Here is a 72089-nt window from a genome sequence, read left to right on the forward strand (position 1 = left end):
ATAAATACATGAATAAATAAATCTTAAAAACTAGTGGTGCACTGATCAACCCATCACTGATCGCGATTAGCCAATTTCGGCGTAAAAGTATGTGATCGGTCGATGTCGGTCAATATGTCGGTCAAGATGTCGGTCAAAAAAACATGACTGCCTACTTTGCAGAGACTTAAAGACCAAACCAGTAACTGAACCATGATTTATGTTTGTCCATTTTCCACACTGTCAATGTTTTTGTATCATAAAAGAATATTTTCATGGATTATTTGTTTGATCAATTATTAGAATAATTCTTTGTGAGCAGCTCTAAAATTGAAAAATCTGCAGCTAATCCATGTAATCGATATTGTATCGGTATTCGCCGCTCTCACTCATTGATGATCGGCATCGGAATCGGCCGCATCAAAACCTGATGGGAACATCCGTATGTTTGTGTTATGTTAATGTTTTCGTTAACTAACTAAAACTACATCTTATGTTTTATGTTAATAAAACTAACTAAAACCAATTATAATTATAGCAAAATTGTCCTTTGTTTTTGTCTTTGTTGCTAATAATGAATATATTTTAAATGTATTTGTTTCAGTATTGTTGTACATCCGTACTGAAGAAAGGTCAAACAGCCAAATTTTATCTTCATTTTTTTTTTGACATGTTGCACTTGACAAATACTCCTTATATTTAAAAAAAAAAATACTAAAACTAATAAAAACTAAACTACTGTAAAGTGAAGCAAAATATTACATATTGTGTTCTAGAATATGGTAATAAATATCATTAAAATTGAAAATGAGCATTGTTTTCGTGAAATCGAAATCAGTTCTGAGAAATCAGTTGTTTTGGACTGATGGGATTATATTCGATTTGGCAAATGTACCTTGGCTTCATCCACGGAAACAAGCCAGAAAACCAATTGGGGGACGGGTGGTGGGGGGGATAGGATATGAAATAACTTTGCATCCTCCAGCCAGATGGAAACATTTTGTGTTTTGTTTTTTACTGTGTTTCAGTCAAAGTAGGTTGAGGGGGTTATTGTATTCACCTGTGATTAATATCTCAATGAACCACTGCTGAGCCAGTAGCTGTCATCACGCAAGTCATTCGGAAACTTCTGGAGAGAGCACGCGCGTTGGTTTCCTGTCCAAGCTGCGTGCGTGAAGTCAAACAATTTGATTCACAGCATCTCCTACATTTTTGGCGCTTCCACAAAAGGTGGAGTCCAATGCTAACACGTTTAGCTCATAAATCTGGAGGGTGTTGATATGTTACTGTAGCTAAAGGTTGTGAATCAGATGCCAGTGTAGTCTCTGCTGATGGTTTCCACAAGTGGCAAAAAAAAAAAAAGAAAGTTAAAAGTACACTCCGTACTCTTCTTACCCTACACGATTAGTCATTGTTTCTAAATTCATCAAAAAATAAAGCAGAAATGTGAAATCATTCGTCCTTTGTTGATGGTATTGTGGTTGTACTAAGAAGCAAACCGGCTCTGGTTTCACCACAGTAACCTCAATCACGTGTTGTCAGTCTTAATAGAAACTTTGCGAAACTGTTGATAACCGCTTTGCTTCGGGCTTTATGACTCTTTGCAATGTTTGCTTTATTATGTTTTTGCTCATTTATTAGCTTCTCGTCAAGATATTTGCTTGATTGTGTCAGCTGCTTGCTTTTATTTACACTTTTCCAATCAAGTCAGGTAACATTAGATAAAGTAAATATATTGTTTATCTTGTTTTTTATTTTGAAATAAAAATTAGAGGCTCACTTGTTTATTAGCTTCTCATTAACTCTTTGACCACCAAAAACGTTTAATAACGATTAGTAAAAATCACGATTTATGCCGCCATAAACGTTAAATGACGTCAACTACGTTTTGTTTTTTTTAATCAATGTAAATGTAAGTGCAGCACTGCCTGGTCAATGGGTTGTGGAATCAAAAACAGCCACTAACTATGGCCAGCAGATGGCAGAATTGTATCTCTTTTTAATGGGCTGCCAGTGTATGGAATTACAGAAGGATTTTCAAGGATAACGTGAATGATCAAAGCCTTTGTCACATTAAACCTAATTCACGTCACAAAACAAAAAATATGAGCGTCAAAGTCACCGTTGTGGAGAAAAATGTATCTTTTTCACAAAAAGCTTGTTTTCTCCTATTCTTTTCCATTTTTGCAATGTCACTCAAATTACCTATTTTCAAATGGTGATTAGTAAAGAACGGAATGAGGTAGAAAGATACTTTTTTTCTAATGAAAGAATGGAATACAATCTTTCATGTGGTATGTTGTATATGCAGTAAAAGAACACAATATTCTGTTTGCCTTGAAAGATGAGTTTAAATGCTTGACATTGGCTGGCACTGTGGGGGTTGTTTTATGGAAAACGTGAGGCAATAAAAGTTAAGTCGCTTAATCTTGTGGCCATAAAGTACTACGCTAATGCTAAAACTCTACACAAGAACTTGCGATATTCTTTCACTCTTTTTTTCCAGTTCAAATGAATTGATATTTCATCAAAGTAAGAGTAATTTTGTATTCTTGAGAGTCCCAGGAATGTATGACTGACCCCAACATCATTAGCATCAACCGCAAGGACTGCATTAGCAAATTTTGCATCAAGGAAAGATGGCAACACGACTAATTCTTGGTATATAAAAGACTAAATGATTTCTAATTGGTCCTTGGTTGTAATTTTTGGCTGCTCTTGTGTCCTTATTTGGTCAAAAATGAAAATATTGAGCCTGCTAAGGACAAGTGCTCTTGAAAATGATTTTGTGGCGGTTAAAATTCTTGAATTTTTAAGGGCCAAGTGTCATCTTGAAACTAAACCATACGCGAGTCACATGTTTCAAGTCCCCCTCTCGAATTTAATTGGCCAGCTCAAGTCTTATCCTCCATCCCGCACGAACGAGACCGTCCACTCCATGTCATCAAGCCATTCGATGGCCATCCACTCCAATCCATCCCGAGTCGTTAGCCTTGTCCGCGAGGCTAATCATCATCTCGTCTGGCTCCGGTTAGCCAAAGAGCGAGAATGAGACGGTTAAATATTCATGTCTCACCTCGGCGTAATATCCTCCTTGATAATGTTTGAACCTTTTGACCCGAGCTAATCGGCGCTAATCGCGCGGTCACGCTCCTCACTGATCAAGCTGACGTGTCGCTGGCTGATGAGCTTGACGAGATTTTGACAGCGCACGTGTCAGACAAAAACACAACCTGCGGTTTTTTACTGGAACGTACCGTGACACGGGTAGGCAACATTCCTAGAAACTGACATCATTCGTTTTCCCTGGAGGCATGTAGCTATGACATCACTCGATTAATAGCGGAACAATTAATTATGACCTATTAGGCGGGTGAATTAGATTAGGTGGGGAGAAAGAATATATCCATGTGATAATATTACACCAGGATACATTAATGTCTTTTTGGATGAGACGCAGTCAGCTATTTAATTATAGAGATGATAAATGCCATTTCTCATATGATAATGCGTCTGTACCTCAACAAGGCCATTCTCTACATGGTAATTTGATTACATTGAAAGGCTGTAGATCCACAGTGTGTTCAATTGGACATAAGGAAATGTGACGGCATGTGGCATCTTGAATGAAACTTTCATACAGATGAGACACTTTGCCCCATGCAATCTTTGATGGAGCTTTATGGGGAATATTTAATGTATAGACGTACTATATGTTATTGTTTTTAAATATGGATGCTGTTGTTGCTTCAAAGCAAATACACCTGCAATGATTAATGTGACAAAGGAATTTTAATATTTAGTAGTATCTGAGCATACAGTGCTGGGGGCACTTTACCTTTCATGAAAACAGGACATGTAATATGAACTGACGAATGAGTTTTTACTGTATATACTTGTGTTGCATGCACTTGCCACAAACAAAGAAGCTCGCCCGCCCCTCGCTGCATTCTACTGACATCTAGTGTCAGGAAAAGGAAGTGAAAATACGGTAACTGTGTGTGACCCTGGGCAAGTGAGCATCTGCACACAGACGCACTCACGCACTCAACACACACAAGCTCGCCACTTGCCAATACATCAGCGTATCGATCTGCTCGCCGCGACCTTGAACGATCAGACAAGTGGAAGCGCCTCGTCGGGCCTGAAGCCATCCATCGCTCCCGCCCGCCCCCTCCATCGCTCTACTCGCAGCCTTCGTAATGACTTGAGGGGTAACGGCGAGGAAAAAGGAGCCCGCTGAGATGGACCTCTGAACCAGTGGGCTCGGCAGCAGCCTTATGTTGCGGCCAGCCGCCCCTCTAGGCAACAGTCTGTTCCAGGTACAGGAGCAAAAGTGGGTCAGCTCGTCTGAGATGCGAGGAGAGCGATGAGTCGTGAGCAGGGGAGATGCTGGAAAATGCAAGTATCCATACAGATGAATGGATTATGTAAGGGATATGTATGTTGTTCCCAGGATGGGCATGTACAGTACTGAAATCTGAATAGGGAATTCAGTCAGTTAAAATGCTAATCAGGAGGTGGATGATGAAACGTATCCTCTTGGGGGGGCAAGATGCAGTGAAGTCATAATGCCTGGAGGTCTTCATGAAAACAGGTTTTTGCGCGTTGGTTTTAGTATCGAACACATGAAACAGGATGTGTATGCCATGTTTCCTTGTAGCAGAAGCTTCACTTAAAAACAATATATACAGTAGAATGATGTCATCTCAATGTGATGACAACGTGTCATGCACAGGTGAGGAGTTCCATTCACAAATGTACCAATTCAAAGATGAAACATTAATTGTTCAAAACCAGTAAAACACAAATTTTACTCCAATTTATTATTGACATCATCTTTTTGCAATTTTGCGTCATTTATTGTTTTTATCTTATTTCATTCGCATTTCATACAGTTCAGTAGTTTGCTGTATAATTTCACGAGTAAATTGTGTTTTACCATTCACGGTCTGTGTTTAAAGTCGGGGTCCTTTTTTTCAACTTTGCACATCTAATTTCTGAGTTCAAGGGGGCGTTCCCATTCGAACTCGGAAAAGTCCGAGCACCGAGCATCCTCAAAAGCAGCATAATGGCGTATATGCCACGGAAGAGGCGGGACTGTTTTTGCACATCAGTTTGGTTCCGGTTCGGTTTGCGAGGCGTGGGCTGCGTCAAAATACTTATGCTTCCGACTTTGTGCCCCTCGGTTGCACGTTGGCAACCCGGACCGGAACCAAACTGATGTGCAAAATCACATCCCACCTCTTCCGTGGCATATACCCCATATATGAATGGATTAGCAACGCAAACGACGGCCACCTTATGTTGCCACTCGGAAATGCCGCCTAACTTGAATACAGTGATTTCTTTATTTTTGGCCTCTACTGCAAAAATGTCACATACCACTAAAACAAAATATGAACTGCTTTGTGATAATACCACAAGTTATACAATCAAACTCATGTACTCTGTGTTTTTAAAACAGGAGTGTGACGAGTATTTTTATTTAACTGACTAAAAAAATCTTGTCACTTGTGAGTGTGTGTGGTTTTGGCATATTTTTACAAATACCATATCTCGAACGTGTACCTGATTTACATGCAACTTTGTGTTTACTTTTGATACTTTTTGAATGCACTGCCTACATAGGAGTTCTGCAGAGTATTGATCAATAGGAGTGATATCCAGACACTTTTCACTGCCATTAATATTTGAACTGTCCACAACTTGAAACGTAATATGATGCAATACAGCTCCATTTTTTATTAATTTTTTTATATATATAAACCTCTTGCAGACAAACATTGTCTGGAAATCTCTAATTATAGTGACCATTAGACATCCTTACAATGTTCTCAAAAATAGATCCTGACAAATGAAAATACTTTAAAATGTTTTTTTTTTTTTTTTTTTTTTTTTTTTTTTTTTTTTTAGGCCTTCATAGCCCATCATGCGCAATAATGAGCCGCGCAGCACACGAGTACACTTCAACATATAAACACTCTTCATCATATGATGTGACACCTGATGGCCCATTGCTTCCCGAAGTGCTATTGTATTCTATGAATTCCTCTCCTTATAGAATATTTAGACTGTGCTTGTCAACACGCCGTGCATTATTCATGTTAATGCTCCATTATCTGACGCTCGGCGTTGATGTAACGCATCCGCCGACAGGTTCCGCGACCCCCTGAACCCGACGCCGCCTGCAGCGTTGCATTAAAGGCAGACGATTCATTGCGCAATTAAAATGCAGTACATAGCGCAAATGAACACCTGCCTTTCAGGATTACAGAAACTAGCTTTTAATTATGCAGTTAAAAAGGTGTTTGTGAGCCATTTAAGAGCATTAAAGATAAACGGAGAACATTATGGGGTGTTTTCTTATATCCACGCATCGGTTTATAGGAAGGGAATGTAAAACAGCAGAGTGCTACTGCGAGTTACGGTTTGTGTGGATAAGGAATTTATGTTGTAGTATAAAAGTGTATTACGTTTTTTTTTTTATTATTATTATTATAAAAACCCGCTATTGAAGTGCCAGCTTGTCAAAAGTGCATGCCGGGATCGCCGCCAGTATTTCTACCGCCCTGAAAAGGATTAGACAGAAAAAAATGAAACCTTTAGTCTCCTCAGTCATCAAACCTATTGTGGATGTGGAAAGACGCTTGACGAGCCAATAAATGAAAGGCTTTTCACGGCTAATTAAGATGATGCTCGGAGGTTATTGACAGTGGCTTTATGGGCGGCTGTGACTTGACGCACAGGTTATTTTTAAGATAGCAGATGAGCACAATGCATAATTTATCACAGCATGCAATAAGTCTCCCAAGCCGCTGAATAAAGGAAGTAATAGGCGGCAGAAATGATTGGGCTTGGAGGTGGGGGGGGGGGGGGGGGGGATCCTGTTTGCACGTTCTCTTAAAGCCAAGTGCAATTATCTGACAGCCAATCAACAGCCGACACTTACTTCCTGTATTTGACCTTGCTGGACTTGTAAACATTTTTTTTCTACTGGAGCACAGCTGGTCATTCAAAAAGTGTCTTTTTTTTTGTTTTGGTTTTTTTTGTCTTCCTCTCACCAGAACACCTTGTAAACAATCTCAACCTGCCTTTTTTGGCTAACATATTATGCACAAGTATACTGTGACAAATATGCAGCCAACCTGAACCACTATTGCTACAACACACACAAATTATAATATTAGAATTCCACCTGTCAATACTTGAGCCGCATCATGTTTTCTTTTCATTTGGCATCTGTGACAGTCCGCATATTTAATGTGCTTCAGTAAACGGTCAAATATTTACAGAGCAATTCATTGAGAGGTTGTGAATATGAACTGTGTATTTAGCTACAGGAGAGAATCAAACTATTAGAAAACGCCGTTGGTATGTGTCTGTGCCAGTGATGCATGATGTATGAGATCCCTAAACTTATTTTTATTTTTTATTTTTTATTTTTTTTAATAAATGGTACTTTTATGTTATAAAATATATATTTTATATTATTTTATTTATCAACCGCTAAATATGTCATAGGCCAAAACAGACAGCCTTGGAAAACTATTAGTCGAGAAATATTTTCCATTCATCCATTTTCTTAGCCGCACAGGTGCACAAGGTTCGCGTGGGTGCTGGAGCCTATCCCAGCTGGCTTCGGTCAGTAGGCGGGGTGCACCCTGAACTGGTTGCCAGCCAATCCAGGGATATTTTTTTTTTAATTATAAAGTAGTCTATTTATGTTCGGTGAAATCCATAGACTTTCTTTAAATAAAAATGACTTTTGTCCAAAAAAACTAAAAGGTTGTTTTATTTTAAATTTGAAAAAGCGTTTGTTTGTTTTTTAAAATTCAACATTACTGTTAAAAAATGCACCTCAAATTAAGTATTGCCAGAACCAGTTGTCAATTTGATGGGTTATTAGTAGTGTTGTTCCGATACCGATAATGGTATCGGCAGAGGCGCCGATACTGCATTAAAACAGTGGTATCGGTATCGGTGACTACTCACAAGTAACATGCCGATCCCATTAATTCCAACGCTAATATAGGATTTTGGATGCAGCATCTTGTGTCTTGCTTGTTCACAACATTCACTGATATGTGACATGCTCACTGCATGCCAATCTAAAATATCCTATTGGCACTTGAATGCTCTGAACCAATGGCAGGACAGCTTTTTCATGTTGAGGAAAAAAAACCTATGGTATCGGTATCGTATCGGCCGATACTGCAAAACTGCGTGTCGGAATCGGTATCGGAGGCCAAAAAACGGGATTGGAACAACACTAGTTATTAGCATCTGTTGAATGCAACTAATAAACTCAAGTAGTGAGTAAAGTAACTAAGTTTGTCTAGGTACATGTGGCAACAAATGTTTTGGCAGGACTTTCAACCTAACAATAAATAAATCTTATCTCATTGTTGTATAGCAGATCATCTGCTCCTTTCATTGCTCAGGTTCATGTTGAATCAATCACCACAATTCCCCATCACAAGGCCATCCAAACACCAATCATGTGCATGCACAAATAGCTTCTTTGTTGGATGGGCTTCAGATGAAATGTAGCCTGCAAATAAAATGTAGGACTGGGCATCTTCCAGGACGGCAGAAAATGAAAGGAATCAATCTAACCACTGCATGAAAATAACAAAGGAAAATAACATCACAAGCACATGTGCGTATGCATATGAGTGTGCCTCATCTGGGGCTGGTTATAGAGCCACCTCAAGGCCACGCAGGCTGTCAGTGGTTTTGCATGCATGCGCCGATATAAGCGGGCCATCCGACAGACACGTTTCAAGATTTATGAGCAGTCCCCTGATGGGAGGATTTTTATTGAGGCAAACACGGGTTCAGCAGATAAGCAATGTTGGTGTTATCTGCTGACATGTACACATATCAATTTTCAGCTTACATTTACATTATACCGGCATATTTGTGTTTTTACTGCAGGTACACGGTGTATGGTGGTGCTCGGATCTGGAAAACTGCATCTCTGGTTCTGGAGTAGAGGACTACAGGTGTGAGGTATGCAACAACTCTATTAAAAACAAACAAAGGAATTAGCCACGTGAGGTGTGGGAGCAGGGCAGGATGATAGCACAAAAATACAAAGTAACCACTGAGAGCAGGGCAGGATACAGAATACAAAAACACAAAGTAACCACAGAGATACAGAGCACAAAAAAAAACACAAAGTAACCAGAGAGAGAGAAGGTCTGGATGCAGAGCACAAAATACAAAGTAACCACTGATTCAGGGCAGGATACATAACGCAAAAACACAAAGTAACCACTGAGAGCAGGGCTGGATGCAGAACACAAAAAATACAAAGTAACCACAGTGAGCAGGGTTGGATGCAGGACACAAAAATACAAAGTAACCACATGAATAAAAAAAAAAATACTCAGCCCACTCTAGTTTCTTCTTATTACAAAGAAACACAAAAAAGGTGGGCTCGGCGCCACCGCGCATCACAATAATCGTACGCTTCCCCGGCGTCAAACATTCACAGCCAAAAACGAAAAAGCGCTGCTCATGCACACAAAAACAAAGAGGTGCCACCCCGTGGCGCGGTGCTATACGGCGGGATGTTGCAAACCTCTCAAAGGCTCATATCCGACTATTTACAAGATTTTACTTTGCCAAACTGGATTGTCCCACTGCAATGACTCAGAGTTGTGCATCTGCCGGTGTCGGGAAAGGCACGTTTATAACAATTGAGTGTCTGGCCAGGGCAAACAATCAAAGTCAATACATGGAGAAATGAGCTCATCCCCGTGAAGGTTCCACTCGTCCTCACCGCTGCCAATACTTGTCTAGGATTGAATTGAATTATTTTAGACCTCCAGGCAACAATGGCCATAATAATGCAAGATGTATGTATTTTAATATTGTAAGTGCACATCTTGGCGTATACAACATAAAGTGTTGTGACAAAACGGAGTGTTGTGGTATTTGTGGATGTGGCATGTGCACATTTTTCTGCATCATAAGCACAAGCAAAATGACCTTTCCTTTAACAAGAACTGACTGCAGTAAAATCTCCATCTCATACCTTTGGGCGTTATGGATGTGCTGCTTCTTATAGTTTCTCGATGGGGCAGGCTCAGATTAGGTGATTGTCACATGGTTAAAACATGGACCGTGCCTCCGAGCGCGTTCATGTGTTCATGCTTGAAAAATGCAACATTATTATTGGCTGACTTGTGTGAACAAGTGGGCACAGCACGTACAGTTAAATATGCACGTGTGTGTTTGTACATCGTGCTACTTTGGCTATTTATGATACAGATACAAAAAAATATATATTTAAAAGAGCTCTGAGTGCAAACTCCATCATAACCAACCACATGCTGCCTGCGTATGAGCTCACCTCCACATGTCATCGCCAAACCAATTTTGGCCTCTCAACATGCTCCTTTTCACACTCGCCGCGCATGTTTTCATGCATGATTTCAGCATGCCGGCTTTATTACCAAGTGTACGTAAGTGCGTAATGCGCTGGGAAAGTGGAAGCGGCGGAAGGCTTTCCTGTGAGGACGGAGGCCGATACGCTCCACCGACCGCAGAGCATCATGAGACTCGCGCTGTTGTCGGAGGAGAAGTCTGAGATTGGCTACTTGCTCGATCGGAGAGGAGAGAAATTAGTGCCTGTCCGGCAAGTGTTTGAGTTTTGGGTGCCACAAAATCAGTTCAGCTTACATTTCATAACCCTTTAACAAACTGTTCAACCAAGAGAAGCGAAATATAAGAATTAGGTCTAATTATCGGTGTGTACTATTCTTTGTGATATTTGATACATTAATGTAAATGAATGCCACCAGCCTGACTGTAAGCCATTTGAACCTTTCATGCAAGGTTCCAAAAAGATGACTCAATCTTGCAATAGGAATGCAATGCTCGGCTGCACTACATGCACAACGCGCGTGATGCGATGTCATCAGACTTAATTTCTCTGCAAAGGTCCAGCGTCAGTATGTCCGCATTCATGATGAAGTTTCTTTATCATTCATTCATTCAACCAATACGCCTTTGATGAGTCCATGTGTGATGAAGCTCTGAAGATGAATGGCAATGCGGTCGGTTTGACGACGCCCGCTTTCATCAGCCTCATTAGGGGAAGCTACATCACTGATATTTATAGCTTGCAACACTTCTGTACATGCGCTTCATGTTCACTTTACGCTTCAACATGTAAAGCCAAATACTTGTTTTCAAGGTATTTTTAATGGAAATGCCAGTTTTGATAATAATATAGCAACGCTTGATATGGATACTTAGCATTTATTAAAGCAGTGATGTGACAAAAGTGGCCCAGAGATACAATGAAAACAGCAGAAGCCCCAGAATTGAGCTCTGTGGAATACCGTATGAAAGTGGGGGGCAGTGCGAAATGCAGAGCCACCAACACTAACACAAAAATGTCTGTCAGCCAAATAGGATCTAAACCACTCAAGAATAATGTTACAGCAGCTTAGAATCATATTAAATTCTACTTTTTATGAATTAAATGTCAAATGTTTGCGGCACTTGTAATTTAACAGCTAAATACAGTTGGTATAAATGTATTAAAGCACTGCATTATAGTATACTGTGATATATACATTTTTTAATTTTAAACCTTTAAATGCTGCTGAAGGCACTGCATAATGTTTTATGTCGTCCTTTTTTTTTTTTTTTTTTTTTTTTTTTTAGAAAATAAAAGCAAATCAAAATTATGTTTGTAAAAAAAAAACACTTTTAAGCTCATGATTAGGTTCTATTAAATTGATGTGCTGTTGCTTTTTGTCATGACATGAAAATATGAGGTAATTACCATAAAAGTATTTACATTTTCAAGTTGCGTATGAGTGAGCTTCATTTGCATATTACCTCATTATCATGCCGTAGGAGGCTGGTGAAACTCCACAGGGCAACTTGTTCCTGATAAGAATGATGAGTGTAAAAGCAGTTTGACAGTTTTTTTTTTCTTCTTCACCATCAAAGGATTATCTCACTTTGCCAATTTGACGTCAAACCAAACTCGGCGCTCACCAAATCCAAAGTTTGCATTGAGCAAGAAGTAACTTTCTTTGTCTGGAACCATCAAGAGCTTTGGCACAGTCAAACACCTCGGCACGTCTCTTTGTTGAGCATTAAATATGTTAATTGGAATTTTTAAAAAGGAAAGAAAATATTGCATTACCATCCCACCTCCTCTAGTCACAGGCTGTCAAAATGCAATATTCCAAATTAGATTGTATTTGGATAATCTTTTGAACTGTAATGGGTTTCCAGCCAGCGGGCATATTACTATTGGCACATCATTATTAAACAAAAGTGACACAGAACCATCACTTTGCAGGCGGCGCCTGATAAACGTTCGACACCGTGCAAATAATATTAGTTCTGCTTCCAGAGTCACCGGCTTATCTCTGTATGCTATATTGGGTTCATATCCCTGTCTGCTGGCAAGGGCCTTCTGACAGAAGGGTCTAAATTTATGAGTAGCCCGTATGTGCTCGTATGAATAGGCTGCCGGGTGTGCGTACGACATAACTTGTGTGCCACACATTAACGCTTTTATATGTAAATAGCATGTTTGTGCGCGGACGTGGGCAGCTCGGAGAGACGGGCATGTGCCTTCTCGCGTGCGTGCAAAAAAAAAAAAGTCGACATTCATATGTAAATGAGCGTGCGTATTCGCGGCCGTCTATGCAGACGCGACCCATATCATGGCATAATGAGATCCGCCACTGTTGGTTACCCTCAGACAGAGGTAATTATGGCTGCACTGAGGCCGACGCGGACGCTTCACGCGGGCCTCAATCCCACTGACAGGCCTGTCCATTTGGCAACGGGACGGCAATGGGAGGCGGCAAATGGGATGTGATCAATTGGAGCGGCATCCGCTTTCTAATCAGCATCGGCCAAACCTGTTATGCCGTTCAACAGCAGGCGCATTCGGAATGTGCGCAATGTTGTCATTGCAACAAAAAAAAAGTGTTTAACGACGTTGACCAAAAGTGACCAAAATGCAGATTCTTCATCGAAACGGGATAAAACCTGCTTGAGGTGGATTGATGATTTATTTATTTTTTCGTATGACCAATCCAATTTTCTTTTGTATTCAACTGGCAAATAAAATTAACTCTTTTTCTGTCACACGGTATCAAAAAAACAACCCCCACCGTGCCAGTCAATTTCGAGCATTTTAACTCATGTTTGAAGGCAAACAGAATATTGTGTGCTTTTGCTACAAATACAAGGGGTACCGCATGAAAGATCACATTCCATTCTTTCATTAGAAAAAAAAAAAGTATGTTTCTACCTTATTCCATTCTTTAGTAATCACCATTTGAAAATTGTTAATTTAAGTGAGCGAAAATTGAAAATATTAGTAGAAAACAAGCTTTTTGTGAAAAGATGCATTTCTCCACAACAGTCGCTTTGACACTAATATTTTTTGTTTAGTTTTGTTCCATTTCATCAGATTTAATCAGATTCCGTCATGTTTCATTGTAATTTCATATACCGGCAGGCCATTGAAAAGAGATATAATGCTGCCATCTGCTGGCCATAGTTAGAGGGTATTTTTGATTTCACAACCCATTGACCAGGCAGCACTGCACTTAGACGTTGCACTGCCCATTGATAAAAACAAGTAAAAAATGTGGTTGACATTATTTAACGTATATTGCGTCGTACATTTTACTAATCGTTATTAAACGTTTTTAGCGGTCAAAGAGGTAAGGGAGTGAAACATTATTAATCATCTTAAGGTAACAGGAGGGCTTTTTAAAATGTTCATTTTGAAACTGTTTACAATGAACACGTTAGTTGCATGGGATAGGGACCAAGTCCTGCCTCCCATAAAGATTCATAGTCAGCTATAGATGACAGAAGATTGTTATGATTGTGTATTGGGTTGGGTCATGGGACCATTTTATTATGATATTGGTGTATTATGCGTATGCAGCTACTATGTTCCTTATGATGGTCATGCGGTCAGTTGCTATGTGTTCACTTTTATTTTGTAGTTTATATGCAGTTGCTATGTCACTTTTGATGAGTCACTCTTACTTTATCATATAGGCTTTTATTCTGTCCTATAGTACTTCGAGTTCTTTTTGCAATTTGCTGTCATTTTATTTTTTTGGCCTTTCACAGAGGTCACATTTTAATGAACTCCTCCAACAGAATTCATCCAATCATCTTCAAACTTTGGACGTTTCAGCTAAACCTGTTTATTATTATTATTATTATTATTATTATTATTATTATTATTATTATTATTAAACAATTTACAAAACTAATAAAGATAAACAGATGATGGTGTTTCAAATAAATGGCGCCGACATTCAGTATTTGTATCCAAGGTTACTTCCTCTCCCGCAGTAAAGCCATCAGCCACCCGCCATCTAAAAGATCCCGCTCTTCGCGACAAGCTCTCCATCGTGTTTGCACGCGTGTAATCCCGCCATTCAAGTTAAGTTGTGATTTATATTCTTGCTACTCGCCTTGAACCTTTCAAGCACCGTCTTACCCCGTTTGCGTCGCTCCATCTCCGCGCGCTCGTGTCGGCCCACTCGCTTGCTTGTTTCCGGGGGCTAATGGACTTTGTAGACCCAACAATGTCACTTTAATGCTGTGAGGTCTTTGACGAAAAGTGTGAGCTTAAATGCAACGTGTCGTAATGGAGCGCGGTAAAAAGAATGAATCAACTTTATTTGACAGTCTTCCATGAACAATAGAACATGCGGCATGTATCCATTTTCATCATTTTTACTCACCTTTCGAATGGTTCTTAGTTAGTGGTTGTCAAATTGTGGACTCCCTCTAGTGGCACACAAAAGAATCACTGCCCAAGTGCCTACAGTTCAGTTGTATTTAACTTTTAACTTCAATACATTTAATGTAAGCTTTCACATTTGTGTACTTTGTTGTTTTACTTTTCCATGCAATACTTTATAATTCATACATTATTTAGGGGTGGGTAATATGGATGTTCATTTTTAGTGCTGTTTTATATCATGTCAAGGAAATGAACAGGATGGGGGAGGAAAAAAACGCTGGTTGCACCATGAAAATATGTAAAGTGACTCAGGATAAGGAAAGGAGAGGCATCATTTCTCCCGACACCTACGTGATCACTCCGTTTTTTGGGAACTGCAAGCTTACAAAAACCCTCGCAGGATAAATAGGAATGTTGTCTGTGGTGTGAGGCCAAAAGGCCAAAGAAGAGTGCAAAAGCTCCACAGGCAATGCAGAGATTCTACTCGGAACTGGGATGATGGAGTTACTACCAAAACAACATCAAGTCAAAGTTGACTTTTGACTTTGGCTACGGGCACAAATAGTATGCGGTTGTCGAAGTTGTCCGAAGACGCCTTACAGGTTTTATAAAGTCCTGCAAAACTTGTGATTGCAAGGCGGCTTCCCCATTGGCTTAGCAGTTAAGGTCCTTAACGACCTTGAGGGTTGTGGGGAATGGAGGATTGTAAGTTTAAAACTAATACAGATACAATTTGCTTTAAGATTTGTTTTAATGGCGAAAAATTGCACTCTAACATAAAGTAATGACATAATTGAACATAATGTAAGACTTGAAATTGTTTTAGATGCTTTTTTTCGTTCACTTCACAGGAAATTGTGTTGCTTTTTCTGGTATTGGGGCAGGCTTATGGATATATTTGGACATGGTCATGTTACACGTCTAGGTCACAGTAATATTAGTCATTCTTTACAGAGGATAAGGAATATATGTGTAGCTCCATCTTTTCCTCCATTATTTCTATTCCAATATCTGTTGCTTTTATGGACCTGAGGAAAAATGGGGATTAAATATACACCAATGCTATTCATTAGCCACTTTTGGCGTTTTGCATCATTTGTTAGCATTTAGCTAAACTCACTTTTCTAAGACAATGCGATATGATTTTGTAGCCCTCCTGTTCTGTGTGTTTCCTCACATTCTAATATTTAATAATGAAAAAAATATATATCATATAATGCATTTTTTTTTAATATTAAAAAAAAAAAAAAACATGATTTTTTTTTTTTTTTAAAGTTGTCCACTATCTTCCAAAAACCTGCTTGTTAAATGAAATTGAAATAAGTGCTGGCATACGGCGCTTGAATCTTTTTTTTTTTTTTTTTTTTTTTTTTTTTGCTCGCAAGTCAAAGCATTAAAAAAAAAAAAAAAACTAGTCAGTCGTCACTTACTCTTGCACGAGTTTATTGGTGTGCTGTGACATTTGTCATGTGAAATCTTGGCTTAATAAAGGCTGTAACGTTAACATACTGCTCATAAAATGTTTGTGCGGCCACTGTAACCATGAGTGTGGTTGCGCCCTCAAACCAGATTTTGCCTTGCAAAACTGACACACTGACCGCATTGAGTCCGCCTTGTTGCCATGGTCGCCACATCAGCCACTGTATAAACATGCATAATTAGACTCCCTTTCATTTTTCTGTCATGAAACAATTCCCAAGCACTGATTGTCCGGACAGGTTCATGCGCGTAAACTCATTAAAATAGAGCAAGTGGGTGACCTTTGACCTTGCAATTACCACAGGCTCATCAGCAGGATCGGATTCCTGTTTACCGCTGGGTTGTGTTGGGGGGGGGGCACCCGAATACTGAGAACACAATCCAGCACTTGGTTTGCGTTGGGCTGCAGGCGGCGTCTTTTATTGCAGATTCCTTTGAGGCAGGAGTATCTGAGGGAGACTCCAGAGAGGCGCTTGCTCACCGAGCAATTTATATGTTCTCATCAAAGCGTCTTCTTTAGACCCTCAAGGCAGGTCTTAATTGTTCGACGTGATATCTGCAACCCCCCCTTTTCCCCTTTCCCACTTGCTTGCCTTACTTTGACTGTTTTCGTCTCCCTCCTGCCTCCCACCCACCCTCCCTGCAGCTATTAGGAATTGGATTTGGAGCAGAACGATCCATTTAGTCCCCCTCCCCACCCCCACCCCCACCCCCCATTTCTATCCCTCTCGCACAAGCTTCCACACCTCCTCTGTAGGCTTCTCTCATCAAAGCCAAGGCTTAATCTGTCTATTTTTACCTGGAGGAATGAAAGGAAGGGGATGAGGTAATGCTTTTCCTGTCCATCAGGTGGGCAGTCGTGCGTCTCGTGTTGGGTAGAATTTAGAGAGCTAGCGCCACCATGTGGACTCCAATGAAAACAAAACAATTAACTAGAGGACTGAATTGAATGGATTGATATAAAATGGTGATGTCATGTCACGTGGATTCGTGGAAAAAAACATTAACACACATTCAAAAGAATGTTATCTTTTTCATTAAAACAAACTGTGTGTGTGCGTGACAAACATCAGACATTGAGACTCTTGTTTAATATTCCCAAATACAAATCATTGCATTATTTTGCAGTGGAGTCATGATACAAAGGGCAATGATCCATTTAAAAAATAAAAGTTGACATTTGCAGTGTTGCCTTCAGAAGCTAAAGGAAATGTTTACCAAAACAGTGAACCTGCCAGAAAAGAAAAAAAAATGTCTCATAATAATAAATAATCTTACAAGTTGTCACTGGGCTTTCTGTATCCACTTAAACACAACTGAGACATTGTAACACTAACGAGTCACATGACTCAGTTTGGATATTTTCACTTAGGGGTGTACTCACTTTTGTTGCCAGGGTTCAAGCCATTAAATCATTCACTTCTAGCCCAGTTAAAATGGATTTTTGACTTGTGTAGTGTCAATGGCAGTGAATGAGTTAGAAACTAGCAATGAAAAGTACGTTGAACCCTTGTATCCTGAGATAATTTAAAAATAAATAATCGTGTCGACTTGTAAAACATATCAGAGAGAGAGAGAGAGAAACATAAAATTATGCACAGTGCTTCCGATGTGTCCAGAAAGCCTTACCGGGCCACTTGTTTGTATTTCAGTGTTTATGATTCCCCCTCCGTTTGCATTAAAGGCACTTATGTGGCAGAGCTGCTGCATCCCAGAGCAAGGAAGAGAAGATAAAAGTTTGAAATTGTTGCTTTCAGTTGTCTTTGTCGTGGTTCTGACCATTGCAGGTGTTGGGTCGGCCGATACCGAATTTGCGAGGGCGGTCTTTAAAGTCAATATGGTCGTGGACAAAGCGTGGATGCTCATCTATGAAATGATGAAGTTCGTCTGGACAAAAAAAAAAAGTGGAAAGCAGGTCTCATAGGTTGTCTTGGATGATAACACCACCAATGTGTTTTTTCCTTTCTTCTTACCATATGTGATTTTCCCGGTGTCTGGTCCACCCAACTCCATAAAAAGCAGCGATAATTCAACCTCTTTCACCCCCAACATTATTTCCAATGTGGAGGCCAGCTCGTCTTCGTGGACCTCGCCGCTGTCCTCGTTCTTGTACATCTGCGCATAAAAGTGAGAGTACATAAAACACACATTGAAGCAGATAGGGTAAACGTGCTTTTACCTCGAAGGCCAGCTTGAGGGTCTCCATTGACCTTGATGGTCGGTAAACAGTGGACAAGGCAATAACAAAGTGTCTGATGTCTACGTGTCCCTCTTCATCCTGGACAAAATAAACATCTCACATAAGAGGTTTGAGCAAAAAAATGGTGGAAAATCTGCTACAACTTTTGACAACCGCATCTGTGAGCTAATATTCCTTCTCCTTCTACACTCTGACGAGTGCCACCTACTGTACTGGATGTGCAATTACACTTTATTCTATTACAGAAAAACAAAACGAAAAAAATGTTCCCTAAGGTCATTTACCAATTACCCAGTGGTGACTTAGCACAAGAAAAGTTTTATTGGCTGCTCATGAAGTTGTTGCAATGGTGACTGTGCAAGGGGGAGGGGGCTAGCGATGGTAAAATGAAGCTTCATGAAGCACTTGTGATATTTTTTTTTCTCCACTAGATGGTGCTGTTGGTTTAAAGATGCAGTGGAAATGTAATCAATCTTCATTGCACTGGGCTTTATCTTTAAACCAAGAGCACCATCTAGAGGAGTAAAAATATATTGCAAGTGCTCCATGAAGCTTCATTTTACCATCACTGGAGGTTATTTATGCTTGGTGACGTCCACATACGCAACATATTGACGCAAGAATTAAGGACAGGAGAGTACCAATGCCAGGTATCGGTATTGGGCCGATACCCGGCCTTATTTCAAGGTGTCCTGTGGTTGATACCCTATACATATATAGAAACTAGTATTAATTTCATGCAATTTTAAGGAGAAATTCTATATTGGACTATAAAGGTCTTTAAAATGATCTGCCATTGTTTTGTTTTGTTTTTCTTTTTTTGATACATTTTCTGCATCAAAAGCACAAGCGCTATTGGTACTAGTGACTACTCAAGAGTTGAGTACTCATACTGGCATCGGTCTGAAAAACTGGTATTGGCCATCCCTAAGTAAAATTTCTCCATAAAATTCTAATGTTTTTGTCTTCAAGAGGCTGCTCATGTTTTAGGTGTGATAATGAACAAAATGCTGTTTCAAATGTCCTATTTCTTGCTCCTTGATGTATTTTAACACAAAAAAAAATATTGTGAACTGTTTTAATATAAACCAACACACATCACTCAAATTGTTGCAACCTAAATAATCTCCACTTGAGGGAGCCACTTGTGCAGGAACTGAAGAATATAAGCAAGCTTAGTATGACTGCTTTTCTACACCACTGCAAATGCAATACGTATCAAAAACTAATCAATTACCTTGACAAAAAGGTTGATAACATCCTGAAGTGTATTTGTAACAGGCAGGTGAAGGAAGCATGCCAAGTCTTCTAAATTCAGCTGATGTCTTTGCAGCTTCCTGGCTCTGCTGGCCAACTCCTTCAACAGGCTCTCTGTGGTCTTCAGCCTGTCGTGACAAAGACGCGGAAGCCAAATTCATCAGTGGTCGTGGGAATTAGTAAGTACACTCAACTAATGCTCAGTCTTGCTTTGTTGCGATTCTGCGGTGCCACCAGGAGATGTCAGTGTCACCCTGACTCTGAATCTCTTACACAGCCACTCAATCTTCCCTCAAACTGCCAAAATTAAAATTAAATGGCTAAATAAATAAAAGTGAAAATAAAAATGGATATAAAAAAATATAATTCAAAAAATAAATATTGACAGTATATATTTTTTTGTATTTATTTTTGAATTATTTTTAAACCCAGCTTTTATTCATTTATTTATTGTAGTCACACTCAATCTGCCCTCGACTCACCCCAGGCGGCGCACAAGCAGACTGAACTCCAGCAGGCTGCTGGGGTCTTGGATGCGCAGGGGCCCCTCTGAAAAACTGATCTCCCGGTCCTCGAAGGACAGATCTGTGAGCGGCACCTCCAGCGCTCTGTCAAAGGAAAGCCCGTGAAAGGTAATCAATAACACGCTTTTAAAAGGGATGGCCTCCATGTAAATACGCTCACTTGGCCATGACTTTTCGGACGTTGCTGGCGAACAGAGTCGGGTTTTCCTTCTCCTCGTCAGACGGCGTATAAACTGGCAAGTACTGAGGACGCGGAATGTCAGCTGAGTAAACAGGTCACGATCCAAATTCTTGCATTAAAAATTCTCACCTCGATCTCCATGGCATTGTGAGGCTGACACAGAGTGAGCCATAAAATCTTGAACCTGGGAGACAATGAATCAGGTTTTATAGATGAGCATAAAAAAAAAAAACAGGAACAAACAATACTATGGCCAGCTGGCTGCTCAGTGACACAATGTCACATTCCTTTCCAGTCGGGTTCAAACAGCAGGAAGTTGACCGTGTGTGTACTGTTTGTGTTGGTGTGTTCCACTCACGCTCCGGGCCCTTGCCACGTCCATGAAATTGTATCCTGCGGAAGGGAAGCGGAGAAAGGAAATGACAAACATGGACGCGCTTTTTCATGAAAACTGTGCTGCTTTTGTGCGCGAGCGACTGTGGTTTGAACGGTGTGAGGTTAGGGTGGAGGGCAGACGAAGCTTCGCATTGATCTCCGGTTACAGAGGGGCCCGCCTTGCACTCGGGCTGCTTAAAATGAACATGCCTGCTCTTGTACTCAGTACAAAATCTTGTAGCTTAAAAAAAAAAAAAAAGAACAGAAAAAATAAAATATATTTGTCAAGGTCACTTGACTAATTTAGAATTATTTAAGTGTCACTAGAGCCAAGTTGTTTTTTTAAATGAGAAAGTCAACAGTACACTGCGGGACTTTTTGCTTGGATGAATGTGTTCATTTCTGCTGTATTGTGGACACAGGGAAATCAGAAAACAATCTGCCTGCAGCTCAAGAGGATGAAAACATGTTGAGACAAGTATCGGCCAAAGCAGTTTAGCAATAACAAGGTAACCACACAAATATAATGACTACATGTCACGCTAATTATTCACTAAATGTACAGTGGTGCCTTAAGATATGAAGTTAATACATTCTGTGCACATGCTCATAACTAGGGATGGGTGAGTCCTGATACCAGGTATCGATAATTGTGATGGTGGCCAATACACTCGATACTCATACAATTTTAAGGAAAATGCTATATTGGGATATAAAGGTCTTTCTTTAATAGAATCTTATGATTTTTGGGGGGGTGGGGCAATGCTATATATCAAAAGTATTGGTGGTATCGGTACTTGATATCGGTATCGGTGACTACTCAAGTTGAGTACCTGTCCTGGTTTCAGTCTGAAAAAAAAAAAAAAGTGGTATTGAACATCCCTACTTATAACTCAAAACACTTGTATCTCAAGTTGTCCTTCCCCAATGAAATGAATGGAAATGCCGTTAATCTGTTCCAGCCTTCACGCCAAAATGTGTCATGTATCTTTAAATAGGGCCTCGCTAATATTTTACTTTGTAAAACACAGTAATATTATGATTGCATTGAATAAAAATAATTAGGAAGACTTTCGGCATGATTGGCCACCAGGAGACAGTATAACAGTTACGCACACAAATAAATGTTGTACAACTACAGTACTATGTTTCTTTCAAACTGCAGTAGTCATTTACCTATGAATATTGTTTTAATGTTTGTCTCCCATATTTTGTTGCAACGAATGTGTTAAAATATTTGGATGAAATGTTGCACCACTGACACATAGATGCTGTTTGTTAGCCACTCTATGGTGTTACACATTGTGTTAGCATTAACTCATTCAAACCCAAAAATGTGTACATATGTTGTTGATACTTTGTCCTTCACTCCCAAAAACATATTTATATGTTTGTTTTTGTTTGTTTGTTTATTATGCCAGAGCAAACAGAAGGCTTTGATGCAGCTTCTGACATGAAGAGGTGGCTTAAAGCAATGGTAGTTAATACAAAAAACGGCCAGCAGAGGGCAGCAGAGTAAACGAGATCAGCCAGTGCTATGTTGCAACAAGCTCTTTTTGACAGTGTTTTCAACAGGTTTGAGAATAATGATGAAACTTGGCTATATTCTAATGCTAATTGCTGCAAACCCGATGAAAGAAGCGACTCTAACCTTTCTTTTTGTAGGTTCTATGTTTTTATAGCAATAAAAGACAATGTTCAAAATCCAGTGAAACAGTCTGGAGCGAAGGGGGATGCTTCAGTGAAAATGGCAGCTGGGAGAGAATGAGTTAAGCTAGTGGTCAGGCAAATTTATGTGGTTTTTAAATACACATCTAATTATTAGTTTATTTTTCGTCGCCGAGAAAACTGTCTTAATAGAAATACATGTGTTTAGCATCTAACAGCAGCAATTGAGATCAGAAAACTCGATAAACTTCGAGGGAATCTGCTGGCAAGTAAATCATGTATATTTCATGTGGTGAGGTGCATTTAGAGACATGACACCTGTGTGTGGGTGCACACGCATATGTGTGTGTGTATTCGTCAGAGAGACTAGTAAAGGATGAAAGGGTCGGATGAAATATCATCCGACCAGAACATGAAGTCAGTCAACAAAAGAGGAACATGTCGACGTTAACGTGAGCCAAACCGTTACATCACGTGTGCGTGCGTGTTGAGGAGAGTGAAAGCTGGTCCAAAAGTTACTGCTAATGACGTTTACCAGTTTGTTTTGGTATCGCAAAACCACTGGTTGCACCGGGAGTCCTGGGATGAAAGCACCTGGCCAAGAAGCAGAGAGGATAAGAAGGGAATGAGTCAGTTTTGCTGCGAGCCGCCACTTGTTCGACTACGCACGGACAGTGAACATACCGCCAACAATGTACACAATGGAATACACCCATGGAATTACAGACTGGGGATTAGGCCGAGCAGGAGGGGACAATGGCTGACAGCTAAACGCGCTTGGACACAGGAAGTGAGGGGATTACAATATGCTCGTAAATAAACTGAATGCCACGCTGTTACAAAGAGACAAAAGATTAACACCAAGGGCACATATTACGGGAAATTGAATTTGTTCTGTTTGTGTACAACAGTTGGCTCTCTGGAGTGACTGCCTGTCTATGGAGTGTGAAATTGCAAAAAAGCTAAGGTTATTTAAGTTCAAATTGAACAAAAAAATATATATATCAGGCCGATACGGCTTTATTTCAAGGTATGGGATACTCACAACAGTGGCCGATACCAATAACGGTTCAAATACATTGTACAACCACATATTTTGATTGGGACATTTTCAGGCTACTGGATTGATTCATTTTTTTATATTATTTTTTGTGTGGTCTATATGTATTTTATGAATAAATGGAAAATAAGACAATAGAAAATTGGTATTTCATTTGTTTAAGGGAAAATGATATATAGTGATATATAGGTCTTTCTTTAAAATTATCTGGCCTTTGTTTAAATGTTATCAAAAGTTTGAGTGGTATCAGTACTTTGTATTGGTGACTTCTCAAGAGTTGAATACTCATATTGGTATTCGTCTGAAAAGAAAAGTGGTGTCAGACATCCCGAGTTTACAGTTACTGTAAACAAAAGTGGTACATACCCGCCTTGAATAAAATGAGGCTTGATCTGTTGGTGCATGTCCCCTCTGGAAATATCATAATCTAGATTAAAGAGGGAAAAAAAAGTATTTTCACATTGAAAGTAGAAAGTGTGCTCAAGTGGATGCGTTACCTGAGGCCACTCCCCTCCAGAGTGCGCTCTCCTCTTGATCTCCTCGACAGTTTGCTTCCTGGAGTCCTGGTCCGAGCGGAATACAAAAACTGGTCTGATGTATTTGATCAGGGCTGGGTAGACAAAAAAAAACAAAAAACAAACAAATACATGGAAGTAATGACAAGGAAGTGCGGTTACACAAATGAGGTCAACTATGTTACTCACTGCCCCAGACGGGAATACTGCCACTCTCCAGTTTGGCAACGATGGAGCACATGGTGCGGGTGACGGGGATGGCGTCAAAGTAGGAGGAGTGCGGCGCCACGGTGATGATGGGGGCCTCGGAGGGCGCCACCCGTTCGCCTTTCACCTTAATCCAATGGAAACCCCCGCAAAACCACATGGCCCGCATGATGACGCGCAGGGAACGGTCGATAAATCTGGAAGGAACACAACAAACGCGTACATCAGCAGGTGATAATGATAGTTATCAAATACATGTCAGGCTTTATAAACAGAACAGAAGTCGGCTGAGCGTGAGCACTTATGGAAGATGATTCTGTGTTGCACGATGAGTTAAAGCCATTTGTTATTGAACAAATTAGTACTATACCAGGGGTCAGCAACCTCTCCGGTCATAAGAGCCATTTTAGGCCAAAAAAAAAAAAAAAAAGTGTCTGGAACCGCAAAACATTTGAACATTATGATAAAAGGAACAGTGTTAGTGTTTGTCTAATGTAACTGAGGCCTCAAGCGCTAATTAGAGTTGCACCATAGCAAAAAAAATAAAATTACATTTTTTTTTATACTTTGGTTTTCATACATTTTTAGACTTTTCTGCCTTTCTGTCAAATTTTTGACATTTTTGGCAATTTAATTGATAAATTATGGTAATTGTCTGCATCTTCTTCCTTTTTGGGACATTTTATGGCTAGTTATGGAAATTTTTTCTGCCTTTTTTGGTGTCAATTATCAAAGATTTGGACAAATTTGTGGATATTTTATGGTATTTCTTCATTTGTTTTGGAGCATTTTAGAGTTGCATTTTAAATATTTTATTTTCTGTTTTTTTTTTTTTAATCAATTTTCTGACTTTTGGGGCAATTGCAAATACATTTTATGCTAACTGTCTGCCTGTCTTCCTTTGTTTTTGGCCATATATATATATATATATATATATATATATATATATATATATATATATATATATATATATATATATATTTTTTTTTAAGCATTTTCTTTTATTCCGTTTAATAATTTTTCTGACTTTTTAGGCAATTTTGTGGGCGTTCAAATTTTCGGGATTTCTTTTGTTTTTGGACGTTTTGTAGTTACATTTTAAACTATTTCTTTTCTGCTTTTTTTTTTATTCAATATTCTGTCTTCGGCAATTGCAAAGGCATTTTATGGTAATTTTCTGCCTTTCTTCTTTTTTTTTTAGGCATTTTATGTTTACTTTTTTAACCTTTTTTCCACCTTTTTTATTTATTTATTTATTTATGTATTTATTTATTTATTTATTTGGCAATTTCATATAATTTTATTGTCTGCTTTTCCTTTGTGGACATTTGATGGTCACTCTTTACACATTTTAAGAAAATTAAAAAATAAATAAACTTTTTTCATCTACCTTTCATCTCTCTTCCTCCAACTTCCAGAATTGGAGTCTTAACGTTTTGGGAATATTTAATTACCGACCCATTCACTTTATGATGTTATTTTAAAGCAGTATTTTATTTGATAATATTACCTGATACATTTACTGTTGCTATTTTTAGACATGGCTAGGCTAATGGAAGCTTTCTAACTTTGTCATTAGCCAATGCACTCATCTTTTAACTAGATGGCTGAAATCAATTAAATACATAAAATTAAAATTAATGCATACTAAAAAAAATTAACCACTCACTTTTTACAATACTAGGTGTGTTCAATTCCACTTTTTTTTCCAGACAGATACAACAACAGGACAATAGTACTTACGTCCAATGCACGAGTGAATTAATTGTTTAAGCTCATTTTCCTCCCGTATTACTTTCAAGTACTTTATACAATTTCTACATCTGACTTTTTTTACTGAAGTTGAGTATGCGTGATCATTCTGATGCCGTTTTATCTTTCACTGCTTCGAAAGTCCCCATGACCCTTAAAAAAAATATGTGGTGGAAACAGGAAGTTCTCATGACTGCCTGTAAAAATACATACACTTGAGTCATGTACACTTCAGGATTGCAGCCATTGCCATCATTTTCTTTTATCCACTGGGAAATCTCATTTTTAGTAGACATGTCAAATTTGAGAACAGCTTTTTTATTTTTTTGTGTGTGTGTGTTTTGGGTCACTTTAGGAAAAGCATAAGGTGAACAGTATGTAAGGATGAAGTTGAAAGTTTACACACCTTCTCAACCATGAGCGCGGCTCAGCGACGTATTCCGAGCGTCCCAACGAGGCTGCGAAGGCGAATGGCCACGCCAGCAGCATGAGGAAGGACACCACGAGTAGTCTGACTGGAAACACCGTCAAAGACATAAGTCCGATCTACAGAATGGAAAACAGATTATAAGGTTAGTATGAATACAACAAAATATGCACACGGTCCAGTTTGTAGCACAAAAGACGCAATTTGACATTCTTCTGTACTCCAAGAAGGAGACACACATCCTATTAGCTCAGTTAAAAGGGAAGCGGCTAACTCCCAATTGAATCCACGCTGACAGTCACGCTTCGTTCCGGGGCCAATGTTTTAATGGGTTCATGCGGACGCTAATGAACGCTAGAAACACGGCAACATTGCACAAGGGAAATAAGGATTGGATTTGGTTAGATGTACAAATTCATTTAACATGGTACATTAATATAATATGGTTTAGTTCTCGACAATGTAACGGTAATACCAATTAAATGTACTATTTGCATTATATGAGCTTAAAATCGGCAAGACAGCAACACGGTGGTAACAAAATTGTGTTAATTTTGAGTTAATTTAAACGTCCTTTAACGCCACTAATTTGTTTAACGCACAATTAATGAGTGTCCCTTACCTGGAAAGCCTGGACTGGGGGAATTCCAGTCACAACATAGCAGACACGTACACGTCAAAATTTAACAGTAATAAATTTAATAATAATGCATAAATCTGTGGAGACTGGCTCAAATTGTATTTTCCAATTTAAAAAATGTGCAGAATTTCACAAGTTACTTCATGTCAAAGATTAGATAGCATTTAATACGAAAAGAAAAATGCACTGAGCTGTCTTATAAACACAATTATGCCATCTAGTGGTAGAAAAAATGAGCTCAACACAAATCAATATCACACTCATTTTTACAGTACCGTATATATATTTTAACTTTAACTCTATTTTATGAATTATTAAATTAGTGTATCAATGACTTAAAGATGCAGCCATATTTTTACCACTTCTACGGTAACAAGCGTATGGAAATTTGGCGAAAAAAAAAATTAAAGTACATTTCGAACAGATGTGTGATCAATCGTGAGTTAACTATTAAAGTCATGCAATTAATTATGATTGAAAACTGTAATCACCTGACTCTCTCTCTTTATCTATCTATCTATCTATCTATATCTATATATATATCTATATATATTTAAATATATATATATATATGCCAGCCAGCGTCATCTTGATTACCTAATATAATACAAATAATTCAGATACCAATAGTAATAATAATTCAGATACGGTTATGAATAATTGAGGTGAATGTGGTTGAAAAATAAGATAGAAGCCCTTAGCAAACACTACGCAATGGGGAAACCACCCACTTGGTCATATGCCACAAGTTACGTGAAGGTCAATCAGGGCAGAAACGACGACAAGTCAGCTGACTGGAATGCCTTTTCCCTCGCCGTGTTCTGACACGTGTGCCCTCGACATGTAAATTCACACAGTGACATTTTAAACCCCGTTCCGCTTTGTCCCGACCTCTCTTCGATCTCTTCTTCCGTCGACCTTCTGGTCCGCTTCTCGGTATAATGTCCCATCTCAGAGGAGTTTCCCTCCAATTGGTCCATCCGTCAATCGCGCTCTCATCATGTCTGTTTGCTCCCCAGCTGCCGCCTCCGTTTATTATGCATCCCTGGCTTCAACTGCCTCGCTGCTACTTTGCATCGATGCGCATTTTGCCGCCTCTCCGGGGAATCCGAGCGCCTTTCCCTTCCTCCGCTATCCCTCTCTGGAGGAGCCCAGGTGCACGCTGCAGGGCCGTATTAATAAATCAACAGTTATGAGGCTGATTTATGACGCTCTAACTCCTCTTCCCTGCCCCCACTTGGGCCTGACGCGTCGTAGCTTAGCAAATCCATCAGGGAGATTCTCTGACATTTTCTCAGGAGGGGGAGTAACAATGAGAGCAGAGGTGTGTTTTATGAAGGTGCCGCTTCATCAGACAACAACGGCAGTGACACTCAACAGGCTTGATGAACAAGAAGGTCACTGCTCCTCTATGGCCTTTTTTTTTTCCCCATGGTCAAAGAGTTCTCTTTATAATAAAATGTTTGAAGCAACGGCACGAGTCGAAACAGTATTCTGAATTGATTAATATAGTTTTTTTTTATGGATTATCAGTTAAGCACCAAAATCAACCTTTATCTGTCTCAGGGGGCGACCATTTTGCCACTTGCTGTCAGGTGAAAATGATTTTCACAAGCTGAGCCATGATTGGTCATTACCTGAGCAACTGTGATGTCATTTTCAGTCGACAGCAAGTGACAAAATGGCCGCCCCCTGATATACATAGAAATGGGTGGAACTTGCAACTTTTCTAGAAAAAAAAAAAAAATGGGGAAATTTAAGAGATGCGTATGCACATGAACTAATCTTTTCAATTTACAAATTTGTATCGTTAATGTGCAATATTTCTCCATTATTTTATTCAGATAACTATTGATATGAAACAGTTGGCAAATTAGCATCTATAGTATGTAAACACTACATTTATAGTTTTAACGAAATAATAGATTGCAAAGAGAAAATATTTAGCATTATAATCACGTTAATCACAGGTTAAAATGTAAAGTTTAGATGACTGTGAACGAACCAGATGACATCATCTGTTTCATGTCTTTCAAGTGAAATTACGGCGTGACAAAATATTACATCATGATAGTGAGGATTAGTGGTACAGAAAGTGGATGGATGGATATTTGATTCATTACCAGTTATTCTTATATCCTCATTGTAGTGATGTGACGTGACGTTAGAAATAGATTAATGCACCAGTTTCATGCACAAGAAAACTATTTGTAAATTATTTTTTTCAAGCCAGAAATTCCAGTAATGGTGGAATCCCAGTGAAAATGATACATAAACATTTAGTAGTAAAACACACACATGCCAAAGATTTTGTTTATACATGCCACAGCAACAACAACAAAAAAACGATTACGCCATTTTTTTTTCAGCCAGCTCGACAACTCGACATTCCTGCTCTCGTCGACATCTAAAAACATGTCAGCCAGCTGCTTCAGAGGCAAATACCAGTGCAAACGTCTGACACATATATTTACCTACTTATGTACACACAAATGTGAGGGAAATTAGATCTGTTATCTGACAATGAGGGAAAAGAACCGGTTACACACATTTATGTATTATGGTAACACACATTTTCGATAGAAAACAGAACCAAATGACTAAAGAATCGTAAAAATACAATAAAATATTGAGTGGAAAAATACAATTCCAACTATGTGTTAGTACAAGCAGTTTTCAAGGAATGTGCACTGTTGCTGTGTATATTGTCACTGACATCTGTTACATTTGTGCAACAGTTGGATTATCGGATTATCGATTAGTCATGCCTGGACAGTAAAACACAAGGATGATGTGATAGCACTGTTTTGTGTCACAGATGCTACATTCGTGCAGCAACACGGCTGGCTAAACCTTTACCGCCCCACATCAAAATATCAATGTTAACGGTAGAGGCCTATATCGTACGGTAGATGAATTTGTAACACATGGCTTGAGTATAAAATGTGAAATGGTGCTACCATTTTATTTTTATTTTTATTTTTTGAGCTGGCAGTTCACTGGCAAGAAATGTGTGACTCAGCTGGAATGAGCTCTCCTGTCTGTCTGCTGTCTGCTTCCTGACCTGCTTGCTCTACATTTCTGCTTACAACAAAGTACCAGTGGGAAAAAATGTGCATGTGCATCATACAGGATTCATAGTTTCAAGCCGCGACTTCCATTATGTCAACTCAGCGTAGCAAACAAACTTCCATGGTTTTCTTTTTTTTTTTTTTTTTATTGGGGTAGGGCAGGGGTGTCAAACATATGGCCAGCGGGACGGATCAGGCCCGCAAAGGGGGTTTAATCCGCCCACGAGATAATTTTATAAAAGAAAATGAGAATGTCGGACTAATTAACCAGCCGTCCACAATCAAAACATATAAATTTGTAATTTCATAAGCAGTCCTTAGATGACCAATGCAATACGGGGAATCGTCGTGGATGTCATTATTTTACATACAACTTAAAGTTACAGTTTGTTTAATTATTATTATTTCAATTACAGGTAACACAAATAGATACAAGGATGAGCAGATTAGTGCCCCTATAATGTCATTAGCTCATTTGCTCCCAAAAACATGTAAATATGTTCCATTTTATATTACCATGCTCCCAAAGACGTATTTATATGTTTTTATGGTTTTTTTTTGTTTTGTTTTGTTTTGTTTTTTTTGTTTGGTGCTAGAGCAAATAGGAGGCTTTGATGCAGCCTCTGAACTGAAGAGAATGCCTCAAGCAATGGTAATTATTACAAAAAAATGGCCAGCAGGTAGCAACAGAGTATAAGAGAACTTGAGAGAGAACCTGGGCCATGTTGCAAAAAGCTCTTTTTCCCCACTGTTTTAAACAGATTTGTGAATAATGATGAAAATTTGCTAGATTCTAATGCCAATTGCTGCAAAATGGAAACAGATAGAAATATATAATATGCGGCCCCTGAGCTAACATGAGTTTGACACCCCTTGTGTAGGGGAATATTGTCACTTAAGAGTTAGAAGAGTTGCCTTCACGCACACACATTACGCCCTTGTGAGTCAGCAAGTTATTTCAACAAGTCAGTACTTGAGTGTTAGATTGAGCGCTATATAAATGAAGATGACTTGACTTTAGGCCTGCACCTTCACAATGGCGCGACTTATTTTGTTCTTTTTTTGCAGGTGGCAGTAGAGTATAAGAGAACAAACGGGGCCATTTTGAAAACAAGCCGTTTCCCACAATTCTACACAGATTTGTAAATAATGATGAAACTTGGCTATATACCAAATGGCTGAGAGTCAATGAGTTTAATTGAGTTTGTTTTGGTGGCACTTGTTGTTAGGGATGAGCTACCAGGTATCGTGACCAGGTATCGGTCCGATACCTGGTCTTATTTGAAGGTATTTGTACTATGGAGGACAGTATCAGAATCTTGTGGCCGTTTTACGATCAAGAGCTAAAGACATAGAGACTGAGAGATGCCCATAAAGATGCAATTTCTAAAAGTATATGTATAGAAATTGAAATACATAGAAAATTGCCATAAATTTCATGTTCATGTTCATTTTCAAAATTTTTATGCATCAAAAGTACATGTGGTATCGGTCTGAAGAAAAAGTGGCCTCAAACATCCCGTTTGAGGACCACTGCTGCAACGGATTGTGTTTGGCTTTGGAGGTTCCGCAGTCGCTTTAAAGCCCAAGGCAAGTATAAAGTCATGTTTGTTTATGTAAAACACTGGCTTGTCTGAAGTGGAAAAACACAACTCACCGCCACATTAGACAGCGGCAGTGAGAAGTGTGAAAGCAGAGCGTCTTTAGCTTATATATTTACGGGTCGCCTGCTGTCATCTGGTACAAACAAAGCTCCCAAAGTTTACAAGCTCCCACAAATGCCAGTGATAAGCAAGCGCCCAATAAAGACATTCCATTACCGAGAGTCACACACAATTCAGGAAGACAAAATGAAACAACTAAAAACGCATGCAACAACAAAAAAAAACAAAAACATTATTGCCACAAAAGCATGGAAAACTCACTTGTCCCCATGGAAACTTAATAGGGAGGAATTACATTGCTGACAATAAGCTTTTTTTTACTGAGCTTTTGTTCTTGGCATGTTTTTGGGCGTAATGAAAGCAGGCAGGCATCTCCACGTCCCCGAGGCGATGCAAAAACATCAACAACTTTTGAGTGCTGACTGAGTTTCTGCAGAAAGTTCCTTTTTAAAAAGGAGTTAAAATCAAGAGAAAATTAAAGTATTGATCAATTGTTGTTGTTTTTTTTGTTTGTTTTTATTGATCCCTGAGATTCGAGCAGAAGCAAAACTCATCCAATCACCAAGAGCATATCCATCGATCCATATAGACCCCTTCAAAGTTTGTAAACAATGTGACGCAATTTAAAGGGCGGGGCTTAGCTGGAGGCAAAAACACCTCAGTTGCGTGTGGTTCTAACACCGGTCAGCATATTTTCACAGAAAGTTCACGTCGGAATGGACGCGGAAAATGGCCATTTGAGTTAATATGTGAGTAAACTGACTCCGCACGACCGATTGTTACTTTAAAAATGCAAGTGCTGCCAAGTCAACGACAGGCACCCTGCATCATCAACAATCAGCACAGTGCGGTTATGGCTTTCATCATTTGGCTACAATTGCACCATTTGGTGACGAGCTGTCACAATAACAAGGCCACATTACAGCACACGCTTGCAAAGTAGTGCATAACAAGGTTGGGAAATTTGCATCAACTTACTTAAAACAAACAGTATGTAAACGCTTGATATACATATATATATATATATATATATATATATATATATATATATATATATATATATATATATATATATATATATATATATATAAAAGTCTGCACACCCCGGCTTAAAATGCCAGGTTTGAATAAATATTGAAATAATTTGAGATCAATATGATCTGGACAACTCAATTAAAAAATAAGTGCTTTCTTTCAAAAGGGAAAGTAAAAGTAAAAAACAACGGGCTAATGTGGTTGCGCAACTCTGCACACCCTCTTTATAACTGGGCATGTGGCTGTGTTAGAATTAACCATTAATTAAAAAATTAACAATTTTCCAAAGCATTAAATATAAGCCTGATGTGAATAGAGAAAATCTGTAAGTGACAACCCCCCCCCAACAACCTTTATAATTGCTTTTAGATGCCACAAGACAAAACTGCTTTTTGTCTAAATGAAGCTCCTCACCTCAGTTAACTGTCATTCCTTGGCAGCAACATGCCAAGGTGGCAGCAAAGCACTACTTTTGTCGATAAGAAGCACCTGAACTCACTTCAACATAGTTCCTTGGCATCAAGTATTCACAAATTGTATAATATTTTGTTTCCTCGCATATAATGTCAAATGATTATCGTTTTGACAGTCTTTTTGTTGTTGTTTTGTTTTTTTTAAGCATAGTGAAATCCAATTATGCATTTATTGTATTCAAAATGTACCTACCGAAATGACGGGTAACTGTATATTGATGAAACAAGCATACATCATGTAACCAAATCGTGCCTTACCTTTATTTTGTCTGCCGTGCTGAATTTTAATGTATGAACGAAAGGGTTCCTGACCCATCTGGAGGGGCGAATGCCCGACGAGTTCATTGCTGCTCGCGCAAGCCGAAAAAAAAAAAAAAAAAAAAAAGTGTCCAAAATAACGTTGCAAATTGCGTGTATCTTAGCCGAAAGTCGATGTTTGGTGTTGCGCGTGAGGCGTGTCAACGGACGAAAAGGAGCGCGAGTGAGCGGAGTGTTGCGCGCGTGCGACTCGTGCGCGACGCTCGGCCAGGAAGCAGATAGGTCCTGTTCCAACAAGCTCGCGGGATTGCACACGCGTACCTCCGGTCATAAAATAAAAGCACGCGTTGTCAACGTCAACTTTGATCTCTCCAAAGGTGCACTTTTTTGTTGTTGTTGTTTGTTTAACATGTTCATGATAAGCAAGGTCTAAATCCTAATCTTAACTGTAGTTTATAGCATACTTTAATATATTATATAGTGGTGACATTTTTGAAACCCCTGTTGATTTTTGTAATTGTGCTCATTTTCATAACGGTCCCCACTGTTTATAGTATTGACTCGTTATGACAATGGTAATCATTTTTATCATCATCACATATGAATAAACTGCATCCAATTTATTTGCGTACGGTAATTGTGTGTATATTGAGCACACGTGTATATAAATCGTACTAAATTTAATAGTAAAACGTGTTCGTGATTCGAAGGCGACAAGGGACAGTTACAGAGAAACACAGTGCAATGCAATTTACTTTGCTTTTTGTTGTTGTTGTTGCAATTTTTAATGTGATTTGTGCCATTACATTATCACTAAATAGCCATCAAAATAGAGGCTGTTGCATTTCTTTGCAAGTAAGCAAACTTACAAATTCAGTCAGGGATCAAGCACTTTTCTGAAACGTGTATATGGACCATCTTGGAAAACCATCCGAGCAGGTTTGCTCTATTTGTTGCCAAATATATTTTGCATACACCGTTGTGCCGAGGGCCTCCAGTATTTCTTTCGCAATTGCAAATATGACTGTGCTTTCTAGTTTGTATTCTTTTATTATTGTTGTTTTAAAAGGTGGGGGAGATGGCTTTAAAAAAAAGTGTATCATGACGGTGAAAGTGGGATAAAAAGGGGGTGAAAAAAGCGTGGTTGCCAGACAGCTCAGTCGTATGAATCAAAGACTTTGTCTCCCTCTTGTGGGGGGGAAAGGTATTTCTGTAAAATAAAGGCATTTTTTCACCACTAATATCCTGAAATCCAAACCGCCCCTCTTAAATATGTGTATATATCTGCAACAAAATGAAATAACTACCCAAAGGGGGTCACCAAACCATTTTTATTATGGCAGCAAAATATCAACCTTTAAAACTTCACATTTCAACCTTGTCTCTGCTTGTGTCTGGGATGCGTCTTGCAATACACAAACAAGCGGCCTCTTCTGCGCACGAAGAAACAATCTTTGCAGCGTCTCTTCAAGGCAGACTTTGTTTTCATTCCATTGGAGGGTTGGATGCAGGGAAGATGCTGACATTGTCCCAACAGGGACGGTCCGCACGCAGCAGGCTGAATGCGGCTGACTATAGCCGATGACGCAGCATGAGGCATCGCTCTGAGGCTGTACAAATATCGGTAGGGCGCAATCGCAGGTAGATAGTTCCAGGTTAACCGATTCATCTGGGTCACCTGGCGAGTCAAAGAGGCGGCCAGGTGTTTTAAGAGGTGAGATGCCATTTGGCCCAGGCCTAAAACAACAAAACAAGTTAGGTTTCCATATTTAAATGCAGTAAACGCTTAAATGTAGAAAACATGAGGCACTATCAAACACAATCACAAGGAAATACTGTACCTTAAAGTCGCTCCTCGAAAGTTTAAGCATGAACAGAAGCCTCAGAATTTGGGTTTTGATCGCCACAACAATCGCGTTGCAGGTCAGCTCGGGAGTATATAGCTACTTCCGGTTTAGAACTAAACAATAATTTTACCCTGGGTTTTGTCTCGCAGACAGATTATTCGCCAATTCGTCGTTCAGACAAAACTTATATAATATTTGTAGTTATAAATAAACACGAAAAGAAACAGGTATTGACACATACGTCACATGGTATCAAATGCATGGATTTGCGTGTCAATTTTAACCTTTTAAGGGTAATTCTGGGGTATAACTAGAAAAACACTGAGCATCATGGGAAGGCAACTCGCTGCAACAATGGCGGCTGCCGTGACCAGAGTGTTGCCCTTCAGTAAAAACGTAAAGGCGTTAGTTTCTCCTTTTAGACTTTGTGCTGTGCCTGTGCACCGTTACAGCGTGGAGGTCTCCAACACCGGCGAGGCCATCACACACACTGGACAGGTACGTTTACCGGATATTTGTGCTGTTTAATTTGTTAGCCTGGTCAGTTAGCATTCCGTGTTGACTACGCCACTGGCAGAGGTGGGTGGAGTACCCAAATATTGTACTCAAATAACAGTAGTATTCCTTCAAAAATAACGATACTCAAGTAAAAGTTAAAAGTAGTCATAAAAAAAAGTACAAATATTGGCTGAAAAGAATGCTCAAGCAATTAGTAGCTTCTTGAACATGAAGTCTGGTTTTATTTTTAACATTGTGATCGCTGAATAATTAGAAACTTGTACTTTTTAGCCTCAATTTTTTTTTTTTTGTAAATGTTGTCATTGCCACATTAAAATAAAACAGCTAAACTTTGATATGGTTTCTAACCAGTCTCTGACATTACATAGTCAATTAGTAATTGTAACGGATTACTAGCCACCTCTGACCACTGGTTATCAAATGACAATGTCTCCCTCTAAATTTGTGCAAAAAAAGATTTATGTTTTTTTTTTTTTGTCGTGTTAATAAATGTGCTACGGAAGGGAAATTGTCAATTTATACATTTCAGTTACTTCTTGTGCAGGTGTTTGATGCAGAAGACCCAAGGAGGGCCAGATTCGTTGGCAGACAGAAGGAGGTAAGATTACTCTTCTAGCAATTGACAATTGCAAACATACGGATATTTCTGTAATGCAACAACACAGTAATGCATCCTTTTCATGGTAAAAACAAACGGCATATTGAATTGCTTTTGCGTGTGACCAGTATAAAAATCAGGCAGAATGAGATTGTTATAGTAGTCAAACGACATTTCATCACATTTTGAAATGAAAATAATGCCCACAAATCAAATTACATTGATCTAAAGTCCAATGCTTTTCAATGAGCCGAGAGCTTCCTTTTGTTGAGTTGACTGCCATTTTGACTTGACGTAAACTCTGAATAAATTACTTAAAATATGCATTGCAATGTTTTTATGACTGAGTATTTAGAAAGTCTTGGTGCACTTGTATTTTTATTAGGATACACGTTTCACTGAAGATTTCCACATTGAAATGTCACAGACTTCAGACAAACTTCCAATGGTAGATTTGAATGACAGAGTTGTGTTTATTAGGTCAATCAGAACTGGGCCATCAAATTGGTGGCTGAGGAGCGCGTGACTGACGTGGAGGCTCACGTGGTGTCCTGTGATGGCGGCGGAGGAGCACTCGGCCACCCCAAAGTCTACATCAACCTGGTAAGAATTTTCCAAGTGAAATTGGGAACAAATAAAGAGGATGCCTTTTGCATTGTGATTCCATCTTGTTGGTCTTTGCCTTTGTGGAAATGTTTCACTGTGAGCATCACACCTGTGGGCTCTTAGAATTTTCTGATTAAAATACACAACTTTTTATTCCTGGCCCAAGAAGACATTTTGTTTTGAAAATAGCAGCAGATGAAAAATCTTTTTGTGTGCAAAGGTGAGTATTCATGCCAGAGATTCTGGTCCTGTTTTGTTCCATTCAGGTCACTGGGATTGGAAAAACACTTTTGAACTTACAAGATACACTAAGTTTCTTTCACCTGTTTAGCTAGCTAAACAACTATCAACAATATTCTAGTTGTGCGGCTTTATATACAGTATTATGAAGTGTAATAATTAAAAAAACAAAACAAGAAACGCAGCTCTGCAATAAATGTGTAAACAGACCAACATCCTAATTATGGTTTTGGGTCTCTTTGCAGGATAAAGATACGAAAGTGGGCACATGTGGCTACTGTGGATTACAGTTCAAGCAGAAGCATCATCACTGAATTAGCACCAGTCTCTGTATAACTTGCAAAATTAATTAATAAATTATAATCTACACACCCAACAGTGTGTCTGTTTTCTCTCCAAGTGTGGCAGTATGGAAAGCCGTTTAGCATGTATTCAATGTCCTTGACCTTCAGTTTATACTACTTTCTTTCCAGTAAGCTCACTTGTTGAATGCGTTATTAATTATAATATATATAGAACTCTAGCGCTATATGCAAGAATTACCTTTCTAAAGAATGAAGCCAAGTGGTGAAAAATGGTGCTATAGTTAACATTTCTTTCATATTTCTGAGACCAATGCAGTTACCATAGTTGACCACCAGGTGTCAGCATTGTCCATGTGTTTCTAAGTGGAGCGTTGTACACAACGAAACAAAATGTGATCCAGATTTTTAAAAATTATTGTCTTGTGTGTGACCACGTGACTAATGAGTAAATAAAGCCAAAGCTTTATTTCCAGCCTTTATTGAGCCAAGGCACTCATTTTACATTAAAAGAATTTTACGGGACACAAAGGAAGAAAACAAATGGCACAGTATTAATGCTGAAATAATGTTTTAATTTACTCATAAAATTATTCTGGTCGTAATTTATTTATATCTATTTTTTTTTTAACTAGACTTGTATTTGAACTCAAAATAGCTCTGTTCTTGAAGTATGATAACCAAGTCAATTATGAATATGTTTTTATTTTCAACCACTAAAAATGTTGTGGTATCAGACATAGCCATACATAGTTTTAACACTGATTTATTGAAATGGAAGTCAGTGTTGGAGTTATTTAACAACAGTTGATTTATTTAGTGTTAAACCAACTCTGCAGAGAGTTAAAGTCAGCTAAGTAACTCTGGCGCTGTGTAAAACGGTTAACTATTTAGACCGTGTTAATTCGACACTAAAGTGTGATGCTACACAAACCTGGAAATATGTTGAAATTGACTATGCTTTTTACGAATTATTTTGTGATTTTTCTTGAGTTGCAGTGTTAAAGTGATTTCTCCCTTTCGGGTTTTGAACTTGCCCTGCCAGCAATCTGCACTGCTCCGTTCAAACTGCAGGACATCAGGGGCGGGAGATGAGACACAGCAGTGCGGAACAATGCATGTTTGAAGAAGATCATATATATATTTCATCAGGCTTATTCTCCACAGACCTCTGCATGCCAAATTGGCCCACACTTGCACTCCAGACAGCACTAGTCTGCTCTGTCCCCAGTGATGCAGCCGGTGGAACTGCATTTTCCACACCATAGAGCTCAGGTTGGGGGGGGGGGTTTAGAGTAGTCGAGCTGATATAATTGGCCCCGGTGACTTGTGGAAGTGAGGCTTGTGCTTGTAAGTTAACCTCATCTGCAGTCAGACTGCTGTGGATGAGTGAAGGGCGCATTGTTAAAAACCAAGCAGGGAAGCCGGGTCCGTGTCAGAGTTGACTGGTTGGTGTAGTCAAGAGGTGGCGCTTGGTTGCGTCGTAGGCAACGCCAAGGGCAAAATCTTCCGATGAAACTGAGCATATGAATCGCGCTGAGTGAAATAGCACTTCCTTTCCAGCGAGGTTTTCACTTTTTAATTATTGAGTCTTCCTAAACGAAGCCCACAGCGTAGCTCACAATCTGTCAAGTAATCCGGTGACGTGGGCCTCGGTCACAGGTGGGGATCATCATTTCAATTCAACGCACATCATGAGGACCCTGCACTAATAGAGGAGACCGAGGCTGTTATATTTAAAGCCTCCTCGGTAGATCATGAACTAAAATGCCAGCCAGTTCCTTAACAAAAACAATCCCTCACTCTGTGCAAAACATCCTCCTCATCGCTGTAATTGCCCCATTAAAATATTTCTCCGTGAAGATGTGTCATTTTACAAAACCCCCTCGGCTCATTATGAAGCTGCCTGCAGCCAATTATCTGAACCTCCCTGTCTGGTGACCAAAAAAAAAAAAAAGTGAGGTCTTTAGGCAGATCTAGGAGCAGCCCGTCCTCCTCATATCTGCGCTCATCGTACAAGGCGGCAAAACAAAAAACTGACCTTTGGTCATTGTCTCGGGGCGACTCGGCTGAGCTCCACTTTGGAGTCAGGTGACAGAGCGTCTGACCTTTTAAGCGTGGAAATAATGACTTGTTCTAGTGCCAGGAGCTCGGAGGGCTACAGCGGGGTGCAAGACACTTCTGGCGACATGTGACAGTTTTTGGAGGAGGGAGTTTGCACTCGGCACTTTGATAGTCCCGGAAAACCAAAGTGTGTGTGTGACAAGACACAAGAGACGCCGAGCCCGTGTGTATGTATGCCAGCGCATGCATGTGTAGGAGGGAAGTGAGCGTCTGACAGAAGGTGTGGACAGGAGTCATTTGAACTTGCCAATATTTTGCAGTGCTGAAATGATGCGAGTAAGAAACTGGGTCATAGCATAGAGGCAACAGAGGAAACTGGACTGGCATGTGACCTGATTTTTTTATTTATTTATTTTTATTTTTTATTTTTTTTGCGACGAAGCCCTCATCGTGGACCTTGAGTATTACAAATCACTTTGCAAGTGGTTCAAGTTTTCAGAGAATTATGATTACGCTTCACTCCTTTCTGTCCCATAAGCACCAGGAATGCAACAATAACCAAATATCGCAATGTTATGAATATCACAATAATTATCATGATGTTGTGGGGACATTTGCAAGATAAAAAAAAAAAAAACTTGCTTTACTGTATAAAAACTCTTGATATTGTTTAAAAAAAACAAATAAAAGCTCATTTTGGAGGGAAAAAACAATATTGTGTTTTTTGTATATAACAGTAGTGACAAGGAAATAGGCTTGACATGTCATTGTCAAGTGCTCCTATTGGCTCAGTGGCGCAAAGCATTATGGTCTATGTAGTTCACAAGGCTGCATTACTTAGATGACGGGGGTAATAACAGGATGTAACGATTAGGGGAATAATGTGATATTAAAACGGCCAAAATATTGTCGTCGTCGTCATGTTCACAATATTTAAAAGGAACACATCTGTTAAAAAAAAAAGTCAGGTTAATTTCCATTTGTACAGTTCTAGCACCCTCTAGTGGCTAGTTTATTAGTGCAATTTAATTTTCATTAGGGATGTTTTGGCCTTCGATGATTAAAATCTACTCTAATTGTCAGATGAAGGGGAACCTAATTTGCTTGTGAAGCGATCAATGTGTGCTTGCATTAGCAAGTAAGTGCCTCAATATTGTTTTTAGAGATTGTAGGTGGTTTATATGCATTCCTGTTCTGTACAAAAGCACAATATTTTTTTTGTATGAGCTCTTTTTTTAGCAATGCTTGGTCACCTGGCGTGTGACCTCGGAACATTTTTTATTTATTTGTTTTTTTTGTACGAGAATAAAGCCCTCTATTCACTCTATTTTACAATACAGTATTACTTTATTCATTTAAAAACTTAGGGAAAAAATGCTGTTTTGAGGGGGTTGAAGCAAAATAATGGCATTTCCAATCATTTTATTTAGAAAATAATAAAAACTAAAAGGCAACAATACAGTTCAAACCAATGCTTCATAAAATTTTTTGTGGGGGGAAAAAAACCAAACAGAAGTAATTTTCATTTGCCTGTGTGCCATTCCCGACCTAATCCACAGAGGAGCGGTGGTGTGAGACAGACAAGTAAACAGCGGCTCCAACATTCCCCGAGCCGAACAGCAACTCGCTGTGTCTTAATCACATTTGATGGCCCAGGGAGCAAGAAAGGCTTCGTGTCAGGCCGACTGCTGAGTGTCTCGCTTGTGTTTCCACAGCAGACCGAGAGAGGCGAGGTGACGGATGCCAAGAGGATGGAGAAGGGAAAGCGGAAAGAGGAGAGAGGAGCCACGGAGGATTCCTGGAGGAAGTGTGAAAGGTCAGTGCAGCAAATCACAACGTGAGAAGGATGAGAACGATCTCAAGGAAATGAAAATCAACCTTGCATCCCTGGCGAATAGTTTGCATCCTCAAAATGAGGTTAGGCCCAATATTGACTTTCTTGGCTTTTTATTTCAAAATGTGCATACTGTAAAGCACACAAGTTGGAATTGTTGACATACTCACCTCAGCTCAACATTATATATATATATATATATAAATATATATATATATTGTTGATTAGGGGTGTAAAAATTACTGCGTTCATTTTGAATTAACTTTACGTTCCTTTAGCGCCACTAATTTTTTAAGCGTGCAATTAATGACCTGTAGTGACACGTCCACGTCAAAATTTAGTAATAATAAATATTTTTGCGGGAGACTGGGGTCAAGTTGTTTTCCAATTTAAAAAAAAAATGTGCATAATTTCACAAGTTACTTCATGTTAAAGATGAGATCGCTCTTAATATGAAAAGAAAAATGCACTGAGATGTCACCAACAACTTACAAATGCAATTATGCCATCTAGTGGCAAAAAAAATGACCCCAACACAAATCAATATCACGCTCATTTTTTACAGTACTCAATTTTATGAATTATTGAGAAATTACTGTATTAATGACTAAAAGATGCAGCCATATTTCTATTTAACATTTTTCCATTTTTATGTTAAAATGTACAAAAAATATTTCATTGTACATTTGTAAAAGATAAAAATTGTGATTAATCGGGAGTTAACTATTGATGTCATGCGAATAATTACAATAAAAAAATAATAATCGCCTGACACCCCTAATTTTGATCAAAATAACTGAAAAGGGCACTCTTCTTGTATTTTCGCTCGGTGTTGTCATATTGCTTTTTAATGCCCTTAAGTAAAGAGTGAAAAAACACTCCTATCCTCCAGAGGAAAGTTCGGCCTCCAACAGTAAGAGAGCGAAGGCAAGTGTGCACTCATAGCTCTTAACCCCACTCACAAGAGGGTCAGCCTCTTATCTGCCTGCCATGTGATATCCTTCATGACTCCGCTTCTTCCTTTCGAGTCTTCTTTTCGATTGCATCCTTCTGCTTATTATGCGCTGAGTGAACGAGGTGCAAGAAAAAGCGCACCATTTGCGTCTCGCACTTAACGAGACTTCCTGTCGGCGAGTTGAGGGAAGAAAACTTTACAAAAATAAGAAGTCAGATGTCATTATTTATCATCTTGAGTCTTATTTATTTATGAAGCAGAAAGAGAATGAAATTCTCGGATGAATTCATCCTGAATTATTTAATGTAAAATGGTTAATTCCATACAAAGCCTGGGAAGATCCCTCCTCTGTTCTGATAAATACTTTATCACTGCTCCTAAATCGAAAACAGGAGAACAATGGTGGGGGGGTACTGTTTCTTGTTGTGCTGTGTTTAAAAAAAAAAACACGAGTTTAAGTGCTTTGAGTGCTAAACTTGACAGTTTTATTTTTCCCCCCGAACTACATTACGATACACCATTTAATGCCTATGCTGCCATCCATATTTACATTGTTTATTTCCATCATGTCTAATTGTTTGCCGTGCACAGTCACCGGAGCGGATAACGCGTACCGCCGACGAGCGCTCGCTTAAAATGACTTAAGTTTTATGAGGCGTTTTAGTGGCAGAACCTTGTCTGCAATTCCCAGGATGCCAAAGTCAAAAGATGCCTAATGAAAGGGGACGCATGGCTGATTGCAGCTATATCTGGAGCTCGGCTGGAAGTGGCATCGATTTAACAATTTAGCAGCACCCTCCTCTGTGTGTTTCCATTAGTCACGGCTGAATACAACCCACTTCCCCCATTTCACTCCCTTCAACCACACACACAACGCGCACACGCACGTGCCTGGCCGCCGAGGTTTAGACCGCATTGTTTTAGAGAATTTAGGGAATGATACTTGAAACTGATGTAAGTGTACAGAGGACTAAACTCAACCTTTGGCTCTTGTTGCTTAGTTTGTGTGTGTGAAAGTACAATAATGTATATTTTGCGTATGTGAGAGCTGTAAATTGGGTCAATTGGCATCTCAGTTGCTCGAATCGGTTAATAAAGTTGTTGACTGACTGATAAAATCGCTAACACTGATCACATCAGAAAATGGATGGATGGATGGATTTGAATTAGAATGCCTATCAAATGACGCAAGTAACTTTCATCCATCCTTGAATTGAATTCAATGGCTCAATTTGAATGAGAGGAACTTCGTGGAATTGAATTCAATGCAAAACAGAGAAACTCATTCTCAACAAATATTAGTGAGAGTGAGGCAGTTTATGTCACGAGTGTGCAAAAAAAAAAAAAAATGTTTGGGCAGCCATTTTAAAGTATTCAATAAGGCAAGGTGTTCTGAGAAATGTAGTGCTACTCTCCCATCATATTGAACACAGTTTTTACAGTTTTAATTATCTATTTTATCTGAGTCTGCTTCTAATGTTATTTTACAATAACTACGTATTGTCTACATAGTCCTTCCAACAATATGAAATTCATGTTGCAAATTGTTTTATAGACTTGTAAGTTTGCATTATGAATGTCATTGGATTTCAATTCTGCTTCCCGTTTGCTACCTCAATTCAAATAGATTTGTTGCCAGCAAGTTGCAAAAACTTTCCATCACTTATCCATAGGATTGCTGCAAAATTATTTGTTCAGATGCTTTAACTGCACTGTGTAATATGTAATATGTAATATGTAATGCATCTGTTTCTCATTAATAAGACATTTTGAGCTCAGTCTAAATATTGTGTCATAAGGCAACAAACAGTAGTGTTATTGTCAACAAACATGTTGATGATGTTTTAAAAAGATGTTGGAACTTCCAGGACAAAAAAAAATTAAAAAAAATCTCCGGGTCATGTTGTTTTAAGTGTAAATCTGTCAAATATTCAGTTGCAGTGTTTTAATAATCTCATGGCATTTCTCTTCTTGTCATAGTAATTTAAATGATCAACAATATGGACAAATGATAGACTCGCTCATTTCTGTCGTATGCTCAAGGATCCTTTGGGATATTGAGATGCCTCAGGAATTTTTGTGAACATTAGCGGTGATACACAACAACATGTGGATTTTGTGAAGACTCACTTGGTCACAACACCAAAATATAAACTTTACACAAGTCCAGCAGCCTTTGGAAACGTCGTCATCATTGGGTTGACTACGACAAAGACGTCGTTGATCTTCCAAGTTGGAAATGTTGCCCTTGCGTTCTGCTGCTCGCGGCTGCGTCATTCAAACCTTTCCACGCCGCAGACGCTTTTGACTGCTGGAACGGCGCGCCGTGGAAAACGCCGTCCACCCACTCCCTGAGCGTGTCCACCGGCGATTCCTGCTTCCTGTCCGCTTTGGGTAGCGCCATGTTTGACGGAAAGCCGGGAGAGGACGAGCTGCTGGACAGCGTGCAGGGCGGATAGTCCGGATCCGAGCCGGGATCCAGTGACACGGCAGTGTGAGCAATGGACCAGATTTTGGGTTTGTTGTCTGAATCGTGCACATCTGCCATTGAATAGAAAGTGTTCTGCTCTTGAACCGTTGTGACTTTAAAGTCTGGTGACAATCTGTCGGAGCTGTGCAGCGGCTCTAGGTTGTACGTCAGGTGACTTTGTGGAACGTTTGTATCGACTTCATTGTCCTCACGTATAAACCGCGGCTTCGGTTCACAGTCGGACACGTCAGACTCCAGAAGGTCGAAGTCTTCGAGATCGCTCTGCAGGTCGGCAGACTGTTGATCTAAGAAGCGGGGATGAGAGTAAAGTTTTAAAAAGGCAGCTGGTTTCAAATGCAAATCACATTTCGGATACCTCACCTGGATGGTCTTTGTCTCCTTTGAGTGACTTCTCTGCTTCGTCACTGTCTTCATCGCGGCCTCTGTCATCGGAACTTTTGCAAGCTCGCGGTGACCACGTCACCTTGTTCTCCTTCTTCAGCCTCCTGCGGGCATTGGCAAACCACGTGGACACCTGCACAAATACAGAATTGAGTGATATCGCACACGTTTGTCACCTTTACAGCTTGAGAACAAAAACTTCAGTTTTACTTTGGGGGGAAAAATGACAGAACCGGTAACATAGTACAACATCAATCCGCCTGCTTTTTTTTTTTTTTTTTTTTTAAACAAAAGTATGAAATAAACACCAATCACTGGTAAATAAACAGCAATCAGGGGGGAAAAAATGCATTTGTAATAAACTTTAAAGCAAAATTCAAATAAATCTGATTAATCGATAAAATAATAAACAAATATTGGACAGTGACAGCACTATTTCTGAGGCTCAGGAAGGAAGTTGCGCCAAACTATGAATATTGTTTTGTGCACGCTCACTTGTGTGAGGGTCATCCTGGTGATGATCGCCAGCATGATCTTCTCTCCTTTGGTCGGGTACGGGTTCTTCTGGTGCTCCTGCAGCCAGGCCTTCAGGGTGCCGGTGGTTTCCCGGGTTGCGTTTTTACGCCGTGACGCTCCTTCTGAGGCCGAGTAACTGCAACAGTTGAAAGAATCACTTTAGTACGGCACACGTATCGCTTCAAACAAAATGTGAAATAAGTTTGTTTTGCTTTTTTTTTTTGCACCTTCTTAGTTTTACACCTTACATATTATTGTTTTGAATTGACAAAAACAATCAATAGTAATAATTTTAAGTAAAATGCATACTTACCCGTATCTGTCATAAGAATAAGGGCCAAATGTGTAGTCATAAGGATAGCAGCCAGCCGTCTGAGAGGTCCCCATGTGCACAGATGCAGCTACACCTTTAGGCTGCAATGGTCCCTGCAATTACAGTTGATAAATATTCAGCATCACAGCTCCCTCCTTCTTTATGATCACCGGCTTATATCTTAAAATAAAAAGTCAACGTGTAACTGACTCTGGAGTAGAGAGGTGTGGCGTCGCCAGCGCAGGTGTTGTAGTAAGCTTGGCGTTTTGGGTACGGGCTGCAAACACCAGAGGTGCTGCCAGAGGTGAGCTGGTGGTCCGGATCCAGACAGCCAGCTAAGGGACTGGTGGTCATCAGGAACTTGAGAAACAATTGCATTAACATGATTGTTTATTGCAGTCAGCAGTTTAAAAAAAAAATAAGAATCAAGATGAACACTGTACCTGTGGTGGAGTGGAATAAGAGTATCCCAGCTGAGAGTAAGCCATGGCTGAATTAGGATCAAAGCATGGGAAAGCCTTCAAAAAGCTTTTGTAAAAAAATAAAAAATAAAAAAATAAAAAAATTCTACTTCTCACACTTGTTAAAACCTACATCGACATTCAGATAAATGTATTCATTAAATAAAATACAAAATAGTTCCATCTAGCACCTAACCCAAAGTTGGTCGCCGGCTTTTACGCACAGCACACAGACATTTACGCACCACTTTCATTTTCCAAACGGCGAGAATGCGAGTTAAAAAAAAAAAAAAAAAAAAAAAAAAGTCATCTCCCTCGGTGCCCTGCAGCTGCTCGGCTCTCTCGCAACTGTCTCAGCCTCGAGTGCGTCCCCGCTGCAATCACAAGATCCACAGCGCGAGCGCGCGCGCGCAAGTCGCAGATCAAACCAAGAAGCCCCATCCGCGCGTCGCGCGTCCAGTTTTAAAGGCGCGCCTCTGTGACGTCACTCCGGATTCTGCGCGCGTCGTCCGGGGCTCACGCGAGGAGGAAGACGCCGGCTTAATTAATTCTCTTTATTTCAGCCCTTATTCAAGAATCAGGAAGCACGCAGGCTATAGCCCAGGGCGTAATTAGAAAGTCATCAATTCCCTTTACCAAAATAAAAACACACATTGCTTTGGACTCGAGCGGGGGAACGTGACGCCTTGACAGCACATTGACACAATATGATTGATGACTACAACCTGGTATTAGCATAATCGTTTTGCCCCTGTAGTTGAGATAACTTGTCACCATGGAGAAATCTCCCTGTCATCAACGCATTCAAGACTGGGGGGTGCTCAAGTCCCCCATGTAAGCAAATTAATCAAAAGAATAAACAGCCGGCATTCCCTTGAGTAAGCACATTTACCAAGTGAATGACTTGTCATGTTTTTAATAATAAAGCCTTAAACATTAGGAGCCATTTTAGAGCAAATTCACACTTGACCGCTTCTTACTCAATGGTGTAATATTCACTTTGTCATAATTTCAGATATAGATTGCCCCCCAGCCCCCGAGGTAAAATAAATTGCCCAAAGAAACTGTTTGTGTAGTTTTATTACACATGACTCAGCATCTATAGGGCAGTGGTTTTTAACCTGGTTGGAGGTACTGAACCCCACCATGTGCATTCACAGAAACCCTTCTTTATTGAAATGGAAATTGGGACCAAAAAAAAAATCAAGACATAGGCCTGGTCATCTTATCTGACTTGACTCCCATCACTCAACTCAATTCTACACAGTAAATTTGACTATTTAGATTGTGACCAAATAGACTCAGTTTTAGAGTAATATTTACACTTGGAAGAGAGTCAAATAAAATTGAAAAACTAATAATAAAAGTTACTCAAGGGTTGAGGAATGAACTCGGAGCCTTCAACTTGTGAGACAGCGGTTCTAGTCCCTGAGTCACTCAGCACCTGCTGTGTGTTAGTATATCCCTCGTGTCAGCTGGAATCTTCGTAATTCCAAAAGGAGACCAAAAACATCATTTTCTCTTGGAGATAAGCAAACAGTAGGAGGGGCTTAGCTCACATGGTAGTGTGGCAGTCTCCAAGCTGAAGGTCGTGAGTTGGTTCTCAACCCTTGAGTGACTTTTTTTTTCAATTATTTATTTTACTCTCTTCTGAGTGTAAATATTACCCTAAAACTGAGTCTATTTGGTCCCACTCCAAATAGTCACTCTACAGAATTTAATTATAGAACACTTTAAAACTAGCACCCAGGGGAAAACGAGAGACAGAGGCCCTAGAATTGAACCCTGTGGAACACCATACCGTTTTTTTTTTTGTTTTTGTTTTTTTTTGTTCCCTCGACATACTATGAAGGGATTACATTCATAAACATATCACTCGAATTATGGTCAAGTGGGGCATATCATCCTGAATCAAATGAGTCAGGTGTGTGTCTTGACCTCTGCCCAACCCCTGATCGAGCTGATCGAACCCAGGTTCATAACCAATGATCTCGGAGAACACCTCAGACAAACTCCAAAAGTATTGAATGTGCAAAGGATGCAGAAAAAAAAAATGTCAAAAAGTAGTCCGGAGCGAGGGAATGCGAAGGGGTAAAAGGCCAAAATATTCCCAGTGCAACCAGAGTAATGCAGGAACAACAAGAAAGCATCCTGGGCCCCACCGGAGGAAGGGGAGGGGGCGAGGCTCGCTGCATCTGTGTACCTTCTCTTGATTGACATTCCATTTGTCCCGTGAAAGGTGCTCATATAGCGAACACGGACTAACTGTCGACACGCTCATCTGTGCTCAAAGCTGGGAAATGAAGTTATCTCCACGCGCCACCGTCGCCCGCCTTTGCACAAAAACAGATGCCACTCAAAGACAATGGCAATTTGTTTAGTCAGTGACAATGAACACGAGTGCTCGGATTTAGTAGGGAAAGTTGCGAGTCTCCTCGTCTTCTTATACACAAAGACTATTCAAAGGATCCGTTTTATTTATCCCTATTTGAATATTCAATGAGCTACTTTAGAAATTTATGGAATTCCTCCAGTAAGTATATACATATTTCTGAGGCCCCGGCGCTCGTTAGACCGTGATTATATCTTTCTGATGGTGCTCCCCTCACATCAATCATTCATTTAAAAATGCTCCATGGACGGAGAAAACGGCATTCTTATTTTACCCTGCGCGCATCCCGCTCCAGCTATTATGCAGGAGGTGGGACAATGGGGTTAATGATAGAAGCATGTTAATGTGAGAGGGGGGGCGCCGTGCGTGTTGTTTGCGAGAGAGGCCCAAACAACTCCAATCACAAGTTCCTTCAATCACAAAGCGCCGCATTTGAATATTTTCCACCTTCAAGTCGGAGATCTATGCAATTTTAATCGCTGTTTAACATGTAGATGCTTTTTGAGCCTTTGTCTCCTTTTTAGCTTTCGTACCTTGGAAATAAATCTCAGTGGGTGGGCCAGGAGAGCAAAGATGTGAGAGAGCAAAACAAATTAAAATTATGCAACTTTTTTTTTCTTCAAAATTCAGTGGAAGGCCAAGTAGTTTGTGTTTTTTTTTTCATCATTATAAAACTGATCAACAGAAGGCTCCTTATGTTTCAGTATTTCGGTGATGTCACTAACTATGAGTTACCAGCACCAAAAGAACTGTAGTACAATTGTTCAGTTAAAATCAAGCTTTGTTCTTGGAAATCTTTATTTCTGACTGTCACACAGATATGTGCATATATTCGCCACTATGAATTTTGAGTCCATTTTTTAGCGAATTGATTGAAAGAGGGAAGAAGCAATTGGAATGTCTGCTAGTTTTAGCGTGCAAGGTTTGAGTGCGCCTACCTGATGGAAGGAGATGGAAGAGGTTGTGACCCGGATGTGGAGGGTCTGAGAGGATTTGGCTTGTTCGTCTTGGTTCTTGCAGTGTGCAAATCCTCAAGAGTGTGTATGGGGTTACTGATGCTTCTTTGGCAGTCTTAACTGTCCATGGCAGTGATTTTTTTTTTCTACCAACATTATATCGTCATTGTAGGGCGAAAATCTTGGTCTGGTCAATTTCATATTTTATCACAAACTGATACTATTGGTCAGTCTAAAGTGTTTAATAAAATGGCTTGGTAGTAAATCTGTTAACTCTCTTGGATACTTCAACTGAGAAGTTTTGTATAACTCGACCCCTTTTTGATTTTGTGGGAGCCTTGTGGCCTTACGTCACCTCAAGATTGAAATACTTTTTTTTTTTTTTTTTTTTTTTAAGACATCAATGAGTGAGAATATTGAGTACGCCTCAAGTCCATAGCCAGAAAGGTCTTTTCAGAGTTGTATTGAAATCCATGAAATTCAGTCCTACAAATATGAAAAACATTCCTAATAGTGCTTTCCAGTGTCCTTTTGACCCTTCCATCCACTGCTATCATGGCAGACGTTGTGTCGCCGCGACACAGTCACACGTTTTGCTCTTTGCTGCTTCAACTAAGAGTTGTAATGGGGTCTGCTTGGGGGCTTTTGTCACTTGACCGAACACATGATGTTGTTTCTGTGTTGGAAGAAACAATTTAGCGAATTTTCCTGTCATGGAAGCCCTAAGCCACACTTTGACGGATTCTTGGCGTCCCTGTGGGTTGTTACCATTACCCTCAATTTCACGACAGCACTTGGCAAATTAGCGAGCTTTACAGGACCTAGAAAGCGGGGATGGTTTGTTTAAGTGGCCAAGCAGTGCTCAAATAAAAAATGCACTCCTTGCCTGTGGCCAGCACGCTATGCTTAATCAGCTGATTGAAAACTTGAATCAATTTTCCCTATAGTTTCTTCTATTAAATTATTCACAAGGTTAGGTTCATCCCAGGGTTATTTTAGTTTTGGAATTTCCATTTTAGTTAGTTTTTATTTCATTTTGAGTTTTGTTTTTGGGTGGTTCTATTTTAAAAAAAAATACTTAGTTTTTGTTTCATTATTAGTTTTTATTTTTATGTGTATTACTTTGCGCAATATTTAATAAACACCATGGTAAAATGAAAAAGTAACACATTTCTTACCTAGAGTTACATTTCGGCTAAGTTAAATGAAAAAGCAGGCGAGTTGGGCCATTGGAGCCAAAGTCAAGCGGGCAAATTTGTCGCCTAGGAGCGACGTCACCTGAAGGTGCTTTTCTATTGGCTGCTGCTAGATAACATCACTTATGTGTGACACACTTTCAAACGTCCTTATTCTGGTTAATATCGAAATTAATATACTTAAAATCACATTTAAAATCATTGACAAAGGTTCATGTAATAAATTAATTACCAAAGACGAAAACTGACATTTTCGCTATAATTATAGTTTTAGTTGTTTTGTAAACATAAAATTGAGCTTCAGTTAATTTTCGTTTTTAGAAAGTATTTTTTTTATTTTAACAAAATAGTTATAGGATTTTTTTTTTTAACAAAGCATTTTTGTTTTTATTTCGATAAAGAATTTGTTCTTTGGAATTTAAGTTTTAGTTTTTTTGTTAGTTTTTATTAGCTAAAATAAACTGAAAAAAAAAATCCAACTTAATTGTAATGTGTTTTTGGAATTGACTGCATATAGCATATAGGGAGCAGGTGCTGTAAAGGAACAGACAAACCATTGGTCACTGACTAAAGCTTCCTGGTGTTAAAAAGCAAAGCCGACCTGATGCGGGCCACAAAAACACGGCTGCCAACACGCTGCGACCGCCGATATCTACCACCTTTCTGCATTTCTTCCCTGACGGGATGGGATCCTCATGGAAGCGGTGCAGCTGCTGAACTCTTGGGCGGGATCCTATAAATGCCCCGGCTTTCCTCATCAATGATGTAGCATATGGGAACAGAGACAAGGTAACCCTCTTAGCCGCTGCGCAGTGAGTTAGTGCGCGTACGTGTGAGAAAGACGAGAAGTGAGACGGACAGAGGCAGAAAGGGAGGTTTAGGCTACAGGCAGCTCTTAAGAGTGCATACAGTTTGCGTTGAGCCCCGTGAGGACGGTCGGATTCCTCGCCATCACTTCCACTTCATTACTTCTGGAGCGGACATACATTATTCAGACCTTTAAGCCGCAGTCCACGGGGACCAATACAGCCATTAACAAACACTTAAATCAGCCGATGAGCTATTAGAACTTTTGTTTGAGCTCATTTTGATATTCAGTCTCTATCCAGCCATTTTCCCTCCACTGTATTTCTTTTAGTTTCTTTTTCACCTTTAATGTACCTGTGTGTATGTCAATGTATGTTTTGTGCTAGTGAATTGTCAACCAAGATAACATTTAGCGTTAGCTGAAGTAATAACACAACTGGATTGACTATAGCGGTTAAAGTTATTATAAATAGTTCCTAGTGAGAATTTATTGTATATTTGATTTTCAGCAAAATTGTACTGGCCTGCTTTCTAATCTTGTAAATCTGGTCACCCTGCTTTAATGGTTGAACACAAATCCTGTTTTGGAGTCTCACTTTCACTTCAGTCTAACTTGACATTTAATTGGCAAGATTCTGCAAAATATTTTGTCGAGTTTCAAGTCCTAGTAAAGTTTATTAAGAGATTTGTTTCCAATTACATGTTCAAAGACTGTGAACTATTTCTTTGTTTTTTTTTTGTAAGTCCAGTCCAAATGTCTGTAGGTTGCCCCTACAGAACAACTTATGTGCATTTGTTCATAATCAGCAGTTCAACAACAGCAATGTGCAGCTAGCTAGCTAGCTAGCTGGCTATACATCCAACCTGAAAATACATCTTCCCGTTGGATTAAAAATAGTATCCATCTTTCCAGGTCGTATAAATGCTATTTGATTAGCAATTGAGCAGCCTTACTTTATGTTTATGAATCTTAGCAGTGTTGTTAACACTCTTCATTGTGCTGTTTTATATACATATTTACAAGATATATTTACTGTACAGTACTTTGCAAATTGAATGCAGCATGAGTGTGGTATGGTGGCACTCACTGACATGCTTTTTTTTTTTTTTGCTTTGGATGAGTAGTTGTACTTGGAGCTCAAGTGCCACCTTGTGGTAGCTTGCGATAACACAACATTACTCTGTGTGCGCACGTGTGTGTGTTAGCCTCAGGCAGCAGTGGGCTCAACTTGCGGCTGTTATTGACCGTGGGGGGGTGAAAAGGTCACGCTTAATTTTGTGAAGCGCTAAACAGTGGGCCCACTTGTCTCCAAGCGCGGCTGACGTGGGTTGCGGATTTCGTGTCACACGTCTGAGAGGACCTCCCAGTGCTCGAGGCCACCAGAGGTGTTGAGTTTTGAAAGGGACAAAATCTCCCGACTATTACAACACGTCTGCCTTCTCCAGTGATCATCTGTTTGTCACATTTCCCACTTGACACCGCTGAGTGTCACATCCCCCCTGATTCCACATCTCCCACGAGCCCGGTGCTGTGCGCCGTGCCTGATCATGTGCCATCAAACGCTACCCCCGCAAAGTATTAATCCACAGCAAATGCTGCAAAAACCCAAGCGACTGACAGGGTTGAATGTGATCGCAGTCGATTAAGTGGCTCTTTTTTTTTCCTGCGGAGTTGGCACTCTCCCGCGAGAGGAACCGGGCAAATCATTGCTTCAGATTGGCCCGGTGGGAACAAGGCGGCTAGTTTTCTGCGTCCACTCCAATCACATCAGTAATGGAGGGGCGGGTAAGCATCTGTGACAGTGGGAAACCAGATCTCCGCTTCCCACCCGCCCCCTGTCTGCATGCGGGTGTGTGCCTCGTAGATAAACAGTTGGCAGGTTGGCCCGTACTCCTGTGCGTGTGCAGGAAAACGCACACACACATCCAGAGTCATGCGAGTCCTCATTCATCTGCCCAAGTCATTTAGGCTAATAGAGCTTAATGGAGTATATTAACCCCTGTCTATCTAACACACACACTGATTTGTGTGTGTGCGTGTGCATGGCTGTAACTGAGCGGCAGAGAGAAATTGACGGTGTGTGCCTTTCATGTGTAATTACGCTGCGGATTTATGTGCCCTTCAGTTATCACTAGTGAAGACTGTAAACTTTCATGTTGCCCTCTGGACAACACAAAAAAACAACCGTATTTCATGTCATTTACATGATACAGCACTGGTGTCCAACTCGAGGCCTGGGGGCCAGATCTAGACAGCCACATTATTATAAGTGGCCCATTAACGCAGATAGTGTTTTATTATTCGAAATGGATTTGTTCTTTTCATTTTGGCTTGAAATATGAAGGAAAATTAGCATTTTATTTCTTCACTTTTCCTAGTTTTTTAAGTATAACAAAATGTCTTAGGCAATTCTGCAGAGTTCTGTGATTCATTTTGCTGCTGGCAACATGTTCACCAATGAAGATTAGCAAGCACCCCAATACACAGATGAGCTTGGATGTTGTCGATCAGAGGTGTCCAAACTATTGAAAATGAAAATGACATTTGACTTGGCCTACGAAGCTGTCAAAAAAAAATTTGGAGGTGGGCAGAGTTACGGGCCCCACACACGGGAAGCGACGTCGCTCGCTCTCCATTCATTTTCTATGGAAGCAAGGCGACAAGGCGAAAATCGCCGTCCCCCCTCCCTCCCCCTCGGTGACACGCGACATTCGTGTGTGTGAAAAATTGCGCCCGTACAGGTAGACGTGCACGCGTAGATCCGCGACACAATACTAGAAAGTTGAAGCATGTTCGACTTTTGTCACGTCGCCGCGGCTTCGACCAATCGCCGAAGGTTTCTTTGATGAGCCAATGAACGCAGGGCATGCTCGACAGTGCGGTACACGGCAAAATGGAGGATCTCAATTTAGCAGTGTCTGTCAAGACGCTATCGATGACCTCTGCACGATCGGTGACGCGCATGCGCAGTAGATCGGCCATCTTGGATCGCCAACTACGGGAACCACACTAGAACAAATACCTTTATATACGTGCACGATAGTGCGCGTTCGTAAAAACACGATACAACATGAAAAAAAAAAAAAAGATTATTGATGCATTTTAAAGTAAGTAATTTTTAATCCTACACTAAAGATAAAAATTCAATTGGGTGCGGTTGAATTTTTAAAACTTCCCTACCCTTTCTTATTCATCTCTCAAGTATGCTGAAAAAAAGTGCTACAAGAATCCTCACCCCCCTCTGGACTCCCCAAGAAGTACGCAAAACTATGTTGCTTCATACATGCAGTAGATGAACATTGTTCCCAACCGGCTGAAAGGAGCCAACGGTCCGAAAACTAAAGCGCAAACCCTCCCCTTCTCCCAATGCGCTTCTTGCCTCAGATTACGGCCTTGAATGAATGGATAGACATCCACAGAAGAAGACTTATCACTCCCTCTCTTTCATAGTATTTGCTGTGTGTATTTCCCCTGTATATTAGGCATTGACGATTTGTCTGCAAGCAACTCGCAGCTGCAAGCTAACAAAAAAAGCTCAGGCTAAGAAGCATCAGCCTGTAAACTTGCTGCATTGTGGAGCTTGTTGAATTACCCATGAGTTGTGATACTTTGTCTTTGTGCTAAACGCTTAATTCCACTAATCCCCACGGAGGAACAGTGAATGGCGCAAATTCCCTATGATATCTCGTCGAGGCTAAACATTTGCTCACTTATGTATACACATGAATACACTGGGTACAGAAATGATTCTTTTGACGACTTTTTGACAGATTTAACCCGGCGCCCTGCTTATCCTGCAATGACGTGTTGGGATTCATTGCGCCGGGGAGGCGCATTTACATTTGAAATTGCAGCTACATTAAGCGTGATTCTTTTTCAGTGGCAGTTTTGTATTGGAAAATTGTACTTGCTTGCATGTGAATGTCGAAATGTATGAATAGGCGTGTACCAATACCATATTTTGTATGGAGCCGATAGGCTACTTATTATATTTAAAGGAACCGGTACTTGCAACCGGGCCATTTTACGATCAGGAAATATAAATTAAAAGAATTGAAAATTGCCATTAACTCCCAGCCATTTTTACTGAAGCAACCCCCCTTCGCTCCTGGTTGTTTTACTGGATTTTGACTCATTTTGCAAGGCACACAGAAAATTGTGTTCTCTTGCTATAAAAACTTGAAACCTACCAAAAGAAAGATTAGAGTCTCTTCTTTCATCAGAAAATAAAGTACATTTATTTCTGTTTCCGTTTTGCAGCGATTAACATTAGAATATATCTAAGTTTCATCATTATTCACAAACCTGTTTAAAACACAGAGGAAGAGAGCTTGTTGCAACATGGCCATGGTTGATCTCTTACACTCTGCTGCCACCTGCTGGCCGGTTTTAGTAATACCTACTATTGCTTTAAGCGTTTGTCTTCAGTTCAGAGGCTGCATCAAAGCGTCCTGTATGCTCTAGCATAAAAAACATAAAAATGTATAAATACATTTTTGGGACCATGGCAATATTTAAAATAGAATGTTTTTATATGTTTTGGGGAGGAAATGAGTTAATTTCATACCCTCTTAAGGAAAGGTGCTATAATAGGATACATTGGTCTTTCTTTAAAGGTACAGTGTGTAATATTTAGTTCCATTCTAGTGGTAACTCAACTAATAGAATGCAACAATTTTGAAGCACGTGAACTACGGTGGCTCAGACAGACCACACTTTGCAAGCCTACCACCAATTAGTACCAATCATTATTTGGAGCAAGTGAGCCAGCGAGCAACGCCGGCAAACAGCAGTTAGTATGAACGACGAGCAAGAGTGGCTAGCAAGAACTCACTGGAGTGGCTAGCAGGAGAAGCTAGCAAAAACTAGAAAGAACAAAGCAGAGGCAGCCGACTAAGCGAAGGGAAGCTTAGCGACGGTCAACCCATTGGGTTATAACTACATTCGCGAAATTGTTTTCTCCTTCGGGTATCTGTATCAGTGACTATACTCGAGTTGAGTACTCGTACTGGGAATGGTGTGAAAAAGTGTGATCGAACATCCCTAATAAAATAGCCACTATATTAACTGCTATGTTTATTATCTCTTCTCCAGAACCTTTTGACATTGTTGAGCTTTTCTTCTCCTGACCCCTGGAGGTCAACCTCTGTAAAACCTATTTGGCAATCAAACATGAGTCCCTCCCAACCCCCTTTCTTAGCCCGCTTTCTCCTCCTTTGTGGCTCCTCATTCCCCACCCCTGCCCGTGCCTTTCTGCGGGGCTGGCCCTCACAGCGGGGGCTATACAGCCCTAACTTGTCTACATTTACCCCCTGGGTTGGATGACCAATGAGACCATTGCACCGGGAGTCCCTCCTTTTACCCCCGCGCCTTTCTCCCAGAGTCAGCTCATGCTCTCTGTTTTCACGACCTCCGACCCCAGGCCATGGCAACAGTGGCAGGAATGTCAGGAGGGATTGGCAGGATAAAGAAGGCAGCCCCTCTCTCCTGCACAAGCGGATTTGGGACACTTTGAGGGGCCAACAATGGCGGATTTGGGCTTGATTGGATCACAGATGAGCTGATGACTGTCAAAAGAGCACGTCGTCTTTACATAAGCCTGATTATCTCCTCGGCGGAGAAGAGAGGGGAAAAAGTGCTGGGGGCATACCGGGGAGCTCACTCCCATGCCGAGCGCCTCGAAAGGGGATCGAGCATCACACGAGGGCTCGTCCGCAGGGCCCGCATCGCTCTCATCCGCTGGGGTCCTTTAACAAATCTATTCAGGCGACTATGGGGGCCCTCATCCATGTGGCTGAGGGTGGGAGAGTGAGGCGCACGGAGGCCATCTTTGTTCGGTCCATGACCATCCCATCAGCGCAGGGAGAAAGGAAACGAGAGCGAGAGGGAGATGCTGACAGAAAAGAGCAGTGGGACAGGAGAATCAAAGACAAATCCCTTCTATAATCTGCCTCTTTAATAGGGATTAGAATTCACCAAAGAGCCTATATACGAATACTAAAGCGCCAATGAAGACTTTATTCACACTGAGAGTTTGAGGGGCTCGCGCAAGCCCCGAAAACTCCGCAGAGGACGCTTGCATCCCAGCACGACGGCAACCGATTCTTCTCGCTTCGAGTTCTTCCCAGCATGCACCAGTTCTGAAAAGTTTGGGCGCGGGTTGGACGACAAACAACTGCCATGTAGTGTGAACTTGAGGAAGTTTCGAGCAGCTCCAGCCAGGAAATGCTAATCAAATATTGGATCTGCTCACTTTTCTTTTTGTTTTTTATTGTGCCTCCTTTCATAGCGCAACGTGTTTTTGGACACGCGGTGTAAGCGATGAAAGGCCCATTTGATGTCATTTTCAGCGCCATCATGCAACCGCTCACTGATATCCAAGTTTGAAAGAATAACATATTGTTTGGGTTCTTGGAAGGACAGTCGCTCGAGCTGGCTGGTATGAAGTGCAGAAAAAGAAAAAAAGGGAGGCGCGTATGAGAGAGAGAGAGAGAGGGAAAGAGAGAGGCTAATATTCTCCTCAGCGGTGCCGATGGCAGTCTGTCAGATTTGGCAGAGGAAGTGAAAATGGCCTCAAGTGTCTGGCTGCCTTCCATGTTGTTCTAACATCAATGGCAGCTCTCACTGCACCATCTCTCTGTTGCTCTCCACAGCTAGGGTGTGCTGTTTATTAGCACTCGTGTTCTGATCCAATCTCTCATTGTGCATGGACCGATCGGATCTATAAAACCAACATAAATGGCGACCGCTTTACATGCTCCTAAAGTCTTGTTTGGTGTTTGCTTATAGAGAAGAAGCAGGCTTTCATTTAGACTAATGAATGCTCATCATATAATTAAAATGTTACATTTTGAAAATATAATATATTTTGGAAATGTGGACTGATCTAATGATACCCCACTGCAAAATAATGAATAAATAGAGTAGTAATGACGCCAATTTTAAATGTAGAAATGACAAACAAAAAAAACAAAAATCGGCTGTGTCATGTGGTTCACTCCACAATTTTGTAATAATCACCAATAAACATACTGTTTGTTAAATTTAGTACACTAAATCTATATATGACAACAAAATTAAAATATGTATTAAAAAATGAAATACAATCAAACAGAATGAAGCACCCTGTTTAAATATTTTTAAATCCATTAAAGTACTTTTCAATACAATTTAATATTTGAGAACTGCATGTTTTTAAAAATGTATTTAAATGCAATTTTTATTTACATTTTATCAGCAATGCGTTTGAATTGAATCATTATGTAAATAGTTCTTTTTCTGATACAATATGTTGAGGATACCGTTTAGGTATTTTGCAGTCTGGAAGTAGAAATGACAAAAAATGCCATTCATTTCATGCAATTTTAAGGCAAAATGCTATAATATGATATATGTATAGCTCTTTAAATTATCTGTCATTTTTTTTGTTGAATATTTTATACATCAAAATTACTACTATACCTCAAAAGTTAAGCACAAATACCGGTATCGGTCTGGAAAAAAAAAAAAAAAAGAAAAAAAAAGTGGTATTGATGAACATCCCTCCTATGTCAGCTCAGTATATTAATGCACAAACTGCATATTGCTACAGCGGCTTACAATAACTGAATATACTTTTATGAATTAAATCACCACCTCGTTTTTGATCAATTAGACATGGATATGATGGAGAGCAAAGTATTTTTTGAGGTGGGACTTGGCATAAAAAAAATCGGGGTGGGGGAATGAGAACCATTTTTAAAGACCAGTCAAAACAATCTTGAAGTACTATCATAGTTAAGTAGATGCTCTTATCCTTACTATAAATAAATGTAGCATCAATAAGATTTTGATGGGAACATTAAGTACTGCACATTTTTGTCTTTACAGTTTTATAGATCACATTTTTGCTCTTGACAAGACTATATTCATGTATGTTTGATCTATACCATAAAGCTATGAAATTAGTTCCTGGCAGCCGTAGCAAACGTCTGCATTATTTGAAGCTGATGCGCACGAAAGACAGCGTGGAGCCCAACCTAAAGTGTTCTTGGCACAACTTTCGACGCGGATCATTTGATACAATTGTCCAAAGATGGAATGAGACAGATCCAAAGGAACAACAAAGCAGTCTTAATGTAAAAGGCGACGCGCGCAATCTGAACATTTGAGTAGATGAAATGCACACGCGTTTATGATGTTTGATCCCTGACTGGTGTTGTCTGCTGCTTGTAAAGGCAACGATTGTATTGTTACGTATTACAAAGATCCATAAAATTGGATTGACATCAGTGTCAATTCAAAAGTCTTAAGTTCGATCTTGTGTGAGAGTGAGAGGTCAACACATCCATGAATCTCATCGTGAGTGTGGTCATGATGTGTCCTCAAAGATGTAGAGCATGGTGTCACCAAGCGTGGGCACCACATAGATCCCAAGGGCCACATGAGTAGCCCACGGGCCTGTTCTAAAAATAGCGCATCGGTGATCCGACAATTGTGATTTCCCAGGAATCTTGAAGTAGTTATCCTTTGTATGGAATGTACAATATCATGCCCAAATAAACTAAACTAAGCAAACAAACAAAAAACATCAACACTGGCTGATATTTATTATGTAAATGAAATTCTCATAGATATTTAACTGCTTCTTAACTATTATGAGAAATTGTTAACATGATTGTCTTCACATAAATGAATACCATTATTTGCTACTTATAACATCATACTGGCTGATATGGATTTGCTTTTGTTTAGCCTAATGCTGCTTACAATATTTGTGAGCATATTCTGATTCCAATAGTTCCGATAACCAATTAATTGGACGATTATTTCAAAAAACTACTTGAGCAGGTAAAATAACGTCTGTCTTGGCTCCTATAACACATGCAACAATACATTTATGAGGTACTGGCAAAACATTTGACACTTTTACAATACTGTGTCCTTTAATATTTGTTTAACTACAGTTGTAATTTTTCACCTATTTTGGTTTGACTGATTCTTTACTATTTCAATAGAGCTTATATTGACCGAATAAGTCATGAAAGTCATTTGACCACATTCTTCATATTTCTGAAGTGCATATCAGACTGGTAACGCTCAGCTACAAAACCGTCAGTTGGCACCTGATATCGCGTATTTACTCATTTGGGCACCATTGTTTAATGTATCTTTTTTTTTTTTTTTTTTTTTTTTTTTTTTTATAGTAGTCTTGTTGATGTAGCATTTTGTTGTATTTCTATCTGCCATTTTTGCACCTAAACGCAGCCTTCTACATAATCATCCATCCATTTTCTTTCACTTATCCAATCACATTAGAAGCAGCCTAAGCAAGGAAGCGCGTACTCGTCTTTCCCCAGCCACTTCGTCCAGCTCTTCCGGGTTGATCCCGGGGCATTCCCAAGCCAGCCAGCGGTCATACTCTCTTAGTCTCTCCACCGTGTTCTTGTTCATCCCTGGGGCCTCCTTTCACCTTACTCGAAGAGGCATCCTAAACAGATGCTTTCATCTGACTCATTTTGCTCACTTGTATCTGCATACTTTATATCTATAGAAAAATAGCACAATCATGACACAACGACTGCTTTCGGCTCTACAAACATTTTTGTGGTCAAGTAAGAGTGCCGTTTTGGGGCCCTCGAGGTTGCGGAGCAGGACCCAATCATGAGCCATGCATCCGAGTCGGAGCCACAGCTTTTATGCTTGACAGCTCTAAGACCCCCCACCTTTCCCTATCTTTCTCTCCACCCCCGCTATTCGAGGCCCTTGAACGTCAAAGATGAGTTGGAGTGACACAAGCCACCAGGCCTGCCACCACCCCCCGAGCTGCTCGGCCCACCCACCGGCCGCTGGCCTTTCCTGCTTTCTGATCCATATTTCAGAGGTATGGCACCGAGGGGGCGTAATCCAACATTAAAGCTTAAAAAGGGGCCGAGCTGAAAGCACGGGCGCGGGTCCGTGAGGTCCTGGAAATCTTCTATTTCGGTTTGCGTAGTGTTTCGGGACTTTCAAGTGGCTGCCTTAAGCCTGTGAGTTTTGGTGAGAGTACATCTTTTCAGGACTTTTCTTGCAAAAAGGGGTCACCACCAGATGGCTAATTGGCAAACAAAGCAAAGCGAGCAAAATACGAGACAACTTAGCAATCATCAGGCAAATATGGCAAGTCTATTATAACATTATCAGGTATTATAGGCTGTCTACTCCAAAAATATGGAGGTGTCAGAATGGATATTGCACATTCATTTCAAAGATTTCCCCGCTGCTCATGCACACATTTCGACCAGGCATGACGCACTGGCGGAAAACCGGAAGCGCTGCTGACATCACAAGAAGCCATTCAGCACAATGAAAAATATCATTTGGGTAACACAACTGCGTTCATAAAAATGGATGTAAAGTCATGTAAAATATCGGAATACGTATCGCCTTGAAGGCCACCGGGATACACGTGTATCACGATACGTATCGTATTGTGACACCTGTATTGTGATAATGTATCCATGAGGTTGTTGACAAAACCCAGCCCTATAAGATAGTAATGTATCAAAATTGCACCGTAGATGGATGATGGGCGAGTACAGGTATCGGTGCCGATACCAGCCTTATTTTAAGGTATTGGTACTCGCATCTTGTGGCCATTTTGCAATCAATAATAAGAAAGTACAAGAATAGAAAAAAAGGGAAAATGCTATATTGGGATATATATTCAGGTCTTTAAAATGATCTGTCATTGTTTTTTAGGGGGAAGTTTTATGTACTAGACCTGTACTGATATCGATCTGGGGGGAAAAAAAAAAAAAGTGGTATCAAACATCTCTAAATGGCAATAAATAAGAAATTGCAAAGTTTCAAAACTAGTATGAAGGTTTTCAATAAATAAATCAATAAATAAATTTAAGTGTATACGCTCCCTTATTTAAATTAGACCAAGCCATTTTTTTCAATTATAAATGACTATAATGACATTTATTTAGTTTCTGAAAAATATATTCTTTCAAGACAAATTCATATCCAGTATTTACAATTTTCCAAAAGAAAACAGTAAGAGGGTAAAAGAACATACAGAAATGAGAGGTACAACCAAATTGATAACAAGAAAACATTGCTTTTACAATTATAGGCTAAACGGTAACACTCTAACAGGTTGCCACCTGTCAAAAATAGTCTTTGTTAAATTGTTCTCGTTAAATATTTTTATTTTTTTTACGTTTGTTAGTTATTTCATAATGATGATGTGAGAGCTCGCTGTGTTCCTGTGCCATGGTGTGGTCTGTTGGAACAAAGAAGAAATACAAGAATTAGAGCAATTACATGAAACTAAAAAAAAAATTCTTTTTTTTTTTTTGTACATGAATAATGTTTTATCTCTTAACCCAAATGTGAAACCCTCTTGAAATGTCGTTCAAAGCCTTTCGGCAGGGCTCCCTTTGACATGCATTGACTGAATTCACTCAGGGGAGGCGTGAATAAACGGCTGCAGATTATTTAAATGACCCGGCTTGCGTGGAGATAACTCTGAGGCCCCCGCAGGACGCATCAGCCTGCTGCCTGACGAGGCGTTAAAGTGGCCTCTCAATCACATGATTTATGTGCTCACAGCTCAGCCTCCGTGGCCAGTCAGGTGTAGCAGTGTTTACCCCCACCTGCTCGAGGCTTCATTTAGCAGGAGACATGTGGCAAGAAATCGAGCTTGATCGCGTCAATTAAATGCGTGGCGTTTACCTGTCAGTGATGAGCCGGAATGGAGACTTGAGTGAATCCGGTCTGTGGTCACTGTCGTCATCTGGAAAACAACAAAAACCTGTTGAGTTTATTTGTGATTTGTTTTTGTTTTTTACACGACGATGTTGCGATAACATCCCGTCGTCGTATACCGTCTCTTTTTGGACTAAAGCTTCCGGACGAGTCTCCGTCACTGTCGTCTTCTGTCCCGGAAGTGCCGTGTCCGGGGCGCGCGTCGTGACGCACGGGTGGCGCGGGGCCGCGCAGGGGCAGGTGTCCGGCCTGCGCTCCTCCGAGGAGCGACCTCATGTTCAACAGCGAGTTGGCGTTGAGAAAAGCCGCGTTGGCCCAGTTGTGCAGTTTGCCGATCTGGCACGTGTAAATCCCATGAGCCGGCAGCAGCGCCGGGTGTCCGGCGCCGGGCGCCAAAGCCGGGTGGTGCGCGTGCGCAGCGTGGGAGGGTTTGTGCGAGCTGTCCGGTGCCGTGGCGGTCTCAGCCAGGGACCAGATTTTGGGTTTGCTCTGCGGCGGTCTCTGACACTCCTGCCTGCCGGGGGAGCCATCCGCCGGTTTGGCCGCGGGTGGGGCTTTATTGAGGGAAATAGCCGCGTCCGCGGAAAGCGTCCTGGTGCTTTCGGTGCTCCGAGGCTCCGTCGAGGCCTGTCGGCCGGCCACGTCCGACTCCTTCTCGCCCTTCCTGCAGCCCTGCTCCGCTGCGGCGCGCGGCTCCTCCGGTCTTTCGATGTCGACCGTCTCCAAGTCGATCTCCTCGTCTTCGTCGTCGTCGTCGTCGCTGCCGTTCTTGCCTTGCTCGTCCTCGTTGTCGCTGCTGAAGATGCGTCCGTCGCGGTCCTCGGCGCTGCGGCCCCACGTCACCTTGTTCTCCTTCTTGAGACGCCTGCGTGCGTTTGCGAACCAGGTGGACACCTTGAATACACCGAAACGTTTTATTAGGCCAATTAATTACATTTAGTCCGTGGTGGAATTTGGCCTACAGCCATTAAAAAAATAATATGAAAAGAAATTGTTGGCTTTTTGTTGCTTTTTTTTTTCCATCCACTATAGAGCTATATTTTTCCCCCTTTTTTAAAAATATGATTTTTTTTCCCTATATACCTGCGTGAGTGTCATCCTCGTAATTATAGCAAGCATGATCTTCTCCCCTTTAGTGGGGTAAGGATTTTTCTGGTGCTCCTGCAGCCAGGCCTTCAGGGTGCTGGTGGTCTCTCGCGTGGCGGTCTTGGCCCTCGACGGGTCTCCGTAGGGATACTGGCCGTACGGGTAGAAACCTTGAGCAGCGTGCACAGGTAGAGAGCCCGGGTGGGGACTCGGGCTGTCCTTTAACTCGTACTGGGAACCCTGCAAGTTTGAGGGAAATATTAGTGTGTGAATAATTTATAGATACATAAAAAAAAAAAAATGTGAATGTTAGGTTATTTTTAATTGCTTTTGATTTTAAATATTGCGGTATTGCAATACTAGACGAACATATTTTTTTTCTCTTATGTAAATTGCGTATAAGGATTTATTTTGTTGTGGTAATATCAAGCATAAAATTGCTTTCAAAACAAGTCAAAATTGAAATGCAATTTTTGCAATGATAATTTTACATTTAAGCGTTAAAAAGTACCGAAATATTTCGTTCTCAATTAGTCCAAATTAATGACAGTATGTTAAGGCTAATGAACCGCGTCATTGAAGTTATGTAAACAACTTACAAGTCTTACCATTTGCGAGATGAGAGCGAGGTCCGGCGCTCCGCTATAGGGCAGAAAGGCACTGTAGTTGGGGGCCGCCCACGGGCTCCCGTACATCCCCAGCATGGAGCCGACTGCGGCGGCTGTGGCCGACGAGCTCACGCCGCTTTCGCCGCTCCCTTCCCGGCTCGAGGCCGGCCGTTCGCCCGCGTACACCTCATGGGCGGCGTTGAGGAACTGGGGGTACCCCAGTTGAGGGAAAGCCATGTCCAGTAAAATCGCTCCCAAAAGTCGACAAGAGCAGGCAGAGGGAGGGGATGAAAAAAACAAAACAAAAAAAACAAAAACAAATCCCAAATAGATAATGGAAGAAGCTCAAAAATAAAAGAGGTTACTAAATCACCAGAGTCCTCTGTTTGGAAACTGTCAAGCTTCCACTTGCGCGCTTCTAACAGTCCGAGTCAAAGCGCCACTTTGGCACGTCGAGTGCGGAGTGATGCGCGCGTTTGGCCGCAGGAGCTTTCTGGATGTGGAGCTGACTGACTGATTGGCAGCCTACTTAAGCTCCAAGCTCCTCCTATGCCCAGGGCAGGCGATTAGTGCATTGGTTAGCCCATGCAGGTCGTGGGTGGCTTGTGGTGTGTGCGCTCGTGCATGCTTGTGTGCATGGACTTTTTTTTTTTTTTTTTTTAAGTCGAACAATATGGTCATAGAGGAGGATCTGCGAAGTGTGCCATTTTATTAGTGGTGTGAGAAATACACCGCCTGGCATTGTCACATTGCTGGTGCATGCTCATCACGTTCAACTCGCAATCGCGGATGCAACAAATGTCGTTAAACGCTATCATTAAAATGAGCAATAATGAATTAAGCGCGGGGGCAATTGGCACCTTTTGCGCGCGTTTTACGCGCACGCGCGTGACAGCTGATCCTCACTATTTAGCCACTCTGTCTGCAGTCTCTGGCAGGCAGATGGGACCGGCAGGCCATTGATATGGTCGGCCAGGGCCAGGTCCAGGAGGAATGTCCGTGATTATCGACGGAAGTCACTGGAGCATATTTTCAGAGGGCGGATACCAGGGACGGATGGGATTGATAGAGATCGAGAGGATAAGATCAGTGCTGCGGAGTGGAAAATGACAGATGTTGCCTGAGAAGAATGGACTTGTTGTTTTAACATGTGATGCTGCAGACAAATTGTTCATTGACCAAAATTGTGACAGTGGTGCCTTGAGATATGAGTTTAATTTGTTCCATAACCACACTCGTAACTGAAATCATCGCATTGAAATGAATACAAATGCAGACTTCTCCCCACAAAAAAAAAAATATAAAAATGTTTTGAAAGAGAAAGTCAAGTTAAAAAAAAAAATCTTCACAATATGCTCTCTGCGACCCCACTATAGTCTAAACATGACATTCAGGTTAATATTGCATTTCTGGAATATGAATTTAGCAGAAAAAGCCACCTGTTTTTATCCATCTCCATCAGCGGACGGCCATTTTGTCACTTACTGTTAAATAAAAATGACATTGCAGTGCTTAATTAAATGCTCAGCTAACAACCAATCACAGCTCACCTGTTTTCCGGGTTTACTCATGTGACATTCACAAATTGATTTTGCATTCCAGGAAGTCGGACATATTCCACTTGGAATCTCCCAGTTCCTTAAAGTGTTTAAAGTGAATGTAAACAACAAAGATGGCTGATTCTGATAAATTGTTGTCAGTCAAAATCACGATGGGTTATGTAAAGTTACTGTTTTCGAATAACTAAATTAATGTTATAATAATTAAATAGTTACATATGTTTATAATTGTGTAAATTATGTTTTGCCATTCATGGTCTTTGTTTTTTGGGGGTTCGCCATTGCCGAGGGACGTCAGATTTAAAGTGGTCGGTGAAATTGGGTCCTTTTTTTTTTCTCCCTGACTTTGCAACTCTGATATCCAAGTTCAAAGGGGCGTTCTTGTGTGCATACTTCCTGGTTTGAAATCGGAAAAGTCCGACTTCCCACCTTCCTCAAATGCAACATGACCCCGATGACAGCAAGTTGCAAAATGGCCAACGCTGAGAGGGATAAACAGCTAGATTTTTCTGCTTAATTCATATTGTATTATATTTAAAATAACAATAGTAATTCTCTTATAGTTTGGAAAAGTTGAATTTCGGATGAGCTGCGAATCATATAATGCACCGAATTCTCATCGAAGAAAACATGATGGTATATGCGAAAGTGGACTTTTTGTGAAGGATAAAGGCAGGGAACTGCTTGTTGCCTTCTCATTAACAGGTTTGAACATCAAAATAGCAACGATTCTTATGTGAACTCACATGCGCACACACTCGAGCACTGGGGCGGTGCTAATGAGGTAGCGCACCCGGCGCCCTGCTCACTGGCCTGTGGCCCTCCTGGCTTCCCTCAGAGGTTAGCCGTGTAATTACCCTATCCCCATAAATACAGATTCATCATCATCATCCTCCTCCTCCTGGAGCCCCCCTCCGACGAGCTGAGAAAACGAGAGAGAGATGAGAGGGAAGGAGGGGAGGGAGGCGGGCGGTCTAATGATTTCATTACTGTGCTTAAAGCCCACTCGGGCTAAGTGATGGACCACTCATGTGGCGTTTGCTTTCTCTCCTCGAAGCGCCACAGGCCACTTGTGCAGCTCAAAGCTGTTTTCCTTAAACGGATATCATGATGCGGCTTGTGTGAGTGTGAGAGAGAGAAATATAAAGAGAGGATGCTTAATCTCCATGGCATTTTAAATGGCATTCATAGAGAGTGGCCCTTTCCTCATTGCCAAGGTAAATGGAGCCAGGGGACTCCATTTCAGCCCGATAAAAGAGCAACACTCGCAGCATTCCCTTCCTCTCTCTCCCTCTCTCTCTCTGTCTTGTTTCTCACTCAAAATTGATGTTGTTTTTTCATGACAGGGAGGGAAACGAGACATATCCACCATCTAATAGGATAATATAACCCCATTCAACACACACCCTCGCCTCCCACCCGCTCGCTCTCTCTCTCTCTCCCTCCATCTCTCTTTCTCTCTCTGCCTTTGTAGCTGCCTGATTTCCATAGTGTCTCTGTGGAGAGGCAGTTAATGAATTCCTCTGAGCGGGAGAAAGGGGGGAGAATGGTTTTGGCGGTTTAGAGAGAGAAAAGGGGGGATAGGGGGAGGAAGGCTTTGAGCTATGCCATTCAACTTCACAGCCGAGGCCTGCTTGTGCATTCACAGTGTGTGCGAGTGTGCGTCTTTTAACACGAACCTGCTAAGACTACCAAATATTTAGACTGGCCTCAGACCTCTCTTTATGGCGACGCTGGATTGAGGGATCTCGGGAGGCAGCTTGACTCCATTTGAAAGCCATTCCCCGCTATTAGCTGCGCGCAGACAAAGGAATAACTTACATTCGGACACGTTCAAATGAAGTCCCACAATCCACTCACATTGCTCGTTTCCTCCTGGGTCATTTTCAGTGAGGTAAATAAAAATGACGGAAAGCATTGTGCTTTGCCTGATGCTTCATCTGTTCAATATTCAAGAGGTGGCACAAATGATGATTCAACTACATTCTAATGGATACAGCGAACAGTATTTGTTGTGTTGACACATTTGCTGATTCACCTCTAATTTGAGGAAACTTTATTTGTGTAAACAAGAGTTGTGTTATGTGTGAGCTTGGCCCTTCCAAAAGAGCAGACATAAGTGCAACTTTTGGGGAAAATATTGACTATAATGCACCAAATGAAATACTTAAACTCAGTCTGAAATTGGATCTCTGTAAATACCGTTTTAATTGAAGACATAAATGCAAATGACTTGTTTAGCTCCCAATGGCCAATTAAAATAAAATTGAAAAATATTCTCTTTGAGTTTAGTTTTTTTTAGCGTTTACATTTGCTTTCAGGACGGTTGCTTTCTCGTCACTGATATGTTTCCAATTGAAGCAATGGAAATAATGGTGTCATGAAGAGAAAAGGCAAAATGGCAGTTGGGCGAAACCAAACCCGCACCAAACGATTTTCAGCTTTAATCAAATCCTTATCGTTCCATATTTGGTGAAACCAAAAATGACTCATAGCCTAAATGTAGAATTTTGCATAATTGTAATGCATCAGCAAACATGTTATGTATAAATAAACACTTTTAAAAGGAATGGACAAGTGATGCTCCAGTAATTATGCAAATTATGTTCTACTGGAGAGACAGTGCATAAAAGTGCCACATATTTGCATCATTCTAGTAACTTTACCAGTTGTGGGAAAAAAAGTGTCTTCACGTATACCCATTTGTAAACTGCCAATTGCTTACCAGTGCAACAGGTGGCGCTATAGCCCAAACCCATAAGGCTAATTTAGCCAATCCCTGATGAAAGACATTTTCAGTATGACGATGACAAATGGAGGGAAGTTGACATCAGCGATGGACTGGAATCTCACATTTGATCCATTTATTGAATATAAACAGAAATTTGTCATGTCATGAGTTGTAGCAACAGCAGGAATTCACATTTGTAAAAACATCCCAAATAATGAGCTAAAACATTTTTACAGAAACCTGATCAAAAATTGAGCAAACTATTTCCTTCACTTCTGATTTCATCAACTTGTGTGTATGTAATAAAACAATGAGGTGATTAAAAACTGATATGGTTTCACCCTCATAACAGCTGTCTGAGGGAAGCCGTAACTACCAAGTGGTCTGTGACAAAAAATAAAGTTAACATCCCTGATGTACAACTATAATCCCATGAAAAAAAAAACTTCCATTCAGCCATCCATTTTCTATACCATTTTTCCTTTTAAGGGGTTGATGATGTCTCTTCACGTGATCACCTTGGGACAGCCACAACCGATTAAGAAGCCCACCTTTCACACTTGGTTATCATGACATCATATATAGTCCAATTCTGTGATGTTGGATCTCAGGGAAGGAAGTATGAGTGCAGAAAAAAATAGATAAAAGTCTTATCTTAAGCACTGGTAGACTCCACTATGAGCTGACGCTGAATCAGATGAATCACTGCGACACATAACAGATAAGCTTTGACAGCCTCAGGTAGCGACCCATCGTTTTATATCCACTTCACACTGATCCCACACTTTTTTATTTTTTTGTTTTAATCATCACAGTGTGAGGACGTACTACACTGGAGACGTGATTATTAATGGCTATTATTATAATGCGAGCAATTATATCACTTGCAATGTGACCTGACTGCCTTTTGCCTGGAGATGCATCCTGCTGACAGAACATTTTGACCCAGAGGGGAAACGCTCGACAAAGAGCCTATCATTAGCAATTAATGGGCGTGCCAGCGTTTGTTTGTTAATAGCTCCTTTAGAAGCCCAATGGGACTCATTTACAGTGCCTGGGCCAGAAAACAGACCCTGACCTCCGGCGAGGGTCACAGTGAATCAGCCCAGCTTGTGCAACTCCAACCGCTTTTTATTCGCAGATTGCGTCTAAAGAGCCGCCGTTAAATACTGTTCCATCATTCCCCATTGAGAGCGATGAAAACGAGCCATGTTCGACAAGATTGCTGACTTTAAAAAAAAAAACAAAAAAAAAAAAAGGTGAATTCCCTCCTCCTTCTTTACAGAAAGACTTAGCAGGGGGCTTTTCTCATGGATAGCAATCTGATTGTTTTCTAAACGGATTATTAACTCTTTTGTTACAGTAGGGGTCACTTTAATGCTTCTTAGGGGCCATTAGCATTGCTTTAAAGAGCACACACACACACTCACACATACGCAGCAGCGCTATGTTCTCGGATTTGCCGTTTCTTGTCTTTGTTGTTGTCAGCGGGAGCGGAATGATACCGTTATAATGCCGTTAAAAACAATAGCTTGACATAAAAGCGAGGTGTGGGAGGCGAAGGGAGCGCGTGTGTGGCTCCGTGTGTGTGTTGTGTGATGAAAAGTAGCCCTCATAGGAGGACCAGTAAGCTTAATGCAGTAGTGCTGACTTCAATGACTACCTCAAAGAGCGGCGGCATTACACAGGCAAATCCCTCCCAAGTCCTCGAGTGAGGGAAGGATGAGCTTGAGAAGTGGCTCAGATCTCCAAGATGGCGGAATTAGAACGGGGAAAGGTGTCGCGTGTGGGAGTTTGAAGAACCGCTCTTTGTACTATGTTTATTTCTCCGAGCAGAAAAAAACGGGGCAAAGCTTCCCTCGGGAAAATCAAAGATACTTAGCTCAGGTCAAAGCATCACGGGCCGCAGAGCACCAAGGCTCACATTGAGCATATGAATGTGACGTGGTGGAGGAGGTGGGAGGGACCCCGGGGGAACCGCCGATTCTGGCTGGATGCCCCGGCTAGCTTTGAGCTCCTGTTCTAGGGGACAGATAAAGAGGGTATCCCTTACAGGCCTGACCTCCAGCCACCCCTGTCATGAGCAGGAGGGGTCAAAGTTCAGATCAATTGGCTCCCCACCGCCCGCTGTCCGCACAGGGGCTTACTTGGCGGTAGGAGGAGCAGCAGTGAGGGGGCGTGGCCTGTCCTCCATCCAGCTGACATGAATCCAGGTTTATATAAACGAATGCAGTCAGGGTGTCCGCGGGTCATTCAGAAAGAGTCATGAAATGGATATGGCTAAAATTAAAGCCTTAAATGGCATTAAAAAGCATTTATTTTACTTACAACGTTGCACAGAGTCGCCGCTATAATACCATTTTG

General features: G+C 40.5%; 4 protein-coding genes across 4 annotated transcripts; 1 reads left to right on the plus strand and 3 right to left on the minus strand.

Moving 5' to 3' along the window:
- Positions 1-17278: 17278 nt before the first annotated feature.
- lpcat1 (lysophosphatidylcholine acyltransferase 1) lies at positions 17279-33812 on the minus strand. Its single transcript, XM_077506535.1, has 14 exons — positions 33530-33812; positions 26368-26507; positions 24192-24406; positions 23985-24097; positions 23854-23914; positions 22963-23021; positions 20743-20777; positions 20514-20568; positions 20364-20446; positions 20162-20287; positions 19660-19807; positions 18402-18500; positions 18196-18337; positions 17279-18109 (listed from the first exon to the last, which is right to left on the minus strand). The coding sequence occupies exons 1-14, from the start codon at positions 33614-33616 to the stop codon at positions 17976-17978; spliced, it is 1497 nt and encodes a 498-aa protein (XP_077362661.1). The 5' UTR covers positions 33617-33812; the 3' UTR covers positions 17279-17975.
- Positions 33813-35541: 1729 nt separating this feature from the next.
- On the plus strand, positions 35542-37715 carry ndufs6 (NADH:ubiquinone oxidoreductase subunit S6). Its single transcript, XM_077506925.1, has 4 exons — positions 35542-35874; positions 36440-36493; positions 36974-37096; positions 37585-37715. The coding sequence occupies exons 1-4, from the start codon at positions 35707-35709 to the stop codon at positions 37651-37653; spliced, it is 414 nt and encodes a 137-aa protein (XP_077363051.1). The 5' UTR covers positions 35542-35706; the 3' UTR covers positions 37654-37715.
- A 6515-nt stretch (positions 37716-44230) lies between these two features.
- Positions 44231-47076, minus strand: irx4b (iroquois homeobox 4b). Its single transcript, XM_077507302.1, has 6 exons — positions 46639-47076; positions 46406-46555; positions 46196-46308; positions 45862-46018; positions 45346-45499; positions 44231-45269 (listed from the first exon to the last, which is right to left on the minus strand). The coding sequence occupies exons 1-6, from the start codon at positions 46681-46683 to the stop codon at positions 44698-44700; spliced, it is 1191 nt and encodes a 396-aa protein (XP_077363428.1). The 5' UTR covers positions 46684-47076; the 3' UTR covers positions 44231-44697.
- A 15886-nt stretch (positions 47077-62962) lies between these two features.
- On the minus strand, positions 62963-65983 carry irx1b (iroquois homeobox 1b). Its single transcript, XM_077507010.1, has 5 exons — positions 65436-65983; positions 64825-65067; positions 63861-64635; positions 63709-63769; positions 62963-63256 (listed from the first exon to the last, which is right to left on the minus strand). Exons 1-5 carry the CDS (start codon positions 65670-65672, stop codon positions 63208-63210), a joined length of 1365 nt encoding a protein of 454 aa, XP_077363136.1. The 5' UTR covers positions 65673-65983; the 3' UTR covers positions 62963-63207.
- Between the last annotated feature and the right edge of the window lie 6106 nt (positions 65984-72089).

This window comes from Festucalex cinctus, chromosome 19, assembly GCF_051991245.1.
Source record: "Festucalex cinctus isolate MCC-2025b chromosome 19, RoL_Fcin_1.0, whole genome shotgun sequence".
In the NCBI taxonomy this organism is placed as follows: Eukaryota; Metazoa; Chordata; class Actinopteri; order Syngnathiformes; family Syngnathidae; genus Festucalex; species Festucalex cinctus.

Bases quoted from the DNA above. Each gene is read 5' to 3' on its own strand.
- ndufs6 (XM_077506925.1), top strand. From the start codon at position 35,707: ATGGGAAGGCAACTCGCTGCAACAATGGCGGCTGCCGTGACCAGAGTG. The intron at 35,875-36,439 runs GTACGTTTACCG...CTTCTTGTGCAG, and splicing joins CCATCACACACACTGGACAG to GTGTTTGATGCAGAAGACCC. The intron at 37,097-37,584 runs GTAAGAATTTTC...GTCTCTTTGCAG, and splicing joins CCAAAGTCTACATCAACCTG to GATAAAGATACGAAAGTGGG.
- irx4b (XM_077507302.1), bottom strand. From the start codon at position 46,683: ATGGCTTACTCTCAGCTGGGATACTCTTATTCCACTCCACCACAG. The intron at 46,019-46,195 runs GTAAGTATGCAT...CAACTGTTGCAG, and splicing joins TATTCTTATGACAGATACGG to TTACTCGGCCTCAGAAGGAG. The intron at 45,270-45,345 runs GTGAGGTATCCG...CCCGCTTCTTAG, and splicing joins AGGAGACAAAGACCATCCAG to ATCAACAGTCTGCCGACCTG.
- lpcat1 (XM_077506535.1), bottom strand. From the start codon at position 33,616: ATGAACTCGTCGGGCATTCGCCCCTCCAGATGGGTCAGGAACCCTTTC. The intron at 20,447-20,513 runs GTGAGAATTTTT...CCGCGTCCTCAG, and splicing joins ACAATGCCATGGAGATCGAG to TACTTGCCAGTTTATACGCC. The intron at 20,288-20,363 runs GTGAGCGTATTT...TTCCTTTGACAG, and splicing joins GTCCGAAAAGTCATGGCCAA to AGCGCTGGAGGTGCCGCTCA.
- irx1b (XM_077507010.1), bottom strand. From the start codon at position 65,672: ATGGCTTTCCCTCAACTGGGGTACCCCCAGTTCCTCAACGCCGCCCAT. The intron at 64,636-64,824 runs GTATATAGGGAA...GGTGTATTCAAG, and splicing joins CGAGGATGACACTCACGCAG to GTGTCCACCTGGTTCGCAAA. The intron at 63,257-63,708 runs GTAAACGCCACG...TTGTTCCAACAG, and splicing joins TTCCGGCTCATCACTGACAG to ACCACACCATGGCACAGGAA.